This window comes from Bos grunniens, chromosome 13 (genome assembly GCF_055505025.1).
Source record: "Bos grunniens cultivar Pamir isolate PY7600 chromosome 13, Bosgru_T2T1.0, whole genome shotgun sequence".
Lineage (NCBI taxonomy): Eukaryota > Metazoa > Chordata > Mammalia > Artiodactyla > Bovidae > Bos > Bos grunniens.
In genome coordinates this window covers 2085593-2156553 of record NC_141177.1, presented here as the reverse complement: position 1 = coordinate 2156553, position 70961 = coordinate 2085593, and the positions used below count along the sequence as shown (strand labels likewise).

Genomic DNA, 70961 nt, shown 5'->3' with positions numbered 1-70961 from the left:
TGATCGCAGGCTGCATGAACAGGGGCAAGAGAGGGTGGGTCCAGGGAGGGTACAAGGCTCCAAGGCAGGCAGAGGAAGAACACAATTTAAATGAGTGAGGCAGCCCGCATCTGGACCAGGGAGGTGAGCTGTGGAGACACAGGTAACTCTGAGTCTCGCAGACTGAAGGGGCGGTGGGGCAACGGTCAGGCTGATGAGTCAGTCAGCGGCATCTATCAGAGTGAGGGTGACCCACAGATCTAGGGATGTTTCCCAGGGAAGGCGATGACCACAGGAGAAGACAGCGCTCTTTTTTTTTAATAATTTTTATTTGTGTGCAGGCTTAGTTGCTCAGTCGTGTCCAACTCTCCATGGCCCCATGGACTGTAGCCCAAGAGGCTCTTCTGTCCCTGGAATTTTCCAGGCAAGAATACCGGAATAAGGTGTCATTTCCTCCTCCAGGGGACCTTCCTGACCCAGGGATGGAACCTGGGTCTCCTGCACCTCCTGCACTGGCAGGTGACTTCTTTGCCACGGCACCCCCTGGGAAGCCCCAGTGTTTGCTCATTAGCTTACTTGCGGCTGTGCTGGTCTTCGCTGCGTGCAGGCTTTTCTCCGGCTGTGGGTATCGGGGCTGCTCTTCACTATGGGGGTTGGGCTTCTCCTGTGGTGGAGCACGGGCCCCAGGGCACATGGGCTCAGTAGTTGCAGAGTATGGGCTTAGTTGCGCCGAGGCATGTGGGATAGTCCCAGGCCAGGGATCGAACCTGTGTCTCCTGCATTGGCAGATGGATTCTTTACCACTGAGCCACCAGGAAAGCCCAAGAGGGAGCTTTTTGAAAGCTTCCACATGGAGGAAGCAGCCTTACTATCTGTATACTTTTTTGCCAAACTTTGGGGGGATAAGTGTGATACCTTTTGGGGTATCAGTTCAGCTCACAACAGCTTCTCCAACCCTCCTGTGTGTACCCCGAGTCCATGATCTCAAGTGAGGTGAGTCCCTGGCGGACGCATTTGTCCTTCACAACCCTGCCTTCCTGTGACAGCTGATCCACAAGGCGTGGCTGCTTGCCAGAGCCAGATCGATCCATCCTTTCTCTGGGGAATGTGGAATTGCCTTGGGGTTGGACTGCCAGGCTGCTTCTCCATCTGATAGCGTCTGATATGTATAAATACAGGACAGCCATTTGCCCCCATAATAAGAGAGTAGTAGAGAAATCAATGTGCAGAAGAGAAGCGTGAGGCAGGAACGCAGAGTGGCAGAAGATGGAGGGACTTGTCTGGCTAGACCCTCTCACCTTCACACTTTTAGTGTCTGCTTAGGCTGTGCTGGGCCTCGTTTTGGGGCACAGGGTCTTCACTGTGGCACCCGGGCTCTAGATCACCTGGGCTCAGTAGCTGCGACAAGTGGGGTCTTAGTTCCCAGTGTGTGCATGCTCAGTTGCTCAGTCCTGTCCGACTCTTTGCGATCCCACGGGCTGTAGCCCAGACCAGGGACCAGACCAGACCCCCTGCACTGGGAACATAGCGTCTTATCCAGTGACCACCAGGCAAGTCCATGAGCTTCCCATTTCTTGGCATTCTTTCTTCCGAAAGCCTAACTGCCTTCCTGGACACGGAGCTCCTTTGTGCCCTGGTTGCAGATGCCCTCCCTTTTTTATTTCCACTAGTCCAACCGGGTTGCTTCCCTGAGTGTCTCAAGTACTGCAGAGTGCAGCAGAAGGTGGCTCAGTGTGCGGAGGACCTAATAGCAAGTCCAATTCAGCCACCGGAAGAGTAGCCTCAGGCAGTTTATGTATGTCTCTGGGATCGTTTAAGTAGGAGCTGAGTGACCCTAGATAATTGGGAATCGGAAGGAGATGGTTGGATGGCATCACCGACTCAACGGACAGGAGTCTGAGCAAACCCTGGGAGATGGTGATGGACAGGGAAGCCCGGTGCGCTGCAGTCCACGGCGTCATGAAGAGCTGGACACAACTTAGCAACTAAACAACAACAAGGGGAATCCTGCACTTGGATTTCAGAGTTTTGAAACTGACTGTGGGTTTTTCCATCCCTTGCTTTGGGTTCTTGAATAATGTTCTTAAGCTTTAGTGATCCTGGTTTTTTTATCTGCAGAAAGGGGGAGAATAGGCATACCTCATAAAACTATTGTGTGGATAACACAACCTAATAGGCTAGCTTCTTACAACTCCTGTAAGAAACTACAACAAACTTAGTGGCTTGAAAAAGAACAAATCTATTATTTTCCAGTTCTGGAGGTCAGACATCCCCTCTGGAGGTTCTAGGGGAGAACCCACTTCCTTGGCTTTTCCAGCTTCTGGAGGCTATGTGCCTTCCTTGACGCACGGTCCCTTTCTGCATCTTCAAAGACCATCTCTTCAGCCTCCGCCTCCATCGTCACAGCTCCTCTGATGCTAAGCCCCCCGCCTCCATCATTCACTTACAGAGACTCTGTGATTATACTGGACCCTCTGGGTGATCAAAGATACTCTCTTAAGCCCATTTGCAGGGCAGCAATGGAGACACAGATATGGAGAACAGACCTATGGACACAGTGGGGGAGGGAGAGTGGGACGAATGGAGAGAGTGGCAGGGAAATACGCACATTACCGTATGTAAACAGAGTCGGGGAGAACTTGCTGCATCACTCAGGGAGCTCAGACCGAAGCTCTGCGACAACCGAGGCATAGGATGGGGTGGGAGGTGCAGGGACGTTCAAGGGGGAGGGGATGTACGGTCCCTAAGGCTGATTCATGCAGATGTAAGGCAGAAAGCAACACAATATTGTAAAGCAATTCTCCTCCAATTGAAAATATATATTTTTTTTAAAAAAAGACACTCTCTCATGTAAATCCTTAACTTCATCACACAGCAGCCATCTCTTTTGCCACAGGAGGTACTATACTCACAGATTCCAGGACTGGGATGCAGGCATCTTCAGGGAGCCGCTATTCTGCCTCCGTACCTAACTACAGGGAGAGCTAACTTTTACTGAAAGCTGTCTGAGAGGCGCTGTGCTAAATTCTTTCTGCAGATTGCTTTACTGAAGCATCACCACAGTTCCAGGAAAGAGGCTCAGGAAGGCGAAATGATTGGCCTCAGAACACCCAGTTGGGAAGCAGCAAAGCCAAGACTCGAGACTCGTCCTCTTACCCCGGGGTCCTCTCTGAACCACCCGCGAGGCCTGCAAGGCCGCAGGCCTAACTTCAGGCTGTAGCGTCTGTGGGAACCAGAGAGGACTCAGGGCCACCTTTCGAGCTCAGTGGCTGCGGAGCTCCGGCCCGTAGGCACCAGTGCAGAATCCCTATGTCAGCATCATTCATGTGACATGGCCCAATTATGACATGCTGGAAACCAACTCAAATGTTTAAAAAAACTCTGTGCAGCCAAATAATATAGACCGATGGGTGTACCTCACCCCTACACTATCAATTTAAGATGTCTTCAGTAATAAACTATATATATATTTGTATATATTTGTATTTGAAGATCTCTGGCTCATCGTAATGACTAACAGGTGGTTAGCAGTTACTATATGCCTGGCATGATGCTACATGCTTTACTGTCTTATTTCATTCACTAGTCTGGGTTCTTAATTAAGAATTTCATTCCTTAGTTGGAAAGTTCTTTTTATTTTTAATGCGATTCTTACTGGCAAGTGTAAGATGTTGATGAAGGCTCTTCTAGAGCAAAGGTTAAAACTTGGGCTTCCCTGGAGGCTCAGATGGTAAAGAATCTGCCTGTAATGCAGGAGACAGGGTTTGATCCCTGGGTCAGGAAGATCCCCTGGAGAAGGGAATGGCCACCAACTCCAGTATTCTTGCCTGGAGAATCCCATGGACAGAGAAGCCTGGTGGATCCATGGGGTTGCAAAGAGTTGGACGCAACTGAGCGACTAATACTTTTCAGTTGATCTGGGTTCCAAACCTGGCTACCCCGTTTCACTGACTGTGGTGGTGAGCAAGTTAATGTACCTCTCTGAAGGTATTTTCTGGATAAAGTTTGTTCATAGCTTTCTGAAAGGATCTCTATGACAACTTGATCGTAGGTGGAAGTACTTTCTGAAGCACCATACAGATATTACTTATAATTCACACATAATTTACCAGAAGAACTGACTCAGGAGGTAAACAGCACAGAGACTGTGGTTCCTGTTATAAATAGATGACTGAGATTAAATGTGATGTTTCCAGCTAGAACTCGTCACATATCTAGTCTCAGGGCTGGAGGGAGCCTCCACTGCACAACTTCAAGTGTCCTGGAGCAAAGACGGACATTTGCTGGCTGGGAAACAGGAGTTCCAAGTATCACCTTCTTGAGTTTCTAACTCACTGGAAAGATCTGTTTTCTGCAGTGGAGATTCACAGACCCAAAGTGGCAGCAAAGACTGGGTCTCAAGGAATTCGGGTGCTGCTTGCAAACTGGTCACGAATAAGACGGCATTAGGACTTTTCTGTTTTCTTGACTCAGTTTTCCCACCCGGCAAACCGGGCAAATTTGAAAAAAACTATGTAATCTCTAATACGATCCAGCCTGTCACTAAAAAAATAGACTAAAAAGAGATATGTGAACTCCTTGCCAAGCAGTTTTAGAACTTTTTGCATTTTCCGAAGCCGTTTCTGTCTTGGAGAGTAGAATGGTGGTTACTAGGAGCTGGGGTGGGGACAGGTGATGGAACAGGAGAGACGTTTAAGGTACCAGCTTGCAACTGGTAGAAAAAGAAGTCCTGGCTCTAGCACACGGTACCGTGACTGCCACCAACAATACCGTACAAGAAACAACACATTTGCTAACAGACTAGATCCTAATTATTTCCGCCACAAACAAAAAAGTAATTATGAGACTCGATGGACGCATTAGCTAACATGAGAGTGGCAATCACATTGCAATTATAAATTAATTAAACCAACGTGTAGACCTTAAACTTACACAATGTTATATGTCAAACACGTTTTAATTTAAAAAATGCTGTTTTAAAGGCATCTGGATTAAAGAAAATTTGAAAGAGAGCAACAATGAAAGAACCATTCAGTAATATCCCAACAACCTAAAGACAACCAATAATTGATTTGTATTCTTTTTTTTCTATCCCTAAACTCTTGGTTGCTGGGGGAGGGGATGGCAGGGGCAGAGGAAGGGATAGTTAAGGACTCTGGGAAGGTCACATACACACAGCTTTATTTAAAATGGATAACCAACAAAGCCTACTGAATAGCACGTGGAGCTCTGCCCAGCGTTATGTGGCAGCCTGGATGGGAGGGGCCTCGGGAGGATGGGCACACATGTATGTGTGGCTGAGTCCCTTCGCTGTCCACCTCAAACTATCACAGCATTGTTCATCGGCTATACCCCAATACATAATGTTTCTGGTGTTAAATAAAAAATCACTGTACTCACCAATAAAAAAAAAATAAAGGCATCTGGACATGAGAAGAAATGTAAATGAAACTTTTGTAATATTCATGTTGCCAAAGTTAAATGTTCAGATAAGACCTCCCTCTTTTGGTCATGACTTTCCGGCTTTCACCTTCAGAGGACGCCACAGTCACAGGGTTCTGGTATATTCTCCAGGGATGGTCTGCGCCAGTGGCTCTCCGCTGGGGGTGATCTGACCCTCGGGGGCGGTGGGCAATGTCTGGAGACAGCTGCAGCCGTGACCACTGAATGAGCGGCACAACGGGCACCCAGTGGGCAGAGGCCAGGGGTTTAAGCAACGCCCCGGGCCACCCCACAGCAAAGAACCACCTGGCCCCAAATGTCAACAGTGCTGAGGCTGAAAATCCTTGTTGTGTGCACATATTAGCACATACAAGTGTGCATGCACACACAAACACACGTACACACCCGCTTTCTTATATACGAGTGGTAGACACACCACCCACTTCATCTTTTCCTTTTCACTGAACCGTGGAGATTGTTCTATATCTACACAGACTCTTCCAAGCTGCAGAATATCTTGCTGTATAAATGACCATTTATTTGCTCAGCCTCCTGTTGAGAAACATTTAGATTGTTTCCAGCTTCCACAAACAATACTGTCGTGATTATTTTATTGCACTTGCTTATTTTTGGCTGCCCTGGGTTCGGCTGCTCTGCCTGAGGCGAGTGGGGACTCCTCGTGGCTCCTGTTGTGCAGCCCGGGCTCCAGGCTGTAACTGCGCGCTTCAGCAGTTACAGCGCGTGGTCCCAGCAGTTGGGGCTTGTGGGCTCTTGAACATGGGCTCAGCGGTTGTGGTGCATGAGCTTAGTTGCTCCACTACTTGTAGGATCTTCTGGAACCTGGATCGAACCTGTGTCCCCTGCACTGGCAGGTGGATTCTTGTCTGCTGTACCACCAGGGAGTCCAGTACGGCTGTGATTCTCGTTCACAGATGCCCGCGTGCGAGCGCTGTCTGCCTGCTATTCCCTGTGAGTGGGGAAACCAGACCACACAGCACGCGGCTGTAAAACGCTGCTATGTGCTGTTCTGTCTGTGCATGCTCAGTAGCTCAGTCATGTCCAACTCTTTGTGGCCTCATGGGCTGTAGCCTGTCAGGCTCCTCTGTCCATGGAACTTTCTAGGCAGCAATACTGGAGTGGGTTGCCATTTCCTTCTTCAGAGGATCTTCCCGACTCAGTGACTGAACAGACTCGAGTCTCCTGTGTCTCCTGCATCGGCAGGTGGATTGTTTCCCACTGTCACTGGGAAACCTAAAATGTCGACAGGTGTTACCAAAGGGCCTGAAGTGACAACTGATTTTATGTTCTTACTGAGGATGGAGAGAGTGAATCTTGTTGGCACCTCACCAAGAGAATACTGCCTTTCTGTCTTTCAGTTGATTCAGTTTCAATTAATTTCACACTTTAAACCAATTGCAATTTCCAACTGTTCATTTTTCAACAAATATTTAATTCTTTGTGTCAGGTGCTGGGGTGCGTGGGAGGGGAAGAATAGATTTTTTTTTTAATTTTTACTTTATATTGGGGTATGACCAATGATCAATGTTGCAATTGTTCCAGGTGGACAGCAAAGGGACTCAGCCACACATATACATGTATCCATTCTCCCCCAAACTCCCCTCCCATTCAGGTTGCCGAAAAGACATTGAACAGGGTTCCCTGTGCTATGCAGTAGGTTCCTGTGGGTTATCCGTTTAAAGCGTAGCAGTGTGTACATGTCCACCCCAAACTGCCTATCTCCTTCCCCACTGGAAGAACAAACCTTGGTGTCTAGCCTCAGAGGTACTCCCAGTAGACCGAAGGACACACAGTTTGTACTGGAGGGTAATAAATTCTATAAACTAGGCCCAGCATAGCAAGGCACCTGGGGGCTTCCCTCGTGGCTCAGCAGTCAAGAATTGACCTGCAACGCAGAAGATGCCGGTTTGACCCCTGGGTCAGAAAGATCCCCCGGAGGAGGGCATGGCAATCCACCTCAGTACTTTTGCCAAGGAAGTGCCGTGGACGGAGGAGCCTGGCGGACTATGGTTAATGCCATTGCAAAGAGTCGGACATGACTGAAGGAACTGAACCCGTAACTAGGCACGCACGCACAGAAGGGCACCTCATTTTGCTTTTTGCGTTCATGTGGGCCCACTGTGTGTCTACTCTTTTAGCTTTACAAGAAATGCTCAGAAAGTAGAGCTTTATATGACAGCTCCTTATTTTGAAATTCAGGCAAAAAATTCAAATGATTAAAAGACATTGTGAGAGTCAGAGAAATCAGGTTTGAAGGGAGGAGCTAGCTTGGGGACCATAAACTGTAAACCTCTGATGTTCAGCTTTTACTGCTTCTTGAGGAGACTAACGGGTGCAAAACCTCCCTCCACAGGAACCAGGGCTGTGGTGTATATCTTTGCATGCATCCTTATTTCTTCAGGATAAATTCTCACAAGGGGAACTGCTCAATAAAATAAAATAGGGTTCCAAGGCATTTGATATATATTGCCAAGGCTTTCCCAGGTTCCTTGCCAATGCTGGGAATTAATAATAAAAGCACCCTTCTGCTAGTTTTATGGTTAAGATATTGTCATTGTTATATTATTTTATTATTCATGATATTCTTGGCTAAAAAGTCTGGTGATTACATAGGTCTGGAACACTCACACAGCACTGGTAGGAATGCAGAATGGGACAGCTGCTTTGCAAAATAGTTGCCAGTTTCTCAAAATGTTAAACATATACCTAATCTATGACTCAGCCATGCCATAATTAGGTGTTTTTCCAACAGAAGAGGAAATAGATACGAAGACTTGTGGACAAACATTTATAAAGGCTCTAATAGCAATAGCCCCAAATTGAAAATAACCAACGTACATGTCCGTCAACAGACGCATGTGTAAACGAATTACGGTCTGGCCATTCAACGGCATGTTACCTGGAACCAAAAGGAATGAGCTGCTGATACATGTGATAATATGGATGAATCTTAAAATCATTATGCTCAACGATACCAGACAAAAAAGATGTACATGCTGTATGATTCTACTTACTCTAAAATCTCTAGAAAATACACATTAATCTATAACGACAAAAAGCAGTTTTGGTTGCCTGGTGATGGTATTGGGGAGCAGAATTACAGAGGGAATTTGAGAATAAAGTACACTCACTCAATGGCAGTGGTGGTTTGACAGGGATACATGTAGGACTGTGCATATTAATACCAAACTGTACTCATTAAAAATGTGCAGTTTATCAAGTGTTAATTACATGTCAATAAAACTGCTTTTTAAAACTTCCTCAAATATTACATTCTCCTCGTTGTTTTGTTACTGTTATTGTTGTTATTGTTTACTAAGCAAGGACACTGACTATGATCAGGCTGCCAGTTGGAACTGCACAGTTCCGGGAATTCATTCCAAACAGGCCAGGATGTGAGTGCGCCCCCTGGAGGTGTGTAGTAAAGGCAGCAGCCTCGCTAATAAGTTGGGGGTTCACTGACAGCTTTTTCTACTTCTTGTGGGAGCTGCCTTTTGGAAACATTCCACAAGGCCTCTCTGCATACTAAGTCAGGTTCTCAAACGAGTGCCTGTCGGCCGGGTGGCAAAGCTGTCTTCCAGCTTTGCATTTTGGAGCTGATTTTGCTGCTGATGAACCGGTGACATTTACTTCTGATCTGATAACTTATTTCTTGGCAAAGCACTGCCTTGTGAACTCCTTTCCTGGCATCTAGGACCATGGGTTCAGCACTTGCTACTTTAGAAAACAGGTCTGTCCAGCAGCTTGTATTTGTAATCTTCCTTGTGATTTGTTTGATCGAGTCCATTGTCCCTGAGGTTGGTGCCACTGCATTTCGCTTTGATGGGCATTCCGAGGTGCTTACCAAAAATGCCACTCAACAAAGCGACTGTCAAGAGTGCTTCTCTTCTTATTGGTATTTCTAGTGATCACCGTCACTTATCCAGGTACTGCTAGCTCTATTTTTTCATATAAGGATGCTAACTTTAAGAGAAGTGAAAAATCTTATCCAGGGTCACTTCGGGAGTAGGTGAAGAAGCTACTGAGCTCATACTGGTCAGACTCCAAACTTCAAACTGTCTCCCAGCTACAACTCTGGGCTTCAGTCTGTTCTTAGGGGGTCTGTCTGTCTTTATTTTAAAAGAGAAAGACAGAAACATGCTTCATCTTTTAACTCTGATAACAAACCTAAGATCCTGTGCACAGTAGACCTTGAGGTCTGGTGGGTTTTCAGAGGAAAAGTAACAGTTCTGTGTGGGGTGAGATGGAGGAAGGGGTTTCTAAAATGTTTTCATTTCAGTCCCCCACGCAGACATGTAAAGGATCCAAAGGCAGTGAGGCAGCAGGCTCGCTTTGTCACACACTCCTCCAGCGGCCAGATGGTGTGTGATAACAGCAGGACACTCCTCCAGCGGTCAGATGGTGTGTGGCAGCAGCAGGAGTGACGTTTCTCAACCTTGGCAGCACTGCAGTTTGGGGCAGGCAGGGAGTTGACGGTGGTGGCTGCAGTCTGAGCACTGTCGGACGTTCACAGCGTCCCTGGCCTCTCCTCACTAGATGCTCTGTGCGTGCGTGTGTGCTAAGTCACTTCAGGTATCTGACTCTCTGCGACCTCGCAGACTGCAGCCCGCCAGGCTCCTCTGTCCATGGGATTCTCCAGGCATACTGGAGTGGGGTGCCATTTCCTCCTCCAGGGCATCTTCCCGACCCAGGGATCAAACCCGCATCTCTTATGTCTCCTGCGTTGGCAGGCCTGTTCTTTACCACCAGCACCGCCTGGGAAGCTGAGATGCTCTGTGGTGATGGGCAAAGTTGTTTCCAGATGTTGCCAAATGTCCTCCGGGGCAGGAGGTGTGTGGACAGAATTGCCCCTGTGAATTAATTACTAGTCTGTGATTAATAAAGGCTTAACAATGACTTTCAGAGCCCCAAAGAAATACCCTTAGATCACAGGGTACACTGGGCATTTCTCTCTCTCTCTCACCCCGACTCGCAGGAATTCCTAATGGAAGGTGAATGTGTGATGACCACACTCAGAAGCCTGAAAACGTTTGCTTAGACAGATGGTTGATTCAAAGAGAACATTTTCATCATCCTTTTCTCATCACAGATGATACTCACTGAATTCATACTATGTGTCAGCCTCAGCACTAAGTTCCTTCATGTGTGTCGTCTCATGTAATACTCAGAGCTTTTAAAAAGAGGGATAAATATTACCCCCGGGTTCCTCCTGATGAAGAAACAGATATTTAGGGAGATGAAATAACTTCTTCAAACTCACTAAGAACTGATGCATCTGGGATCTTCACCCAAATTTGTTTTATGCTAGGTTCACTCACCATACTGATTTCCAAAATTATATTCACTCACAGGGGGAATTTAAATGCCCCAAAACAAAAAAAGGAAAAAAAATCACTGCTAATCTCACCATCTAGCAATCACCAGTGTTGACATTTTGTTAGAAATCCATCTAGTCTTTTTTCTCTGCATTTAAAAACATACGTACTTCGGGAAAGTTAGGACCTGTTTAATATTCTATTTTTTTCTCTTGACATCTGGGACTGCTTTTCCGTCACAATGTTAAATATTCTTCACTAGCGTCATTTAAAAGGTCTGTGGCATGTGCCAGCAGGGAACATTTAAGCAAATCTCTCATTCCGGTTTGCATTTTCTCTCCCTCCTTTTCCCTTCCTTCTGTCCTTCCTTCCTCTTCCACGTTATCTACTCAGGATGAACTCCTGGCTGTTGAATCCTCAAGCAGTGGCTGTCACAGCTCTGAAGCCCCTGCCGCTGCTGTGTGACTGCGTTCTCCCGAAGGCTGCACTGATTCACAGTCGCTGTGTGACTGCTTCTCCCGAAGGCTGCACTGATTCACAGTTTACCTGCACAGTGCGGATGGATATATTTGTTTCTTCCAAGAAACTCAAGACTTTAAACCTAACACACACACACACACTTGCAGATGTTACAAAGGAAATTGTATTCGGTTTTTATTTGCATTTTTTGACTCCTAGTAAGTTTGAAATTTCTTTATGAAATGTATGAGAAATGTATGTTCTTAAAAAAAGTTCTGGGGCAGCAGTGGTGAAATATAGATTCTCTGAAATACGAGTAATATTCAGATCCCTTTCAAAGAAAAGACAGTCTTGTAAATGCCCTGTTAACACTTACGTTGAACTACACGACACAAACGCAGATGTAAGAGAAGGCTTCCGCTTCTTACCCTTACAGTTCTTCAGGAGCCCTACGATCAAAGCAAACTTACAGATTAACACAAAACAAAGCTATGAAAACTGCTAAACCCAAATCAGCCGCAATAATTTAATATGGTGGTTGAAACAACTGCACAGAAGTGAAATCTGGAAATCTGTGCAGGCAGCGTGGACCCCGGTCACAGGCTCTTTCTGACAACGCGATGACTCAGCCTGCTCACCACTTTTCATCTCTGGGACCAAAGGGAGAGAAACAAAGGCCTCCTGGGGCGCGGGCGCACCCTTTACACGGTCAGCTGCCTCCCGTTCCCTCCCCATCATCCCACAAATAAAGTGAGGTAACTCGGGGCCAGGGACTGTTAACCCGAGCACAGGAGCCAGCGGGATGCTCAGTCAGAATATGGAAAGATTTATTTCCAGATGACCGTAAAAAAGGAACATAAAATGTAAATTATTTTCCTTTTAAACTTTCAATAATTGAAATATAATTGCTTTACAATGTTGCGTTAGTTTCTGCTGTACAATGATATTCTCTTCTTAAGGCAACTCGAAAAGCTTACTTTGCTGGATTCTGAAAGCATAGAGCAAGGATCAGACAAACTGAAAGCAAGTCAGAGCCACAACTCTCTCATCTGTAAAATGGAACAATAATAACTACCTCATGGGATTGGAGTGGGTTGAGTAAGAATAATGCAGATAGGCTGCTCAAAACACGCCAACATGTTCTCAGTTCCTCAACCGGTTTCTGTGGGAATGACTATGTTGTCTTTACAGGAGAAATGCTGCATTCCAAATTGGGACCACGAGTGATTTTCTAAAAAGTCCCCAAAATACATGCTCCAGGGTTCCCACATTTGCTCCCCTTAGCCCAGGGGTAGCTGGAGGGCTCTACAAGAGAATTTGTGTTCATTTCTATTGGTATGATTCAATTTGATTAGTCTCCCTGATCAAACAGTGGGCTGTATTTGAAATGATTCTTCTAAGTGAGAGAATTACTGGCTTCTGTGCTGCATAAACAGCTTCCCTGGTGGCTCAGATGGTAAAGAATCTGTCTGAAAAGCAGGAGATGTGGGTTCAATCGCTGGGCCAAGAAGATCCCCTGGAGAAGGGAATGGCTCACCCACTCCAGTATACTTACCTGGAGAATTTCATGGGCAGAGGAGCCTGGTGGGCTACAGTTCATGGGCTCGCAAAGAGTCAGACACAACTTAGCGACTAAAGAACATGCCAACATGCTGCATAAAGAGCAGGAGCCTGATTCCCAACTTTCTGCTTGGGGTCTGACTCCTGCGGAAGGTTCCCCAGAGATCTCTGCTCTCCTTCTCGTCATGTCCCTCCAGGAAGGCAGGCAGCGTTTCAGCCCTTCCTGCCAGCAAACTCCTGGGAAAATAAAGCTGGCCTCCCTGGAGACAAACCCATGTCATGCCAGCTGGCAGGAATGGAATTACATGCATGTTCTGCTGATGCTTCCTGCGTGTCTCCTGAAGATGTAAATGCATTATCCTCCTTTCTGTAGTAGAAGGAGCAAGTGGGGACACATTTAATGCTTACATTAAGGCCCCGTGGGGCCTCACCCCCTAGCCCATACCTCCCTAATGATGTGACTCAGAGCCACACGCTTACGGTGAAAGCCTGCCAGCTCCTCCAAACCTTTCTGAGAAAGCCTGTGGAAGCCTGATTGATGATGATGAGCTGGGGTCCAAATTTTCATGCAATGAACTGCAAAAACTTCCAGTACAGTTTCACCATTTCAACAAATATCTACAACCTTGTAGCCACGGCCCTGACATAGAACTTCCCATCACTCCCCCTCCCCATAAACTCCCTGGTGTCTCCTCCCAGTAAGAACTGCCCACCCGCACAGTTCTCACGGCTCAGAACAGGCTTGCCAGTTCTACAGCTTCATGTAAACAGAACCAGGCGAAACACACGCGTTCGTGTCTGGCTTCTTTCAGCATTCTAATGTGTTCTGTTTGTTTGTTACTTAAGAAGATTTACTCACTCACTTCCGGCTGCACCGGGTCTCCATCGCCACCCACGGGGCTCCTGTCTGGTGCGGGGGGCTCCTCTCCGTCCCAGAGCCGGCGCTCTAGGTGTGCGGGCTTCACTCACTGTGGCAGGGGGGCTTCACTGCTCTGAGGCAGCTGGGATCTCCCCCTGACCAGGAACTGAACATGGTCCCCCACAGACGTAGGAGATTCCCAACCGCTGACCCACTAGGGAAGCCCCTACAGTGTTTCTGCGAGTCATTTATCTTGCCGTGTGTATCCTTACTTCATTCTTGTTGACTGACTTTTGTTTGTTTTGGTGGCCGTGCCACTTGACTTGCAGAACCTCAATTCCCTGACCAGGGATCCTGACTTCCCCTTTGTTGCTGTGGTTTAGTTGCTAAGCTGTATCTGGCTCTTTGCAACCCCATGGACTGTAGCCCACCAGGCTCCTCTATCCATGGGATTTCCCAGGCAAGAATACTGGAGTGGGTTGCCATTTCCTTCTCCAAGGGACCTTCCCAACCCAGAGATCAAACCAGTAATCTTTGGGTCTCCTGCATTGCCAGGCAGATTCTTTACAGCTGAGCCACTGGGGAAGCTCAATCACTGAGTAATAAACCATGTCAAAATTTTGTAACTTGAGTCATTTTTTCCCCCCACAATTCTGAGGTTGACGGGGCAGCTTTCCTGCTCCACTATGTCAGCTGGAGCTTCAGCCACTGGACACAGAGTTGGGAAAAGATGTGTAATAATGCCATGTATTGTTTCCACCATACAAGTAAGTAATCTCAAGAGCAATAGTAAAATGTAGGAAAACCATTAGAAAGTTATGAGTTTTGAGTATTTGTTTCCAGTTATATAGATGTTGTAAAATATACATCAAATTGACCACTTGAGCCAGTAAGTGTCCAATTCAGGGGCATTAACAATATTTACAATGTTGCATAACCATCACCACTATTTCCAGAATGTTTTCACGATTCCAGTCAGAAGCTCTGCCCCCATCAATCAATAACTCCTATTCCCTTCTCCCTCCCCAAGGCCCTGGGAACCTCTATTCTTTCTGTCTCTATGAATGTCCCTGTTTCAGGTACCTCATAAAAGTAGAATCCCACAGTATTTATCCTTTTATGTGTAGCTTCTTTCACTTAGCTTATCCTTTGTGTTTAACATCCTTTATTTAATTATACATTTGCAGAATTTTAAATTTTTCATAAACTATATTTAACAGGGGACAATATGAAATATATATGTGTGTATATATTAGTGTATACATGTATGTATAACTGAGTCACTTTGTTGTACAGCAAAAATTAACACAACATTGTACATCAACTATACTTCAATAAAGTTAAATTTTTTTTAAAGCTGTGTTTAACATCCAGCTTGTGAGGTTCCTGCAGATTTAACCATCAGCTCCCATATGCCCGTGGAGTGGGCTCTAGCACTGTCCTGAGCCCACCTGTGGTCCAGCCATTCATGGGTCCAGAATCCCAGCTTGGAACTCTCATCCCCACAGTCCTGCTCTTTGGGTCCCATTAGACTTGCAAACCTCATTCCATCTCATCAGCAGCAACCTTATCACAAACCATGGCAGAAGCAAGACATCCTAACCACCCATCTAGAAACGTGGCTGAAGAACACCTGGGAGCATGGATGGTGTTTCTGCAGCAAGGCCAACACTCGCTGACTCACGTTACACCAAGTCTACGCTGGACTTGACCCTCCCCTTAAAAAGCAGAGACGTCACTTTGCCGACAAAGTTTCGTATAGTCAAAGCTATGGTTTTTCCAGTAGTCACGGTACAGATGTGAGACTTGGACCATAAAGAAGGTTGAGCATCGAAGGATTGATGCTTTTGAACTGTGGTGTTGGAGAAGACTCTTGAGAGTCCCTTGGACTGCAAGGAGATCCAAACAGTCAATCTTAAAGGAAATCAACCCTGAATATTCATTGGAGGACTGATGCCAAAGCTGAAGCTCCAATACTTTGGGCACCTGATGCAAAGAGCCAATACACTGGAAAAAAACCCTGATGCTGGAAAAGATTGAAGGCAAAAGGAGGAGGGGGAGGCAGAAGATGAGATGGTTAGATAGCATTGCTGATTCAATGGACATGAATTTGGGCAAACTCTGGAAGATAGTAGAGAACAGGGCAGCCTGGCTTGCTTGCAAAGAGTTGGACACGACTTGGAGACCGAACAACAACGACAAAGTCATTCTGCATTGTTAAGAGAAGAAAACTGAGAAAATAACTTGCTCTTGAAATAGCAGTGTCATGCAAATCTTTTTCATAGCTTAGAAATGAAAGTCTCTCACCAGGAAATTACATGTTTACATCCCTCAATCACTTGAACCTAACTAGTCTGGGCAGAAGTCTTTTAATATACACGGACTGTGCATGCACCCTAATTTTATAAACCTTTGGACAGAAGGTGAGGATATGACTTACACATTACAGTTTAACCTTTTCCCCCATTTTCTTTGCAAGGGTTCAGCTACTTCCCTCCTAGGAACATAAGCTCACAGTGAAATGACTCAGTTAGTGCATCTGACAATGAGATGAGAAGGGCTGAATACCCAGTAAGGCAGCCAAGGACGGAGGTCAGCCCACCTGGTGGCTGGGGCTGGGCGCCCACACATAGATCTTCAGGTCTGCTGGGGGCTCTCACCTCCGGGCCTCCAGGCAGGCTGCACAGCCCTCCGCGCCTCCCCTGGTCATCAACCCGAGGCCGTCTGGAATGGGTGGCTGCCTGCCAGCCTCTTGCCAGTTTTCCATGTGCTCCCTCTGCCCCAGACATACACGCTCCTAACATGGCCACACACCCCTGCCACAGGGCCCTTCCTCCAGGTGCCCTGCTGGATGTTCCCCAGACACTCACTGTGCTCATGGCCTCACTCTGGTCCATCTTGGCCGAGATGCCACCTCTTCATACAGGAATTTCTTGCCCATTTCATCTGAAAGCACACTGCTCTCTCCCAAAATCTCTGTATCCCCTCTTCCTGCTCTATTTTCTGCATAGTAATTTTCTTCGTGATGGTCCAGGATGTACTTGTTTTGTTCTTAACAGCATTATTGAGATATCATTCACAAACCATATAATTCATCCACTTAAAGTGTGCAATTTCATGGTTTTTAGTATATTCATAGCCTGTGTAACCATCACCACAGTCAATTTTAGAACATTTTCATCATCTCAAAAAGGAACTCGGTACCCTCTGGATATCACTATTATCCCCTTTCTCAGCCCTAAGCAAACCACTCATCTACTTTTTGTCCTAGATTTGCCTATTTTGGACATTTCCTATAGATAGAATCATGTAACATGTGGTCTTTTGTGACTGGCTACTTTCATTTAGCATAGTGTTTGCGAGGCCCACCCAGGGTGTAGCATACTTGGGCGCATCATTCCTTTGTATGGCCTAATAATTCTCCACTGTATAGACATGTTACATAATTTTTTAAGACGTTCAGCAGTTGGTGGGCGTCCGGCTGTGTCTTCCTTTTGGCTGTCACACATAACTCTGTCGGTAAACCTTCAAGTTTTTGCGTAGACATGTGTTTTCATTTTCTCTTGGGTACAGATCTAGAAGTAGGATTTCTGGGTCACATGGTAACTCTATATGTAAACGTCTGAGGAACCGCCAGCTGGTCCTCCAGAGTGGCTGGCGGTTCACATTCCCACCCACAGCGTGTCAGGGCCCAGCTTCTCTACACCCTCGCCGGCCAAGGCATATCTGTTCACCAGTCCACCGTCTGTCTCCACTTCTGGAATGTAAGCGGCCCAAGGGAGGGGACTCTGCTGAAGCCGTTCACCTCTGTGCGCCCTTCGCCGCTCCAGAATATAGAAGAGGAAGATATAGGATGAACGGATGGTTCTAGCTTTCCTCTTTTCAGAGAAAGCAGCACTGCCCTTGGCATCTTTAAAACATGAAAATACTGGTGACTGAGGAGTCAGTGTGAAATGCATGTGTACACTTAATTTTTAGGCTGAATTTAATTCACCTGTCTCCCTTCCCTCCTACCACACAAATATACACATTTTCACAATGACCACTCTCCCCGTTAATTCTCACAACTGCAAACAAAGCCATGAAGTCCCATCAAGGCCACAGAGACTGAACTGTGTGCGTGGAGCTGAGCCCTGCGATAAGCAAGGCCGCTCCCCAGCTCTCCACCACCACCTTCCCTGCTGGGACAGTCGTCCTGGGACGGGGAGGGCTGACTGCGCGCAAGCACGTGGGCACAGACAGGCTCCCTGTGCTCGTCTCTTTAGTCCGGCTCAGAGGATCTTCAACCTGAACATGTACAAAAAGGGCCCCAGAGCTGTATATGCCAGGCCATACCCACACCACGGGAGATTTAGGCTCAAGGGATTTTCAGGCATAACTTGGCTAATGTGATTTTAGGTTAATCCTGGCTTTCAAAGTTATCTTCCACCTCACATCCTGCCTCAGAAAGGATGCCTCTTCATCTTTGCCCCGGAAACGGACCCCAGCAAAGGAAGAGAGCCCGTGGGCTTAGCTGGTGGGACTGCCGATGAACATGTGGTGTGGCACTTGCCAGCCACGTGCCATGCACTCAGTCACTGCAGTCATGTCTGACCCTTTGCGACCCCATGGATGTAGCCGATTGATGAACAAACTGGCGAGCATCTCCTGAAGCACATACAGGTACCAGCAGACCTTCCTAGCATTTCCCAAAGGCCCACAGAGGAGCAGCCGCAAGGATGGGGACCATTTCCCGGACTCAGCTCTGAGTCCAGCAGAAGCTGGTTCTGGTTGCTGGGTCTTCCAGCAGCCCTGCTGCTGTGTCCGATGTGTTCATTTCCTTCTAAAAGTACTGCCTGCCCTCGCTAGCCACTGCTCAAGGCATAGGGGAGATAGAGTCAGTGACTAAAACTGAGTATCTGCTTCAGGGAATGTATAGATCAATGGAGAAGCCAAGTATTAGATAACTGAATATGATGGTTTATAAATTAATATTAGGGACTTCCCTGGTGGTTCAGTGGTTAAGAATCTGCGTTTCAGGGGAGAGGGGAGGAGAGGGTGAGATGTATGGAGACAGTAACATGGAACTTAACCATGTGTAAAATAGCCAACGGGAATTTGCTGTATGTCTCAGGAAACTCAAACAGGGGCTCTGTATCAACCTAGAGGGGCGGGACGGGGAAGGAGGTGGGAGGGGGGTTCAAGAGGGAGGGGACACGTGTATAACTATGGCTGATTCGTGCTGTTGTTCGACAGAAAACAACAAAATTCTGTAAAGCAATTAATTATCCTTCAATTTAAAAATAAATAAATTTATTTAAAAAAAAAAAAAGAAAAAGACTGCCTTTCTATGCAGGGAACGTAGGTCCGACCAGGATCCTGGCTGGTGAACTAAGATCTCACATGTTGTGGGGCAACTAAGCCTGCACGCTGCAACCGCTGAGAAGCCCGCGCGCTGCCGCGAAGGGCCACACAGCGCAGACGCGCCCAGTGCAGCCCAGACAGCAGCAGTGAACACAGCGTCAGGCGGTGACAGCGCTGTGAGGGAAGACAGTGCAGCCGGACAGCAACAGGGAGTGACAGCGAAGCCGTTTCAGATGATGACCAGGGAAGCGCTCTCTGTAGAGACGTCGCTGATACAGAGGCTATGGTGAGGAGATCTCAGGACCAGCATCCCGGGCAGAAGGGGAGGCAAGTGCAAAGGCCCAGAGGAGGCGTCAGCGTGGTGTGCAAGGGCCAGCGTGAGGGCCAGCGCTTGCACGGAGGGATCAAAGGGAGGTGGGAGACAGGAAGGGTTATTTTGGAAGCTGCCCAAGGACCAGACTGTGTAGGACATCGTAAGCCACGATAAGGACTTTGGGTTTTATTACTAAGTTTTATTTGGATGGAAGTCATTGGAGGAGTTGTTATATAGTACTTCCCTTAATCCTTATGAAAAATATTATCTTACTTAATCCTTATAATACTACTGTGGGGGTAAACATTGTTATTCCCACTGGGACATCCAAACAATGAGGCTCAGAGAGGAAAAAAAATAACCAGGGTCACGCAAGTGGTAAACAGTGGAATCAGGGTTTGAGTCCAGTTATTAACAGCATGACCAACAAGCCTGACTGCCTCAGTTTTCACCTTGACAACCCCGCATATGGAAAAACCTCTCTAATCCAGGCGAAGCAGGATGGGCGGTTACTTTGTTGCCAGGTTTCTTTGCCTCCAAAGCCCATGGTGAGTACTTGCTCAGTCACTTCAGTTCAGTTCAGTTCAGTTCAGTCGCTCAGTCGTGTCCGACTCTTTGTGACCCCATGAATCGCAGCACACCAGGCCTCCCTGTCCATCACCAACTCCCAGAATTCACCCAGACTCACGTCCATCGAGTCAGTGATGCCATCCAGCCATCTCATCCTCTGTCGTCCCCTTCTCCTCCTGCCCCCAATCCCTCCCAGCATCAGGGTCTTTTCCAATGAGTCAACTCTTCGCATGAGGTGGCCAAAGTACTGGAGTTTCAGCTTTAGCATCATTCCTTCCAAAGAAATCCCAGGGCTGATCTCCTTCAGAATGCACTGGTTGGATCTCCTTGCAGTCCAAGGGACTCTCAAGAGTCTTCTCCAACACCACAATTCAAAAGCATCAGTTCTTCAGCGCTCAGCCTTCTTCACAGTCCAACTCTCACATCCATACATGACCACAGGAAAAACCATAGTCTTGACTAGACGTACTTTTGTTGCCAAAGTAATGTCTCTGCTTTTGAATATGCTACCTAGGTTGGTCATAACTTTCCTTCCAAGGAGTAAGCGTCTTTTAATTTCATGGCTGCAGTCACCATCTGCAGTGATTTTGGAGCCCAAAAAACAAAGTCTGACGCTCTTTCCACTGTTTCCCCATCCATTTCCCATGAAGTGATGGGACCGGATGCCACGATCTTCGTTTTCTGAATGTTGAGCCTTAAGCCAACTTTTTCACTCTCCACTTTCACTTTCATCAAGAGGCTTTTTAGTTCCTCTTCACTTTCTGCCATAAGCATGGTGTCATCTGCATATCAGTCGCTTCAGTCATGTCCAACTCTTTGTGACCCTATGGACGGAGCCCTCCAGCCTCCTCCGTCCATGGGATTCTTCAAGCAAGAATACTGGAGTGGGTTACCGTTTTCCTCCTCCAGGAGATCTTCCCCACCCAGGGATCGAACCCACGTCTCCTGTGTCTCTGCATTGTAGGTGAACTCCTTACCCACTGAGCCACCTTGAGAAACGCCCAAAGCCCATATACAAGAATGACTCCGGAAGCCTGGAAGCAAAGGACCAGGAATCCAGAGCCCGCAAACTTCCTGTCTGAATTCTGCTAAGGAAGGGAAAATGTGTCATATTAACTGTTCCTTCAAAAGAATTTCATCAGGGGCTTGGGTGCTCAGAGGGAAGGGTGGTCCTTACCCACAGTAACTATCTAATATTATAGCATACAGACTGGGATGCTACGAAGAGCAAAAAGGATGCTATTAAGAATCACACGGAGGACCCTGCTTGTGGTCCAGTGGTTAAGAACCCGCCTGCCAATGCAGGGGACGAGGGTTTGATCCCTGGTCCAGAAAGATCCCACATGCTGCAGGGTAACTAAACCCACATGCCACAGCTACTGAAGCCTGCTCTGCAGTAAGAGAAGCCACTGCGATAAGAAGCCTGTGCATCGCAATGAAGAAAGGCACCCCCTTGCTGCAACTTGAGAAAGCCCTCTTGTAGCAACGAAGACCTAGCGCAGTCATATATAAAAGATTAATTAAGAAAAAAAAAAAAAAAAGAACCCCATGGAAACTACAAGCACTAACAGGGTAGTCCTGGGTAAGCTGGGCTGGAGGAACACCCGGTCTGGGTCCGGCTGCTGCACCTGGAGGGCGGATGCCACCAGCAAGGCTTCAGCACCCTTGTGTATATTCCTCTTTGGCCTTGTAGCGCCTCTGATCAAGGTGATTTCTAATAAAAAGCCCGAAGTCCTCTTAGAAGAATCAGCTGATATACATGGGCCCACGGCTTTCTACCCCATGGTAGGTTCCCTCCCTTAAGTTACCAATGGGGCTTCCTGGTGGCTCAGGCAGTAAAGAATCTGCCTGCAATCAGGAGACCAGGGTTCGATCCCTGGGTGGGGAAGATCCCCTGGAGTAGGAAATGGCAACCCACTCCAGTATTCTTACCTGGAGAACCCCGTGGACAGAGGAGCCTGGTGGGTTATACAGCCCATGAGGTTGCAAAGAGCTGGAAACAAGAGACGAACACTTTCACTTGAGTCACCAGTGAATGGCTCGGCTTGATTCTGTTAAAAGCACTGGAGCCTCCCCGTCAAAAAGAACCGGCATAATTAAAGTAGAAATAGTAGCTGCCATTTTCTGGGCATTGATTACATGTCAGGCACGGTTCTCTATCATTTAAGCATCAAAGCAGACCCTGGCGGTGACTGCCATTAGCCCCACTCAGCAAACGATGACTCTGAAGCTGAGTAGTTAAGGAATGTGCAAGGTCCCTAAGCCCACAAGAGGCAGGCACAGGAAGCTGAATTCAGGGACGTCTGACAGAAAATCTTGGCTTTTCATTTGGAGAGTCTCTTTCTTACGTGGAGACCTTTGTATGAATTCTTTTGAATCCGTGGGCTGATGGATCTCTCCACAGGAATCTTTAACCTGGTGCCCAAGGATCACAAGAAAAAATTAGCAGTAATTTAAACTCTGTCACCAGGGGAAATCAGATATTTTCATATCACATCAGTCACAGATTATTTGAAGTATCATTTAAAGTTGTTGCCACTTCAAAATTACAGTTGTTATTAGACTTCCCGCTGGCCTTGTCATTTAGTGTGTTAATAAAAAAACACATATTATCATATTACGTATTTGTTAGTTTTTTTTTAAGTAACTGCATTTTAATATAATTGGTTTTCTTTGCTTGCTAATACATTTTTATAGATTTAAAAACAATTCTGAGGAAGGAAGAATTAAGAGGGAGGAGACTACGTCTACCCGTCACTGACTTCACGTTGATATATGCAAGAAACCAACACGATACTGTAAAGCAATTATCTTCTAATTAAAAATAAATGATTTTAAATTTAAAAAAATTCTGAGAGGACATCACAGGCTTACTCAGACTCCCAACAGGGCCCAGGACATAAAAAAAGACAAAGCTCCTGCAAAGAGCTGGAAAGTGAGCCAGCCATTTATTTAATAAATGATTTACTCCTCGGGCACAAAGTTTTACATAACTTTACACCACCACCAAAACTTGCACATGTAAGATGTGGAGAAAGCCTTACTGGAAATACTCACTCATGGGTGCCTTAAACAAACGTTCTTAGGGCACCCACTATGTACAAAGCTCTGGGAGTGTCCTGCCCTGGAGGCAGGACAGACCAGAACACTGGTTTCAGGGAACTGACCTCTGGAAGGGTCAAGATAACAATAGAGCAGTCATCTCACATACAATCAGGTAACACAGGCAGACAGGCCTGCGGCGGGTGCTCTGAGAATTCCCTGACCAAAGACTCCTGAGGCATGAAGGTCCTGTGCTCAGTGGTGCCTGATTCTGCAGCCCACCGGGTTGGGTACTCTGCCCATGGGGTTTTCCAGGCAAGAGTACTGGAGTGCGTTGCCATTTCCATTTCCAGAGGATCTTCCCGACCCAGGGATCAAACTCGAGTCTCCTGTATCTCCTGCACTGCAGGTGGTCTCTTTACCCACTAAGGCCTGAAGGATGGGTAGGCATTAAATGAGCAAACAGGGTGGGAAGTGAGTGGAATTGATTTATACAGGCTCACAAGAGTTGACTGGTAGATCTGAAGAAATTTTGTGATCAATCGTTAAACACAGCCATTATTAAAAAAAAAAGCTATCAAGCTGACAATTAAATGAATCATACTTAAAACAAAGGAAAGAAATGCCTCTAGCACTGCCCCAGACGTCATAACCCATGGGGCCTAGTGTATCCTTACTTCACTGGACGACGAGGGTGGTCGACACCCCTCATTTCAAATATCCCCTTTCCACTGAGAGTCCCCCAGAACCCCAACAACTCCCTTTTCTCTGCTTGCTTTACTTCCCTCCATACTTTTTATCACCCTTGGCCACACTAAATAACTGGATTATTCATCTCCTGTCTTTACACTCTAAGGCTGAATTCCATGAGAGTAAATAATTTTTTTTCCTATTTCCCTTTCATTCCAGGTCTCTAGTTCTGGAACTGTCCTGGCGTATAGGAAGCCTAAATAAATATTAATATTTGTTGGACGAATGAATGCTGGGCTTTGAACACTTGTTAGGAGCTGATAATTTTAGAGTCTATTTCCTTAGCCCTCACCCCTTCCCAGCTGCAGCCAGGGCAACAGGGTACACCCACTCTACCCTCTGTTCTGACTCACAAGCTACAGCACCATCTGTATCGACTTGATGGTTGGGAGCCTCCTCCATGGAAGGAGGAAAATTTACTTCATTTTTAGAGAAAAGAAGTAAAGGCATGTTTTATTGGTATGAAATTGAAGGGAAAAATAAAAATCTTTCTCATTTGTTATCAACTATTTCCTCAAATGTATTTATAATTAGAGTCAGTATGATTCAGACTTTGAGGATATCTTGGTACCCAAGGTTACCACTGAAAATATGAAATTATTCTGATCCAGTAGCAGGGCTAAGGGGTTGAACTGACTGATTATTGACACAAAACTATACCTGGAAATGTACATCATTTGACTTTATCATTATTTTTCCCTTTCTTATAAAAATAGAGTGCTTAGGCAGGAAGGTGGCTTATAATTATAGGTGCTAATTAATAGTCAAATACTTGAGAAATTGATACACACTTATATAAGGAGTTCATTTTTTAATACCAGAGAAAATCTGTAATCTATGACTTGAACTTGAACCACAACTCTTCTTATGCAAGAAACTACAGATACAGGTCCAAAAGGCTGTACAGAATTTTAAGGGAAAAAAAAAAAATTAAGAGCGTAGCTCCTCAGTTAGAAGCACAGTAGTCAGGGGTGCAGTCCTAGAGCAGCCTGCCAGGGTTCAAATCCTGACTGTGCCGTTGGCTTTGCAGCCTCGGGGAGTGAATTAATCTCCTTCAGCCTCAGTTTGCTCATATGTCAAATGGGCATAATAATATCACAGTTTGACCACTCCAAGAAGCCACCGAAATGCAGCATCACGAACCAGGAAGAAAACAAAGATTGTAACTAATTATAAAACAGCCTACTGACTCGAAGACTTATAGGTACTTTAGAAATGTTTTGAGTTGCCACATAAAACACAGTATGTCCAATTAAATTTAAAATTCAAATAAAAAATGAATAATGCTTAGGATCAGTTTATCTTATTTGGAACATATACTTGGGATATGTCTATACAAAAGAAAAAAAAGATTGTTTATCCAGATTTTAAATTTGACTGGGATCCTGCAATGTATTTGCTAACTCGGGTAACTCTAGTTATAAAGGCCCAAAACACCCGTCCTAGACTGGGAGACGCGGGCTGCGTGGATAAGCAGGAAGAGCCTTCGACGGGCGCCTGGCACACAGTGGGCCCTCGGAAAGTGGTAGGTGGTGCAAAGAGCCCGAACCCACAGCCTGCAGCCCTGCAGAACCCCTCTGTTCCACCCCCAGGCCTTGGCTCAGACCTTCTCGCCCTGAAAGAATCCAATATATTTATTCAGTGAAGAGAGGCTCCTTTTTCTTTCTCAATGAATGGAAAAATACCCCTTTAAAAAATGCAATGAATGGAGAGCTTCCACTTTGTTTTCACCCCCTTTCTGTACCGATTCCCCTGTTCTCAACGCTTTGAAATGCCCCCAGGGTTGGGGGTGGGGGGGGTGGGGGGGAGTCTGTTCCCAACGTCTCTGGAGCCTGGAAGGAGAATCCTTTCAGATAAGCCCTGCACTGAGCTCCTTGCCTCCACAGGGCCTGCACCCCTCCAGGAGCGCCTTGGAGTCTCTACCTTTGAGATCTCAGGTGTCTGCCGCCAATTACATTTCCGCCCAGCTCCTGAAGCTGCTTAATTAGCCTAATTGCAGGGTTGCGGCAGTAGGCTGCCTGGGGAGGGGTGTTAACCCTGTATTTCCAGTGCACATCGCAGGTTCCCAGGGCTCCCGGTGATTGCAGTGGCCAAAACCCACTACAGTTTGTTCAGAGTCCTGTCTGTTTCAAAACAATACTAATGTAAAAATAATAGTAACAAGTATGCATGGTCAAAAATTTTAAATAATAAGTAGTATCAGTTGAATGCTATGTACCGTTCATTATGTGTTACATAGATATATTCACCCATAAATGTCTGTTCCGTTTATTTTGCACAAGCGGGATTATACAATATACATGCAGAGGTGACCTGCCTTGGTGGGTGAAAGACACATCTTGTCTTTAATGTCTACACTTTAGAGTCAACTGTTCTTTCTTATAAAGCTGCATGATATTCAATAGGAGGGACATGCCATAATTTATTTAATGAGCCTCCTATTATGAAACACTTAGGTTGCTTCCAGATTTGTGCCACGCCCCTCCTCCCACCCACACAAATAACATGCAAAGCAGCAAATGAAACAGGGAAACATCCTTGATCTGCTGGGGGGGGGTGGTGGTGGTGGTGCAGCTGCAAAGTGTTGTCTGGACCAATCAGAAGGCAGCACACAGTGAGAGGGAGCAGGGTCCTGGGGGTCCCCAGGGGAACCAGTGTTAACCCTTTAGTTGCTGGATCCTGGGACTCCCCAGATGGCTCCAGGGAGAGGCCAAGGCAACCTGTGGGGGTGGACTGCTGGGCTAGCGGAAGCAGCTTTTGACCATCAGTATAGAAACCCTCCCGTATCTTAACATCAATATGTTTCTCCTGGTCATCCCTGCTGACTATCGTCCCTGTTTGAGTATATCCACAGATCTCTAACTCTAGAATTCCTGGGTCAAACAGTGTGAACACTTCATCTCAATTATCAAACTTGATCCCTATTATCAGTTTTTTCTTAGGAGTCTTTTCTTGTGGGGAATTTAAAACATAATATTAACAGATGATATTTATGAGAGCCAGGCACCTGGCTGGTGACGATAGCCTGCAATCTTCCCAAGAACGCTATGCAGCTGGTACTTTTACCACACACACTTTACAGGTGGGGCAACTGAGACTGACTCAAATCACATAGCAAGTCAGAGGCAATGCTGGGTTTCAAACCTGTTTCCATAGGACCCTGCAGTGGCTATTCCGTTGACTTCCTCCATCCTAAGGAGACATGAAGAGAAGGAGAGTGATGCCCATAGGTCCGGCCTCCAGGGGTCGAAAGCTCACGGACAGACACAGTACACACCCAGGTGCAAATGGAGCTAAGACGCTGTGATGAGATCTAGGGTGACAGAGACGAAAGAATGCAACAGATGTCAGGGTGCTGTCAACAGGAATCCATGGTGTCACAGGGGAGCTCCCAATGATCGGCTACATGGACTTGCCTTCTTTGAGTCTTGGGTTATCAGGAAACGTGAACAATAACCCACTCTAGCGGGGCTGCAACAGAGAAGGCAATGGCACCCCACTCTAGTACTCTTGCCTGGAAAATCCCATGGACGGAGGAGCCTGGTGGGCTGCAGTCCATGGGGTTGCTAGGAGTCGGACATGACTGAGCGACTTCACTTTCACTTTTCACTTTCATGCATTGGAGAAGGAAATGGCACCCCGATCCAGTGTTCTTGCGTGGAGAATCCCAGGGACGGGGGAGCCTGGTGGGCTGCTGTCTATGGGGTCGCACAGAGTCGGACATGACTGAAGGGACTTAGCAGCAGCAGCAGCAGCAGCAGCAGCAGCAGCAGCAGGGCTGCAAAGGGAACTGAGTTAACCCACATGAATGACTGTGGCCTGGCAGTTATTCTTTGGTCTGTGTGCAAGTCCAAAGGCTCCTTCAAATTTTCAAGAACGTAATTCTGTGATATCAGAAGGAAGGGGGAAGACTGTCCTTTAAAGACTGACCATTCCTCCCAACAATGCCCTAGTACTGCTCCCAATCACACTAAAAATAAAAAATCTCCCCAATGCTATAAAGAATTTTTATTCACCATAAAAAAATCAAGATATATAATTTTTTATTGTTTTTTTTGTGCCACACTGCAAGGCTCTCAATATCTTAGTTCCCCGAGCAGGGACTGAACCCAGGTTGCCTGCATTGGAAGCTCATAGTCCTAACTACTGGACCGCCAAGCATAATTCCCCATGCTGATATACTTTTTATATACTTTATTTAGTTTACTTTTTATATACTTGATCAGTTCAGTTCAGCCGCTCAGTCGTGTCTGACTCTTTGCGACCCCATGAACTGCAGCACACCAGGGCTCCCTGTCCATCACCAACTCCTGGAGTTTACCCAAACTCATGTCCATTGAGTCAGTGATGCCATCTGACCATCTCATTCTCTGTCATCCCCTTCTCATCCTGCCTTCAATCTTTCCCAGCATCAGGGTCTTTTCAAATGAGTCAGCTCTTCGCATGAGGTGGCCAAAGTATTGGAGTTTCAACTTCAACATCAGTCCTTCCATGAACACCCAGGACTGATCTCCTTTAGGATGAACTAGTTGTATCTCCTTGCAGTCCAAGGGACTCTCAAGAGTCTTCTCCAACACCACAGTTCAAAAGCATCAATTGTTCGGTGCTCAGCTTTCTTTATAGTCCAACTCTCACATCCGTACATGACCACTGGAAAAAACGTAGCTGTGACTAGATGGATGCTGACCCCAAATATTCCATCACAGGTATTATGTTTGATCTGGTTCTGCCTCCCTCCAGTCTGGTCTTCCCACTACAGCCTGTGTGGCTTGGACACAACGGGGACCGTTTCACACCTCGGATGGAAGGCCTGAAGAGCTTCTCTCTCCCCTCACTGTTTGAAAAGTGCCTGAAGTTGGTGTCTAAGATAGCCTAGAGAAGGCACACATCCCCAGTCCATCCTTTGCTATGCTACGCTATGCTATGCTAAGTCCCTTCAGTCGTGTCCGACTCTGTGTGACCCCACAGACGGCAGCCCACCAGGCTCCCCGGTCCCTGGGATTCTCCAGGCAAGAACACTGGAGTGGGTTGCCATTTCCTTCTCCAATGCATGAAAGTGAAAAGTGAAAGCGAAGTCGCTCAGTCGTGTCCGACTCTTCGAGACCCCATGGACTGCAGCCTACCAGGCTCCTCCGTCCCTGGGATTCTCCAGGCAAGAGGACTGGAGTGGGGTGCCATCGCCTTCTCTGGTCCATCCTTTACCCGCGCCCAATTCCCTCTTGCATGGAAGCACAGAGTCTGCACATTCTGGATGGTCTCTGTTTTCACTCTCTTCTGTCTCTATTCTCTTTCTGCCAGACTCAGGGTCTTTGCTTGTCTCTGAAGAATTGAGACCGCTTTCCTTGTTGAGCACGGTGATACCAAGGAAATCCAGTGTCACCTGCTCTGGGAGGCCTCCCCAGTCTCCCTCCTGCTAGTCTGTCCCTGCTCCCCCAACCCGTGTAGTAACCATGATCCCTGGACACACTGCCTTGTTTTGCCTGGTTATCTGTCCCCACCATGGTCTATGAACCTCTGAAGGCAGCCAGCCATGTTCTGTGAACCAACTACATCCCCAACATCTACCACTCGCGTGGCACTGAAATCCTTCGCACTTAGCGAAGTGATGAACAAGTCTGGGAGGCTTTCACTTAAAGGAGCACCCAGGGCAGCACGCGTGTGTCTTCACCCTCCATGACAAGAGGTGGGGTGGGCGGTGAAGGAGAGACTGGGACTGTGTTCCTTCCCTAGCTGATCTCAGGCACCGGCTTCACACAGTCTTTGAGAGTCAGTGTGCAGCATCACTGCAACTCACTCCTGGAGTTATGGGCGCTGGCTCCACCCCTGGAGTGCATGCTAAACAGACCCCGGGAAACAGGGATAGCGTTAGTGGTGAGTACCGCTCTGGCCTCCCCACAACGTTCCCAGACCGTCCAGGCCTTTCACCCGGTTGCTAGTGCCCAGAAACCAGTTTCAGCCACATTGCTCCGCACACAGGTTTCTTCTGATGTTCTCACCCTCTACTTTAACAGGGGTGCACACAGGTGCCTTATTTTTCAAGTATCGGATGCACTATGAGACACTGACGGGCTTGGTAGGCAGAGACTATGGAGAAAGTTTGTAGAAGTAGAGTGGGTTCGGGTGTGTGTTTGAGAGACAGAGTGGGTGAGAGCGAGCAAACGCACCTGAGGAGGTAGAGCGGATGCTGGCTCATCTACAGAATAGAGGACAAAGCTCCAAGATGATTCTGGTTTGGCAGGCTCCTCAGCATCTCTCGCGAGTGACCATGGGTGTCAGGGTGGTGTCTTCTTTGAAGCTGGGAATGAGCAAGTGTGTTTGGAGGGACTGGAAAGAGTGGAAAAAAGAGGCTGTATTAGAGCTGAGTTCTGGAAAAGAACCATCATCCCATTCTCACCACTGAGAGATAACCTGTGATATCTCTGTGGTGTATTTTCTTTAGAATTGTGTGTGCGTGTGTGTGAGATACCATGTTGTACACACCCCTTCCCCTCAGTTTAGTCAAGAACATTATAAGCATCCTTTCATGTCATTAAGCATACCTTTATGCCTTAGTTCTTAGGGCTAGCCAACATGATATTTTCTATTTTATGTATGCTGTGTGTGCTCAGCTGCTCAGTCATGTCCATGTCTGTGTGACCCCATGGACTGTAGCCCACCAGGCTTCTCTGTCCATGGGATTCTCCAGGCAAGAATACTGGAGTGGGTTTCCATGCCCTCCTCCAGCGGATCTTTCCAACCCGGGGGCTGAACCTGCGTCTCTTTCCCTCTTCTGCATGGGCAGGAAGGTTCTTTATCACTGAGCCACCTGTTAGGACAGGACTATAATGTATTTTTCCTTCATTGTGTGATATTTAGGTTTGAACGAGTAAACCACATTAACAATTCCTGAGAAATAAAGATAGAATCCAGGTAAGAAAATAAAAGCTAATCTTTTTTTTCCCTTTTCCTCCGTGCTCAGTCTAGTTTCATTGGCTCGCAAGGGCCGATGGAGAGGCCTCGCACCTGGAACTTCAGGCCCTTCAGCAGCCTGGCTGTGTGGGGAGCACTGTACCGGGTTCCCCAACGCAATCAAGATGGCGGCGGGGGCAGTGTGCAGACGCTGCACGCGAGACTCGGGTCCAGAGCCTCGCGAGAACTCCGCCCCTTCCCGGCTGCCAGTCAAAGGGCCGCGCACAGCCTGTTGGGAGAGCGTGCGCTCTGGAGCTGGAGCTCGCATGTCGTATGTTTGCCGAAGACAGACTCTCGTTTGCTTTTTAAAGCAGCTGAGTCTCGTTCCATTGGCTCTGAGGACACCGGGCGGGAGGCCCCTGCTGGCGCCCCTCTTGGAAGGTAACCGGCCATTTTCTGTGTGTCACTGTGTACTACAGTGCAGTTTGGCATTTAAAAATAGTTAATTACCAAACGGAATGGTGTTGGGAAAAGGCTTAGTGAATAGTCATGCTTTTTATTTCTTGCCCTTTTCATTGTCATCATTGGTTCATTTGGGAGTGTTGTTCTCTTGGCCCCGATCCCATGGGAAGTGTTTGGAGAGCAAAGACTGCTCCTCGTTCTGCCCTTGAGGTGCCCCGACATCAGGACGACACAGACCACGTGATGGGCACCCAGTCGGGGAGGTGAGGTGTGACGTGTCACTGATGGGTACGGCACCTTGAGCATTCATCACGGTTTGTTGTTGTTGTTTCTAATTAAGATGTAGGTTATTGAGATGCTTGTTTTTTTGTTAGTTTGTTTGTTTGGGGTTTCTTTGGGGGCCACATTTCGAGGCCTGTGGAATCTTAGTTCTCCCACCAGGGATTGAACCCGGACCGTTGGCAGTGAAGGTGCGGAGTCTTAACCACTGGATCTCCAAGGAATAGCTGATAACTTTTTATTGTACATAGGTCTGCTTTAAAGTGTGTTTATATCATAAATGGCTCTATGGATTTTCACCCACTTGAACAAGCCTGAGTGACCATCCACCAGATAGTGACCTAGACTATTTTAGAACCCCAGAAACTCCTCTGGTACCCTCTTACACTCCACGCATTAGCTTCTGTTTGGTTCTGTGTTGTTTTGCTTTGTGGTCATTGTAGGTGCTTTTGTTTTTATTTCTTTTTTCAGATTCAACCTTAGGAAATGGAATCTCGCCTATAGCACTAGAAGAGCAAGCCCTCCTCATCGTGTGTGGAGGGGTGGGGGGAAGCTGTTGATGCAAATGCAAAAAGGCATAACCTTAATAATAACCAAACAAAGTAAGGCATTTAGGAGAGCTGATGAGATGCAGTTGGAGGGTAAGAGCGTTTACAAGAATGTCATCCTCTGAACTTCTTAGTTCAGACCTCTGCAGGAGAAAATTTATTCTTGGCATTATCTGGCCCCTGTGTTTAGTAGTCTATCATACATTCATTTCTTTTTCATTCTTCATTCTTTCCACCCAGCAAATATGTTGATTGATTGCCTTCTTCAGGTCTTAGACCAATTGTGCTGCTGGAGAGAGAGTAGGATTCAGAATCAATAAAGCCCCTGCCCTCAGGGACTGACAAATAAATAAGAAAAGCATTGTTCTTGTGTTAGTCACTCAGTCCCATCCAACTCTGTGCAACTCCGTGGAGTGTAGGCCACCAGGCTCCTCTGTCCATGGGATATTCCAGGCAAGAATACTGGAGTGAGTTGCCATGCCCTCCTCCAAGGGATCTTCCCGACCCAGGGATTGAACCCAGGTCTCCTGCATTGCAGGTGGGTTTTTTTTTTACTGTCTGAGCCATGGAGGAAGCCCAAGAAAAGCATATTACATGTCAGATGGGTGCAGTGCTACCTGGAGAGGACCGGGAACACCAGCAAGTGGCCCTGTTTCCTGCAGGCAGGCAGAGGAGGACCTCCTGCAAGGGAGGCCTTTAGAAGAGGCAGATCCAGGAATAGTGTTCCAGAAAGAGGCCCCAGCAAGGGCAGAGACTCTGAGGCTTGAGCTACCAGGCGTACCTGAGGAGTGGGAAAGTGAAAGTCACTCAGGCGTGTCCGATTCTTTGCGACCCCATGGACTGTAGCCTGCCAGGCTCCTCTGTCCATGGATTTCTCCAGGTAAGAATACTGGAGTGGGTAGCCATTCCTTTCTCCAGGAGATCTTCCCCACTCAGGGATCGAACCCAGATCTCCCGCACTGCAGGCGGATTCTTCACCACTGAGGACTGGGAAGGAGACACAAATGATTGGAGCCAGAGGATCAAGAGGAGGAGCCTGGATGTGAGGTTAGGTTGTGTTTTATTTTTATTTTTTGTATTGAGTCTACTGTATGGCTAAGATTTCTCCTACGGGGCAGGAAATATGATATCAGGATGTTCTAGTTGTGCCTTAAGTGTGACAGCACAAAGAGGAGTAACTGTGATTCATTTTGGGGGCCTAAGTGTGTTTCACAGGCGGGTGGAGGGCCTTGTGGGTGGTTGTGACGCCTCTGTGTTTACTCTGGCGGCCATGGGAGCCATGGGGGTTGGGAGCATAAGGTATACATGTCCTGGACTAGATGACAAAGACCATGCTGACTGCGATTGAGGTGTTATGAGGGTGAGAAGGCAACCAGGAAAACCAGTTTGGAGGCTAGTGGGGCTTCCCTTGTAGCTCAGCTGCTAAAGAATCCGCCTGCAATGCGGGAGACCTGGGTTTGATCCCTGGGTCGGGAAGATCCCCTGGCGAAGGGAAAGGCTACCCGCTCCAGTATTCTGGCCTGGAGAATTCCATGGACTATACAGTCCATGGGGTCACAAGGAGTCGGACATGAGTGAGCGACTTTCATTTCACTTCACTTCACTTCAGCACTCCAGAGAGGACCTTCGTGGTCCAGTGGCTAAGAGTCCAATGCAGGGGGCCCAGGTTTGATCCCTGGTCAAGGAACTAGATTCCACGTGCCGCAATTAAGAGATCCGTGTGCCACAGCTAAAACGCACTGCCACATCAGTAAATATTAAAACAGACAAACAAAACTCCAGAGGAGAGGAGATCCCCCTCCCTGTTATTTATTATTGTTTAACAGACCACCCCTACATTTATGCCTTAAAACAGCAGTAGTTTATTATTTCTCATGGTTCTGCGGGCTGCTCAGGCAGTTCTTTTGCATCACAAGTGTCAGCTGGGTCCTATTTTCCTCCAGCTTTGCAGGCCTAGTAATTTTTTTTTTTTAAACCGTTCACCCATATACATTTGACCTTGTTGGGTATGAGGTGTTTTTATGCTTCCATGAATATTCTCAAGCTTTGTTCTGCGATGCAGTTAAATGACCTGGAAATAGTTTGATCCTTTCAGGTCTTGCTTTTAAGATTTGTTCTCCAAGATCAGAGCAGTGTTTAGCCTCCAAGGCTAATTATTCCTTGCTACTGAGGCAAGACCCTTCTGAGTATCCTGCCCATTGTCTGGGAATTGTGCGGTTGTCCAGTCTGGTTGTATGAGCCCTGCTGTTTATGTGTGCTGTGCAAAGTTGCTTCAGTTGTGTCTAACTCTGTGCACCCCTATTGACTGTAGCCCTCTAGGCTCCTCTGTCCACAGGATTCTCAGACAAGAATACGAGAGTGGGTTGCCATACCCTCCTCCAGGGGATCATCCCGACCCAGGGATCGAATCTGTGTTTCTGTGTCTCCTGCATTGGCGGGCCAGTTCTTTACCATTAGCGTCACCACTGCAATCCAGGATGGTTCTCTCTGAAGTCTCGTGAAGTTTCTTCTGGTGTGTGTGCTGATCAGTAGTCAACTGATGACTCCACATGGGTCCCTTCTCTCTGGAGTTCTGTCTCCCCACCCCACTCCTCTCTCTGGTACCCTGCCCTTTGAACTTGGCTGCTTCAGTCTTCCGGGCCTATCAGCTCCATCTGTTCAGCTCAGAGAGTCCGTCCTGCTCCTCCTGGATCCTCCCCCTCCAAACATGTTGACTTTGAGATGCTTCTTAATCATCCCAGAGATTCCTTGAAATGTTTTCTGGAAGAATCCATCACAACACCCAGACTTCTCGGTTCAAGGTGAGTCAAAGACTCAGGTGCATCTCCTGTTACATTGTCTATCAAGGGATTGCTTTGACATTTGAGATCTGACTTTGGGCTCAGTCTGGTCACTGTAACTCCTTAAATTATTTCACGTACTAGGTCTTTGATCTGGTTGATGAGCCTCAAAAATTTAGCTTTGTTTCTTCCCTGTTCAGCTGAAGGAAAACATACATTAGTGATTTTGGTTATTCCTTACTTTCAGTATAGATCAGACTTCCCTGGTGATCCAGTGGTTAAGACTGTGCTCCCATTGCAGGGGCCCGGGTCTGATCCCTGGTCAGGAAACTAGGAGCTTCCCGGTGGCTCAGTGGTAGAGAATCTGCCTGCCAGTGCAGGCAACTTGTGTTCAATCTCTGGGTTGGGAAGATCCCCTGGATAAGGAAATGGCACTCCACTCCGGTGTTCTTGCTTGGAGAATCCCACGGACCGAGGAGCCTGGTGGGCTGTGGTCCATGGGGTCACAGAGTTGGACACGGCTGAGCACGGAGCACAGGGAAGTCCATCCCACACGCCGCAACTAAAGAGTTTGCGTGCTGCAGTGGCGATCGGCAGTCCTGTGTGCAGCAGCTAAGGCCTGGTGCGGCCACATAAATAAATAAAAATAAATGTTGTAGTAATAAATCTACTTGAAAGAGGCTTTGTTTTTAACCAGTGGACCGCAGTGCTATTTGTTAGTAGTAGGGATTTCCATGGTGGCTCAGTGGTAAAGAATCTGTCTGCAATGCAGGAGACCCGGGTTTGATGCCTGGGTCAGGAAGATCCCTTGGAGGAGGGTATGGCTACCCACTCCAGTGTTCTTGCCTGGAGAATCCCATGGACAGAGGGGCCTGGTGGGCCACAGTCTATAGGGTCACAAAGAGTTGGACATGGCTGAAGCGACTGAACACAAATAGTTAAAGTACTGGCATTGGTAGATGACATAGTCTTAAAAATATTGGTTAGAAAGTATTTAAGGTATTCTTATATCAGTCTCACTCACTTCTGCAGAAGCCAAGACTCTTGTTTGCAAATTATGGAAACGTCAAACTAGCATAAGCAAAAGTCCGAAAAGAAATCCCCTTACAAAACTGAAACTTAGAGGCTCATACAGCTCCAGAGCTTAAGAGCTGAAGAGGCAGGGCCTGATTCCAGCCAGGTCTTCAGGTGTCTCTCCCTCTTAGTTCTGCTTGCCTCTCCCCGTCTTCATTCTCAGTCTGCCGGGACCAAGTTTCTGTTGGCCTTCAGGTTTTGATCTCAGAGGGAAACAGAGGACATGTCCCCCAACACGACCCTGCTTGGTGTGGGGTCAGGAGGAGGTCAGGGCCCCAGGGCGATGGGACCAGAGCGGGATTTCTCGTCCCTGGCAGCACTGGTACCCTGGGCCCTACAGCTCTTTGCTGGGGGCTGTCCTGTGCATCGTTGGGCCTCTTAACAGTGCCCCTGGCCTCTATCTACTAGATGCCAGTGCTCAGGATCACCAAAAATAACTCCAGATATTGCCAGACATCCCTCAGTGGGCAAAGTCACCCCTGTGGAGAACCAGTTCTATGGAGCGAGAGTAGTTTTCTACGGGAGGAGATGCCGGGCTGGGAGAATAGGCCTGTGACCCATCCCTGTGTGCTTTCTGAGCAGAATAGAAGGAGGTGGACCAGTTGTTGGGATCTACTAATGTACTGTGAGGCTTCTCTGGTGGCTCAGACAGTAAAGTGGCTGTCTACAATGCGGGTGACCTGGGTTCGATCCCTGGGTCAGGAAGATCCGCTGGAGAAGGAACTGGCAATCCACTCCAGTACTATTGCCTGGAAAATCCCATGGACAGAGGAGCCTGGTTGGCTACAGTCCATGGGGTCGCAAAGAGTTGGACACGACTGAGCGACTTCACAATTCAATTCAATCAGTACTGTGAACCACTGATAGGTGTGATTTAGTGCAGTGCTTTAACTTGGAAAATCATCTTGTGACAGGGTTTATAAAAACTCGGGACTATCTGTGAACATGTTTGAGATATATGAAAGCTACGGCAGGATCAGAAAAAAAACAGAAACTAAGGCTGAGACATGGAGCAAGGTCTAGTTTCTTTTATTGTATTTGTTTTTTGGCCCGTAGCTTATGGGATTTTAATTCCTCCACCAGTGATCAAACCCAGGCCCCAGGAAGTAGAAGTGCAGAGTCCTAACCACTGGACCACCAGAGGATTCCCATACCCAGGTCTGTTTTGACTCAGTCTTGTACTAGAGGCATGATCTTTCTTATTTATGTAAGCTCCCTTAATCCTGGACTTTCTCCAGTATAAAAGATAATTAATGATACCAGATGACAAAACAATTAATGATATTATATGAAGGGCCTGGATAAACTCTAAGCCGCATGCAAATTGGAGATATTATTTAAATGTACTCTTCAACTAATTGAACACGGAAGCTACTTGGGTGACGAGTTTGCAGAACAGCGCGTCAGGTGTGTTTCCGTGGTTTGTCCTGTGACTGTGGAGCACTGTACTCTCTTTCTTATTCACTCTCACTTTTCCCTCCCGCTTGCCTTCTCTCCCTCCTCTCTCTCCTTTTTGGCTTCTTGGTTAATCTAGAGATGTCAATGTTATAAGGAAGGGGACAGTTATTTTTTTACTTTGTAGTATGTTCCAAGAGGCAAAGAATTGCTCACCTCAGAATTATGTCTATTCTGTACTTGCTGCTTAAAAAAAAGAAGAAGGAATAACATTTCCAGTTCACTGAGCTAACATTGAGCCCTTGGAATGATCCTAACCTTGTGAAGGCTGACTTTTCTGTCCCCACCGTACACGGTGTGTGTGTTTTCAGCTTTCTGGCTCTGTTCCACCTTGGTAATAACCCAGCTGGTTAATTCAGTGGGATTTAAGCTTCTGGTCCTTGTCTGAAAAAATCAGAAATTGCCAGAAAACATTTGAACAAGTCACGGAACCCAGTTGTAGTCAAGGGTTAGACTGTATCCCAGAGACAAACAAACGCCCTAACCCCACGTCAGAGGCAGGGGCTCAATTATCCCAGAGACAGACAAACGCCCTAACCCCACGTCAGAGGCAGGGGGTCAATGATTCCTCTCTGAAAGGGCTCTCACAGTCACTATGTACTCCCCAAGTGAAAGAGAGAAAATTCACCTCGTGATCTAAATCAGTTGTAGGAAAATTTCAGAGTGTCATCTCTTGGAGCAAATATTGTCTGACTTTTGGATTAGATTCGTGATTTATTACACAAGACCGTCTTTTGAGTTTGGGTGAAGAATGTCGTGTTCGTTCCTCTTCTGTTTGTAGAGACAGGCTTTCGTGGATGGCGTCTCTTGTGATCACTATCAGTGGGTCATTTTTCATATTCTTGTTTCAAATCTAACAATTGCTGAAATGAACGCATACCTTTCTCAACCAGTAAAATATCTCCTGAAAGATGGCTTTCTTCTCAGAAGAAAGCTTTGGAATCTTGCAGAGAAAGTCACCATTCTTTAAGTCAGAGGCTACACTAATAATCACGATTTACATGTGAATAGTATAAACTACAGGAAATCAGAGAGAGAGGGAGGGAGGGAGGCAGAAGAAAATTTTATTATGTACTTGGCTAGGAGTCTTCGAGTGTTCATAGTCTGGGAACGGATACTGTGAAAGCCTTTCTGTCGTTAGGGAGAGCCCACGCTCCCACCGCACCCCCCATCCTCAGTCCTTGCTTTGGAGTCAATGCCCTTCCTATACTCAGTAGGGTTAGGGCAGATGCTGGTGGTGTTTTTCCCCTCCTCGGCATATTTCTACAGCTGGAAACTACGGAAGCAAAGAGGCTGATTAATTGCCTTCTACCTAAGTACATTAATACTATTCTCTTTGCATCTTCCAACAGTTTCTGTTTTAAGGACCTATTTCCTTTCTAATGAAATTTCAGTATGACCCTCTTGTGTGAATGCATCTTTCCGGGCCTTTTGGGGTTTCCTTTACCAGCGTTGTTACTTCGACCAGAGAGCTTATATCTGTGGACTGTTGCAGGCACGTGAACCGCGGGTAAGATAGAGATGAGATGTATGTGAAAAATACAAACACATGTCATCAAACACACTTAGTTTTCCACTCATGGGGTATAGACTTGGTCTTTCCAACTGCTTTTAAGTTTTGAAGGGCCAGTCAACAGAATAATAACCCAAATCATTCTTCTTATTTTAGGGATTCTGAGAATTCTGGCCACAACCTAATTTTTAAAAGCATAACGTATTAGTGATTAGAACAGATTTTTTCCCAGGACTTTTCGAGGTAACTCCTCCCTAAATGATGGCTCAGAAGTGTCAGTCAGTCTCAGGAGCTGACCATTAAGCCACTGGCCACGCTTCTGTTTTTAAGAATCACTAGGAAAAACTGGAAGCAATTTTACAAAATAAAGGAAATACTCTGTTCTTTTTTTTTCTTGTGGGGAATGAGAAGAGACAGAAACTTTGATTCATGTATAGCCAAGATCTGGGCATAAAACAAATACAGTAGAACTCTTTCCTAAGTGGTGGTCACAGTCTTAATTCCCAGAGTCTGGTCTCCATCAGGGTTTCAGTGTGTGGGGCTTGCTGTCAACCGCACGGCGTGGTCTGTGACGTATCCAGGGCTCCCTGAGTGTGAAAGCAGAAACCCTGAAACTGTTTCATTGATTGGAATCCACTAAACAGCTCCTGAGTCATGTATACAATTCCATTGTTCCAATAGCAAACATTGAGTCCTTTGTCAAGTTTAATCAAAATGCAGTGACCTGTGGCCACTGTGGATGATGGGACCCACCAACAAACCGCTCTGTGACTGTGAGCACCTGACATTCTAAGGGCTTCCTGATGATCAAAGTTCAGCTACTCTTTATAGCTTCAAGACTTGCACTGCTTCACGTGGTGTTTATTTTCATTTCCCCTGGGCAGAACTCTCTAGTCTGGGCTTAAGTTTTTATACCATACTTTTGAGAGGGCCTCAGATTACCGTATCACAGTGATAGCAGTACTCTTAACACGGAAGACTTTATAAGTCTCTCTGCCCCGTTGAACCACTACTGTGCATTTATTTTGTAGATGCAGAAAACACAATTATTGTTTGGAATAGAACTAGGCCTTGGGGACCCGAGGCTCTAATTGTCCTCACCCCCATCATCACCATCCATGGGTTTTATCAGAATTAAATAAAAATGAATGATGTGGTTGTCAGTAGGCACAGGGAAAGGAAACTCTATCTGTAAGCTCTTTGCTACTTGTGCCTACACAAGAGTGTTCTCTGATTTGTGACTGTTTATAAGAGAAAATCATTATTCTTGGCTGCTAAGTCTCTGGAAGTCATTCGTTTGAGGAGGCACAAAATATTTCACCTGTTTTTATTCCCTCAGTTTTCCTATGAATATTCATTCAGTATTTTGGCTGATAATACAGTGAAAGAGCAGGTTCTATGCAGTTCTTTTTGGAATCAAGCTTTATCTACTTCTTTGGATAATTAAATATTCCTTCCTCAGAAAGGCCTACCACAAGCAGCCTAAAATACTGCCAGCGCCTCCCATCTCTCTCCATTTTCTTGCCCCGATTCACTTTTTCTTCAAAGCACTCATCAGTACAGGGTATTGTGCTAACACCTGTATTTATCTGTTAGCTTATAAATCCCTAGAACAGGGCCACCCAACAGAAGCCAATGCAAAGCACATAGGACATTGAAAATGTACCAGGAAACACACTCTGAAGCTAAAAAGAAACAGGTGAAATTAATTATAACAATGTTACAGACACAGGCCCCTGGAGTCTTTAATTAAGAGAAACCGGGGGACTTCCCTGTGGCCTGGTGGCTGAGACGTGGCACTCCCAGTGCAGGGAGCCTGGGCTCGATTCCTGGTCAGGAACTAGATTGCACACGCCACGGAGAAGATCGAAGATCTGGTGGGTGCGACTGAGACCAGGTGCAGCCAGATACAATAAATAAATATTAAAAAGATAGAAAAGAAATCGAGAATTCCAGCCAAGGCTGTATCAGGGCTTGCGCCGCAGCACGAGGGAGTAAGAACAAAAAATAGGTGCCTCTGGAGAGGAGCTGCCTGGCCCCTTCCATGGGGGTAAGTGGGATAATGATGCGGTGGGCCCATCTGGAGAGGAGCTGCCTGGCCCCTTCCGTGGAGGTAAGTGGGGTAACGATGCGGTGGGCCCATCTGGAGAGGAGCTGCCTGGCCCCTTCCGTGGGGGTAAGTGGGGTGATGATGGGGCGGGCCCATGGGTGGTGCCGGAGGCGGAGTGCAGGTGATCTGCACACGCACGGTGGTGCCAGTGTGCCAGGGCCATGGGCAGCCCCTGCCTCTGCTGCTGGCGCCTCCGGAAGGCAGTGGGCTGTGGTCTTCCTATATCCGGTTCTTCAGATTTGCTCCAGCAGCCCATGCACGCAGTTGTTTTCCATCCCTTTGTATTCTGTTGCCCAAGGAGATGTGAGCCCAAGACCCTACACTAGATGGTCCCAGTCTAGCTCAACAATATGTTTTATTAAACGCAATACATCTATAATATATGACATAATACATGATATAACATACGACAGAGGTCCCTATAGTTAAAGCTGTGGTTTTTCCAGTAGTCGTATACAGATGTGAGACTTGGATCATAAAGGATGGGCACTGAAGAATCGATGCTTTTGAACTGTGGTGTTGGAGAAGACTCTTGAGAGTCCCTTGGACTGCAGAGAGGTCCATCCTAAAGGAAATCAACCCCGAATATTCATTGGAAGGACTGATTCTAAAGCTGAAGCTCCAAAACTTTGGCCACATGATGCAAAGAGCCAACTCACTGGAAAAGACCCTGATGCTGGGAAAGATTGAAGGCAGGAGGAGAAGGGGATGACAGAGGATGAGATGGTTAGATGGCATCACTGACCCAAAGGATATGAATTTGAGCAATCTCTGGGAGATAGTAAAGGACAGGGGAGCCCGGAGTGCTGCAGTCCATGGTGTCACAAAGAGTCAGACACAACTTAACAATAAACAAAGTCCATAGTATTACCGCCTCAATATTATATTGAACATCCAGTCACTTCAAATCAATATAAAGTGATTGCTAATGCTTCTGCTGCTAAGTCGCTTCAGTCGTGTCCAACTCTGTGTGACCCCACAGATGGCAGCCCACCAGGCTCCTATGTCCACGGGATTCTCTAGGCAAGAACACTGGAGTGGACTGCCATTTCCTTCTCCAGATTGCTAATGAGATACTTTAAATTCATTTTTTGGACCAAGTCTTCAGAATCTGGTGTTTGTCTTTTTTTTTTTAACTGTTCATTTATTTTTAATGGATTGATGATTGCAGCATCTGTTTTATACTCTCAGGCCCTCTCAGTCCCAACTGCCACCTTTCATGTGCTCAAGGGCCGCGTGTGACTTGTGGCTGCCCTGCTGAACTGCCTGGGTCTGGGGTATGATCTCCAGATGGTTAGTGACTTTGCTTTGTTCACTAGAGAAAATAATTACTAAGCACACCCTAAGTGCATGGTAGATAGTCAGTGAGATGGCAAGTGAACACTAAATGCGTAAGGACCACGACTGCTCGGCCAAAGGTCTGAGGGTTAGAATGTCATCGGCATGCTGCAACATCCCTGGTTTTCTCTTTTTCCTCTCGTTTCCCTCTTGCCTGCCTCTCCAAGAATATCAGAATGCAAGAAGAGTCACTGCGATCATTTATTCCACCCCGACCTGCTTTTGCTGGGAAAAGCCAAAGGCTCTATCCCATGGCTCTTCCACCCGCCCGCTCCTCAGAGTGGGTCCGTTCAAGTCCCTTTTCTGCCTGTTTCCTCTCCTCTTGGTTCTGTGCCCCCTCCCTTTAATTAGTTCTCAAGCTGCCTCATAAGCAGTGGTTCATAGCATTTTTAAAAAGAGCTGACTCATTGGAAAAGACCCTGATGCTGGGGAGGATTGAAGGCGAAAGTAGAAAGGGGCAGGAGAAGGTGAGATGGTTGGATGGCATCACTGACTCAGTGGACATGAATCTGAGCAAACTCCGGGAGAATGTGGAGGGCAGAGGAGCCCGGCGTGCTACAGTCCATGGGGTCGCAAAGAGACACAACTTAGAGTCGGAACAAAACAACCAATCCCTTGATATTTGGGCAACACCTCCTTCTTTCTGTTCCTCCTGTCAAGTCCAGTAAATAAAGCACCCCTTGGGCGCCTTCTTTGGGCCAGATGCCCCAGAAGTAGGCCGCGCACGTTCACCTCAGGGCCGAGTGGACACTGGTCCTGCCGGAGTTCCTTTTGGTCCGGGGTGGGGGACGTCACAGTCCCTACAGTGATGACACAGAGTGTCATTCGGGAGGCTCTGGAAAAAGACAGGGTTCAAATCCCGGTGCTGACACTACCAGGCATCTGGGCTTGAGCCGGTCACAGTACAGCTCTGTGCCTTAGTTTTCTCATCTGTAAAATGGCGCTGATAGAAGTATGTACCACAGAGTGTTGTTGGGGGGATTCAGTTATGTACAGGCAGGTGGGATTGAGAGAAAAAAATTATCCACAGGCCTGCCTGAACATGCGCTCAGTCATGTCCAGCTCTTTGCGACCCTGTGGACTGTAGCTCACCAGGCTCCTCTGTCCGTGGGGTTTCCCAGGTAAGAATACTAGAGTGGGTTGCCATTCCCTACTCCAGGGGATCTTCCCGGCCCAGGGATCGAACCTGGGTCGCCCAAGACTCCGTGCATGGGAAGGTGGATTCTTTACCAGAGCCGCCTGGGAAGCCCTGTGTACAGGCGTGCCGCGTTTTACTGTGCTTTGCTGTCTGTACTTTACAGATTTGCATGCTGTACAGATTGAGGCTTGAGGAAGGCCTGCGTCAGAGTGTGTTGCTGTTGCTTTTCCAGCAGCATCTGCTCACTTCACGTCTGTGTGTCATGTTTGGTAATCCTCACGCTATGTCAAACTTTCTCATCACCATATCTGACACAGTAACCAGTCATCTTTGACATTCCTACTATGATTCGCCGATGGCTCAGATGATGGTTAGATTTCATAGCAATCAAATATTTTTTAAGTATTTCAAAATTAGGGTATATACATTGTTTTTTAGACATATGGTATTGCACACTTGTGTAAACATAACTTCTACATGCGCTCGGAAACCAAAGGATTCACGTGACTCACTTATTGCCATGTTTGCCTTGTTCCAGTGATCTGGAGCTGAATTCGCAGCATTTCTGAGGCCCTGTGTATGTCTTCGTTGCATGATTATACTCTTGTAAAGAGAGGACCTAGGATCATTGCCAACTGCGGTTAAGAGACAGGCAGAGCTGATTTACTAGACTTACTAGAAGGGTATCTGGCATTAGCACATTTCTAAGTGTTGGATAGTATTGTCGTTGCCAGCGCTGGAAGATGTCCCTTCGGGGCGGTGCAGGGAGCACAGCAGCACAGACGGCAGAGGGTCAGGGGTCGTTCCCGGGAGGATACGGCATCGAAGTGCGGCCTGGTGACGGATTAAGGGGGCGGGAGGGACCGCACTCGTGAAGACCTGGAAGTAAGCATTCTTACGGCAGTTTGAGGAACTGAAAAAGTTTGAAATGCCTACGCCGAAAGCCCAAAGGCCTCTGAGGGCCAGGTGGAACACGTTAGGGTGAGCCGTGAAACTGCTGGTGTCGGCTCTTGCCAAACTGAAAATGGCAGTTACTTACGGTTTAGCAGAACAGTACGGCTGCGATGAAAAACGAGTCGCTCAGTCGTGTCCAGCTCTTTGTGACCCCATGGACTCGACAGTCCGTGGAATTATCCAGGCCGGGGCAAGGTAGTCCGTCCCTTCTCCAGGGGACCTCCCCAACCCAGGGGTCGAACCCAGGTCTCCCACACTGCAGGGGGATTCTTTACCAGCTGAGCCACCAGGGAAGCCCAAGAATACTGGTGTGGGTAGCCTATCCCTTCTCCAGAGGATCTTCCCAACCCCGAAATTGAACCAGGGTCTCCTGTGTTGCAGGCAGATTCTTTACCAACTGAGCTGTGAGGGAAGCTGTGTATAAACAGCAGAAACAAACCAGGACTTGAGCGAGCTCCTGACACACGGCATGTCTTGGGACCCTGGGTCTCACCGGCACATGGTGCCCCTGGGCTGGGGGGCTCGTGGCGGGGCACCGGGGCCCGGGGCTGGGGCGTGGCTGCTGCAGCTGCCCTGCAGGGTGACCTGTGCTCCTCGGCCGCGCTAAGAGTCCAAAGACGCAATTTTGACAGGTTGCCTTTCGACTTTGAAAATGGTAGCTCAGATTTTTTCTAAAGATTTTTTTGATGTGGACCAATTAAAAGTCTTTGTTGAATTTGTTACAGTCTTGCGTCTGTTTTATGGTTTGGTTTTTTTGGCTGAAAGGCATATGCGATCTTGGCTCCCAGACCAGGAATTGAACCTGCGCCCCCTGCATTTAAAGGAGGTCATAACCATTGGCCCACCAGGGAAGCCCCATTAGCTCCAACTCTGGGGAGGGACACAAGGTAGGGACCAAAGCATTTGCTGACTGAATGTGGCTCTGTAACTACTGCTGCTGATCTGTTGCCTGAGTTTAGACAGGGTGGGGGTGGGGCAGGAACGAGGCAGGACTTTTGAGCCCAAGATTTTCTTTTCAGTTTAGTCGCTCAGTCATGTCCCACTCTTTGTAGCCCCATGGACTGCAGCACGCCAGGCTTCCCTGTCCATCACCAGCTCCCAGAGTCTGCTCAAACCCATGTCCATCGAGTCGGTGACACCATCCAACCATCTCATCCTCTGTCGTCCCTTCTCCTCCCACCTTCAGTCTTTCCCAGCATCAGGGTCTTTTCAAATGCGTCAGTTCTTCGCATCAGGTGGCCAAAGTATTGGAGCTTCAGCTTCGACATCAGTCCTTCCAACAAATATTCAGGACTGATCTTTAGGACAGACTGGTTGGATCTCCTTGCAGTCCAAGGGACTCTCAAGAGTCTTCTCCAACACCACAGTTCAAAAGCACCAGTTCTTTGGCGCTCTGCCTTCTTTATGGTCCAACTCTGACATCTATACATGACTACTGGAAAAACCATAGCTTTGACTAGAAGGACTTTGTTGGCAAAGTGATGTCTCTGCTTTTCTTTTAAGAAGTGAATTATTGAATGTTTCCCCTACTTTCTCTGGCCCTGCCTGCTGCCATCTCTATTCAAAATCGTTTCCTCTGAAGCCGTCCAGTGGCTTCCCCACTCTGTACTGAAAGTAAGGCCAGGGGTGCCAGGGCCAGCCACCTGAGGAACTAAAAGTAACACCTTTTTCCAGCTAAGAAACTTTGGCGAGCACAGCCGCGTCCCGCCGCGCTCAGCCAGCCTGAGTCCAGAGCTCAGTTTCTCTGCTGAGGGTGGTGCTCCCCAGGCTGTGTGCTGACCAGCTGTGCGGCTCTGTCCTGTCTCCTGCTTCCTTCAGGGGCTGCTCTAGAATTTGCGGTGCACACCTGTACACACATATTTTTACACACACGTTTATATTGATCCAAGTCTACTTGCCTTTCCTTTTTTTGTGGACCATTTTAACAGTCTATATTGAACTTATTACAGTATTGCTTCTATTGTTTCTGTTCTGGATTTTTTTGGCCATGAGGCCCATGGGATCTTAGCCCCCTGACCAGGGGTCGAGCCAGCACCCCCTGCACTGGAAATCAAAGTCTTTCCTGGGAAGTCCCCAAGTCCACTTTCAAATAACAGTACGCCACTTCACAGGGAGTGCGGTACCTTTGCAGACGTAATCCAGATTCCTCCCTCATCTCTTGCGTCATCACTGGCATCCTGTTCGCTTATCCATAAGTATGCACACACACACACACACACACACACGCAGGCGTATACAACTGAATACACGGCTGCTGTATATGACTGAATACGTGGCTGCTGTTATTAGTTTAAATAAGCAGTTATCAGATCAGTAAAGAGTAAGAACAATAACATTCTTCTACCTTCACTTACCCCTCCTCTTTTGCGCTTCCTTCTTTATGTAGATCTGAGTTTCTGACCTGTTCTCCTTCTCCCCAGAGAAGCCGATTTTAACAGGTCTCGCAAGTCTGGTCTGCTGGCGACAAATCTCAATTTTTGTTTGTCTGAGAAAGTCTTCATTTTTCCTTCACTTTTGAAGGATCATTTTGCCCAGAACAGAATTCTCAGTTGGTCTTTTTTTCCTCTCTCAAGCTTTTAAGTATTTCCCTCCACTCTTTTTGAGTGTTGGTTTCTGAGAAGTCAGAGATCATTACAGTCTCTGCCCATCAGTAAAGTGATTTTCCTTCTAACCTCTTTCAGTATTTTTTCCTTTATTTTTGATATTCTACCATTTAAGTATGACATGCCTAGGGCTTCCCAGGTGGCTTAGTGGTGAAAGAATCTGCCTGCCAGTGCAAGAAGATTTAGGAGACCGGGGTTCGATCCCTGGGTCGGGAAGATCCTCAGGAGAAGGAAGTGGCCACCCACCCCAGTATTCTTGCCTGGAAAATCCCATGGACAGAGGAGCCTGGTGGGCTCCATGGGGTCGCAAAGAGTCGGGCATGATTGAGCACGTACATAAAGATGTAGTTATACTAAGTGAAGAAATACGGTGTAGCCTGGACATAGGCATTTATCCTGCCCAATGTCTCTGAGCCTCCTGGATCTCTGCTTTAGTGTCTGACATTAATTTGGGGGAAATTCCCAGTTGTTTGTGCCTCAGGTATTTCTTCTGTCGCTTTCACTCTTTCTTCTCCTTCTGGGATTCCCCTTACACCTTGTCACACTTTTTCTAGTTCTCCCACAGCCGTTGGGCATTCCACTCTGGTTTTTAAATTATTTTTTGTTTTCAGTAACTGCTTTTTGGTTTATGAGTGTTCTGTTGATATATCCTCAAGGTTGGAGATGACTTTTCTCAGCCATGTCCAGTCTACTAGGATACCAATTAAAGACAGTCTTCCTTTCTGTTGCAGCATTTTCTATCTCTAGCGTTTCCTTTAATTCTTAGATTTTCTCTCTCTCTGCTCATATTTCCCATCTGTTCCTACATGCTGTCTCCCCAGGAGACTTCTCAGCGTCTTAATCCTTGTTGTTTTAAATTCCCGGTCTAAGAATTCCAACATCCCTGCCACATCTGAGTCTAGTTCTCATGCTTGCTCTCTCTCTCCAAACTGTGGGTTGTTTTTTTTTAATTTAGTATGCCTTGCGATTTTTTCTGATGGCCTGACGTGATGTACGCGGGAGAAGGAACTGCTGCAGGTCTGGCAGTGTGAAGGGAGGGGAGAGGAGCGCTGTATTCAGCTCCGAGCCTCTGGTGCCCCTGTGCGGTGAACCCCACAGTGCTTCTCACCTCATCATCCTTAGCTGCAGCAGGTGGCTCGAGTGGGCAGGAGCTGGGTATTTCCCTTCCTCCACGTGGAGAGCCACGGGGCCTGGAGTTAGGTATTCTCCTTCTCCTAAGTCAGTGCAGTTCTCATAAAACCGCAGCGATGAAGTCCTGGTTGAGCAATCTCTCCTGAGGGTGGAGCGTGCTCTGAGGGACGGACGCTGTAGCCTGTTGCAGACTGCCTCTTCTTCCCCTCCCCTGCTTGGAGCACGAGGGGACTTTTCCCTGATACTCACTGTGAGAACCTGGTCAGGAAATCTCACAAGGTGGGGGCCCCCTCCCTGCGACTGGGTGTCCCTGGAGCTTTTCAATCTCAGATCTGCCCACAGGAGCCTCCAGCCATCATTCAGTTTCAGTCCTGGTTTCTCTAGCCCATCTCTGACTCCCACCAAGGCTGATGGTCCCCTAAGCACAGATTGTCTGTAAATGCTTGTCTCCCCAGTTTGGGGGCAGTGGTTTGCCCTGTGACCTCACTTTTCCTGTTGTTGCTCTTACTCAGTCACTCAATTGTGTCTGATTCTTTGTGACCCCATGGACTGCAGCAGGTCAGGCTTCCCTGTCTTCACTGTCTTCCGGCGCTTGCTCAAACTCATGTCCATTGAGTCAGTGATGTGATCCAACCATCTCGTCCTCTGTCATCCCCTTCTCCTGTCTTCAGTCTTTCCCAACATCAGGGTCTTTTCCAATAAGTTGGCTCTCTGAATCAGGTGGCTGAAGTATTGGAGCTTCAGCTTCAGTGTCAGTCCTTCCAAATGAATATTCGGGGTTAATTCCCTTTAGGATAGACTGGTTTGATCTCTCTTCACTTCTCTTACTGATCTTAGAAGAGCTGTTCATTTTTTCAGTTTGTTCAGCTTTTCGCCTGTTGCTGAGATGGAGTGGTGGCTTCTAAGCTTCTTACATGATGGACCAGAAACCGGGAGTCTGTCCATGTTTTAAGAACCAAAAAGTGACTGAAAATATCAAGAACTGGGTGAAGGGGATTTGTCGGGTTAGAAGTGGAAATTTTAGGCTTCGACCACCTGCAAGGGAGAGTTTTGCCGCATGTGACGGCCACACGGGAAGCGGTAGCGCTGCGCCAGTGCTGGGACGAGCGAAAGCGGAGCTTGGAATCTGCTGCTGTCAGAGCTCCACTGTGTGTCCCAGGCCAGCCGCTTCCCTTTTCTGAGACTCCTTAGCTCCACTGTGTGTCCCAGGCCAGCCGCTTCCCTTTTCTGAGACTCCTTTTTTAAAACTGGGTGTTGGAACATTTACTGGAAGTTGTGGAAGGGATTAGAGCTAATTTGTATAAAGTGCATATCAGATGGTATATTCCAGTTCTTTTATACCTGATAGAATACACATTACAGATCATTATAGACATGATGTTTTTTCTTCCTTTTACTCTGGGGGAAAAAAAAAGGAATGAATATTGACTTAGTTCTCCAAGAACACAGGAAACGGTTCAAAGTTAACACAGTTCAAACCATGCTAAAGAATGATAGTTGGAAAAGCAAATTTGAGCAACGTAAAAAACACAGTTCATTATTCAGATCTGTCTGAAGATTCTGGAACATCTGGCAAAGTGTACGAGGGTGAGCTTTCCCCTCAGAGCCCTGTCTTCATTGTGAAGTCTCTCCCTTGAGGAAGTTTATAATACAGTAATTGAGTAGGAAGAGAGAAATCTCTTGCTGAAAGCAGTAAATGGCTGGGTAGCAAGTCTTAATCAGTTACCAGAAGTAAGTAAGTAAGTTATTTGCACAGTCGTGTCCGACTCTTTGCAACCCTATGGACTGTGGCCCACCAGGCTCCTCTGTGCATGGAATTCTCCAGGCAAGAACACTGGAGTGAGTTGCCACTCCCTTCTCCAGGGGATTTTCCCAACCCAGGGATTAAACCCTGGTCTCCTGCATTGCAGGCAGATTCTTTACCATCTGAGCCACCAGGGAAGCTTCCCCAATTATCAGAAGCATGACTTTAAAAAAAAAAAGAAAAAGTCTATATACTACTCAGCACCAGCATGTTCTTTTGTGGCTGGGCAAGTAAACTTATATAAAGCACAAAGGTAGCCCCTCCCCCTTTGAAAAATCTCCAACTTCTGTTTCCTCCCCACTTTGAGGGAAGTGATACACTAAAATTAAGTGGTGGCTTCTCATCGTGGTTAGCAGCATGCACTTGGAGCCAGTCTGTCCTAGATTTGTAGCTGGGTTGGCCACTGCGTGTCCTCATGTGACCTGGGGTGAGTTCACCGATTTCTCTGAGCCTCCATTCCCCACCTGTAAGATGGTGGTGGTTGCAAAAATGAAATTTTGATAATCCCTGAAAAGAACCTAGCTCCATGCTTGTGAAGATGAGGCATCATGATTTCCAGAAAAGGGCCAGTTTAGGACGTTTTCAGTCTAAATCCTTGTCTGCAAACAGTGACTCAGACCTTTGAAATGAAAGGAACAATTCACAACAAGTTTGAGAAGCTGGGAAAACATGGAATTGGGGGTGATCAAGAGCAATCTAACCGGAAGAGACACCAGTATCCCCCGTGGTTTTCTTTCCTAGAATCACTTCTGCTTCCCTCCTGGAAAGGACAGCGACTGAGAGAGACTGAGGAGGGGCAAAATGAAAGTAAAGAGTGCTGTTTTCAGGAGATTGGGCTTTCCTGGCAGCTCAGTCTCTTGCAGGATTCGTTGCAGGTGTAAAGAATCCACTTGCAATGCAGGAGACCCAGGTTCGATCCCTGGGTTGGGAAGATCCCCTGGAGAAGGAAATGGCAACCCACTCCAGTATTCTTGCCCAGAGAATCGCAGTGACAGAGGAGCCTGGCTGGTTACAGTCCATAGGGCTGCAATAGTCAGACACGACTGAGCAACTCAACCACACCACACCACTGTTTTCAAGAAGAGGCCGCTGGAGTTAACGCAGCTTCCCAGCTCTGGGTGGAGCCCGGAACCTAGCATCTGAGCAGAGGGCTGGATGAGGCGATGTCCGGGAAGCCCTTAACAGTGGTCTCGGGCACCAGCCCTGCCCGCTCTGCATGTACTGTGCTGCTGGCTCGCCGCTGCCCCTGACCCCCGTGTTCTGAGGGGCACAGAGCTGCCTGCCAGGGGCCCACACTGTTTATATTTCTCAAAGCTCATCTGTCTCTAGATGAAGCCCACAGAGACGAGCAGCACACGAATAGACGTGCCGTCCATCTGCGGTATTAACGTGGGGCAATTAGGAAAAAAGAGTCTAAAAATATTCCTTATGCACATGCGCTCCACTGCTCAGCCGTGTCTGACTCTTTGAACTCATGGACTGTAGCTTGCTTGGATCCTCTGTCTGTGGGATTTCCCAGGCAAGGATTCTGGTTACCATTTCCTTCTCCAAAAAATATTTCTTATGGAAAGAAAGTGAAAGTCGTTCAGTCGTGTCCGACTCTTAGTGACCTCATGGACCATACAGTCCATGGAATTCTCCAGGCCAGAATATTGGAGTGGGGAGGCGTTCCCTTCTCCAGGGGATCCTCCCAAATTAGGGATCGAATGCAGGTCTCCTGCACTGCCGGTGGATTCTTTACCAGCTGAGCTACCAGGGAAGCCCATTCCTTATGGGGGGATGCAAATGAAAGCCATGTTGAATAACACTGGCTAACACTGATGAGATGTGGTGGGGGTCGTGGACGGGGCAGGTACCAACATAAACCTAAAAACGGAGGGCCCTCCGAAGGCAGGAAGGTGGTGGTGGAGGGTAGGGGAGGGACTCTGTGTGTGCAGGAGGCACGTTAAAGTGAGAAGTTCCCCCCTGAGGGAACGTCACCCACTTGGCTGCCATGTTCCTTCCCCAGTAGGGAAGGCTGTGTTGTGGAAGGATGAGAAAAGGAACATCTTGGGAATTCTGGCTCCGCTGTTTATTTGCTGTGTGGCCTAGGGGCAAACTGCTGGCCTCTCTGGGCTGTGCCTATAATCTGGGGCCAGCACCCTGAGAGCCCTGAGTGGGGTGCCTGAGGAACAGCAGAGGTTTAGTGGGTGTGGCGGCGTTTTTGCATCTTTCCCCATCTTGTAAAATGGCAGATGGCCCAGTAGTGAAGTTTTCAGGAAGAGACATCAGTCTTTGAGGTAAAGTCCTGTCCATCGACATTTCATTCAAATTTTAGTCCCTCTCTCTTCTTCTTACCCTCTCTTCCAAAGCTCTGGTTCTTAATTTTCTTTGGAAATTTCCCATACGGTGTGTATTCAGTTCAGTTCAGTCACTCAGTCGTGTCCGACTCTTTGCGACCCCATGAATCGCAGCACACCAGGCCTCCCTGTCCATCACCAACTCCTGGAGTTCACTCAGACTCACGTCCATCGAGTCAGGGATGCCATCCAGCCATCTCATCCTCTGTCGTCCCCTTCTCCTCCTGCTTCCAGTCCCTCCCAGCATCAGGGTCTTTTCCAATGAGTCGGCTCTTCGAATGCGGTGACCAAAGTACTGGAGTTTCAGCTTCCCCATCAGTCCTTCCAAAGAAATCTCAGGGCTGATGTCCTTCAGAATGGACTGGTTGGATCTCCTTGCAGTCCAAGGGACTCTCAAGAGTCTTCTCCAACACCACAGTTTAAAAGCATCAATTCTTCGGCGCTCAGCCTTCTTCACAGTCCAACTCTCACATTCATACATGACCACAGGAAAAACCATAGCCTTGACTAGACGGACCTTTGTTGGCAAAGTAAGGTCTCTGCTTTTCAATATGCTATCTAGGTTGGTCATAACTTTTCCTTCCAAGGAGTAAGCATCTTTTAATTTCATGGCTGCAGTCACCATCTGCGGTGATTTTGGAGCCCCCAAAAATGAAATCTGACACTGTTTCCCCATCTATTTCCCATGAAGTGATGGGACTGGATGCCATGATCTTCGTTTTCTGAATGTTGAGCTTTAAGCCAGCTTTTTCACTCTCCTCTTTCACTTTCATCAAGAGGCTTTTTAGTTCCTCTTCACTTTCTTCCATAAGGGTGGTATCATCTGCATATCTGAGGTTATTGGTATTTCTCCTGGCAATCTTGACTCCAGCTTGTGTTTCTTCCAGTCCAGTGTTTCTCATGATGTACTCTGCATTTAAGTTAAGTAAGCAGGGTGACAATATACAGCCTTGATGTACTTTCCCAGTTTGGAACCAGTCCGTTGTTCCATGTCCAGTTCTATCTGTTGCTTCCTGACCTGCATACAGATTATTTGCCCAGGATCAAATACACAAAGTCCTATGAAGCTAGCACTTGATAGATCAGGGTTTTTAAAATTTAGCTCTTCTAATAGGTTCATCTTTTTTGGGGGTGGGGTGTTAGTTCTAGAAGGTCTTGTAGGTCTTCAGAGAACCGTTCAGCTTCTTCAGCATTACTGGTCAGGGCATAGACTTGGATTACTGTGATATTGAATGGTTTGCCTTGGAAATGAACAGAGATCATTCTGTCGTTTTTGAGCTTGCATCCAAGTACTGCATTTCAGATTCTCTTGTTGACTATGATGGCTACTCAATTTCTTCTAAGGGATTCTTGCCCACAGTAGTAGATATACTGGTCATCTGAGTTAAATTCACCCATTCCAGTCCATCTTAGTTCGCTGATTCCTAGAATGTCGACGTTCACTCTTGTCATCTCCTGTTTGACCACTTCCAATTTGCCTTGATTCATGGACCTGACGTTCCAGGTTCCTAGTGGTCTCTCATCACTGTGACTAAAGACACTGAGCATTTTCTCATTTGCTTATTTGTCATCAATATATCTTCAAATCTTTTGCCACTTTAAAATATTGAGTGGTTTGTTTTCTTCTTCTTTGAAAACTTTCAAACACATATTCTGGATACAAATCCTTTGTCAGATATATGATTGCCCAACATTTTGCAAGGACGAAAAGACCTTCTTTTCTACGCTGCCCTGCTCCCCCGCCCCTGGCACCCTCACCAGATTGTTTTCGTTTTGTTCCCTGCCAGGCGGCACTAGTGGTAAAGAACCTGCCTGCCAGTGCAGGAGATGTAAGAGGCACGGTTCAGTCCCTGGGTCAGGAAGAGTGCCTGGAGGAGGGCATGGCTCCCTACTCCAGTGTTCTTACCTGGAGAATCCTATGGACAGAAGAAGCTCGTGGGCTACAGTCCACGGGGTCGCACAGAGTCCAACACGACTGAAGCGACTTAGCATACATGGATGGGCATGGAAAACATTGTTTTTAGCAAAGTCAGGTCTTCCTTTTGCAGAGACCATTTGCTCTCAGATTATTGCATATTCCTTCTAGTTTTGAGAGTGCTCTGCTGCTGCTGCTGCTGCTAAGTTGCTTCAGTTGTGTCCGACTCTGTGCGACCCCAGAGATGGCAGCCCACCAAGCTCCCCCGTCCCTGGGATTCTCCAGGCAAGAACACTGGAGTGGGTTGCCATTTCCTTCTCAGAGTTTGTCAAAGAGAAATATCCAGATCAGAACAGAACTGCCTCGTTTGCATCTGTAGGGAGGACACGTGGGACAGTAGTTAAATAACCGTGAACACTTGTCAAGGGCTGTTGGACAGTCTGGCTGGAACCTGGCAGCTTTGCCCACCTTGAGCCCTCAGGACTCTTCTGTGAGGCTGTCCTCTCCTTTTCACAGAGGAAGAAGTGGAAGCTGAGAGATTTGCGAGATTCACTGAATGTTACAGCTAGATGGGGCTGAGCAGGAATTGACTGGTTTATTTCACTTCAGTATCCGCCACTAGACTCTTGCCCAAGCTTTATTCATTTATGGATGAACTGTCAGAGCTGCTGCCATACGGAAGATCAGCCATTCATTTGGATTGGCCAGAAAGTTCATTTAGGTTTTTCTGTAATATCTTATGGAAAAACCAAAAGGAAGTTTTTGGCCAGTCCAGTCCTAACACGCACGGGACACACTTTACTACTGTCCGTCTAAGTTGCAATGAAGCCAGCTCTGGGCTGTAGCAGAGCTGAGTTTAATCCTGCTCTTACCACCCTGCACAGGCCACCTGAACTCTCTGAGCTACGGTCTTCTCATCTGTAAAATGGGGAGCTCGGGCTCAGCTTGACTGACAGAGAAATAGATAATGGGAATAAATTAGAGGTACAAGGACTTCCTGGTGGTCTAGTGGTTAAGACTTCACTTTCAAATGCAGGGCATGTGGGTTCGATCCCTGCTGAGGGAGCTGAGATTGCACATGCCTTGTGGCCTAAAACCAAAACATAGAACAGAAATAATATTGTAACAAATTCAATAGGACTTTAAAAGCGGCCCACATCCCCAAAAAAATCTTAAAAAAAAAAATTAGGCACATTTGTAGCATATTTTCAACATTATCAATATTAAGGGATTCCTTGGCACTTTCCATATCCTCCTAGAAATTTACAGTTAAAATTGGAATGTAGACTTAGTGTCCTAGAGTTTGAGGCAATATGACATGGTCTTATTACTCTGTTTGGAGCAAACACATTTGCTATGTATTTTTGCTTACTTGCAGAAATCATAATGACAGTGTAACGTCATACTTAAGGGTACAGATTTTAAGGTCAGAAAGATCTGGTTTTCTTTCTGATCACTCCATTCACTGCTGTTGTGAGCTTGGTCATCTGATCATGCTCCACCTTGACTGCATTAAACCAGTTCGGGATGCTTTCAGCTGTAAGTAGCAACCACCATAGCAAAAAGCCAGCGGAGACTTAGGTTTTTTTCCTCTCACGTAAAAGGAAGTCCAGAGCCAGGAAGTTATTGTTTCAGAGGCCCTAGAATGTCGAAGCTCTGTGATTCTTCTTTGTGCTTGCAGGATGCCTGACTGCTTTCCTCTCAAGTCAGGGAAAAGGAAGACAAGTAGAACCAGGACCTCTTTTCCTTTTCAACACAACAGACCTGTCCAGGACTCTCCCAGAAACCTCCTGTTGCTGCTTTACTGGCCTGAACTATGTCACGTGGCCAGGGTGGAGGTGGGTAATTAAGTCAGATAATGCATATAACTGGATTTTTTTTAATTAACTACCTGACTTTTCCTACGATATATGCTTCCTATATATTTTGTCTGCATATTCTTTTGTGTTCATTCAACCATGTCCAACTATTTGTGACCCCATGGACTGCAGCCTGCCCGGCTCCTATGTTTGTGGAATTTCTCCAGTAAGAATACTGGAGTAGGTTGCCATTTCCTCCTCCAGGGGATCTTCCTACTTTTCTTAGGTCTCCTGCATTGGCAGGCAGATTCTTTACTGCTAGCATCACCTAGGAAGCCCTGCATACTCTTGGACTACCTGTTAATATGATGATAATCTTGGATGATCATTTTCTAGAGAGAGACTTCTGAGAAGAAGACTTAATCCTTCTGCCATCAGGATTAATTAAAATTTATTTTTAAATAAATTATTGTCAATTTAGAAGAGTTTCTTTTGGCTTCACAACACATTATTGTGATACAAATCTTTAGGATTTTTGTGTCAAATTTGGGAAAATATCTGTCAAGTTTTTTATATATGATCTCTAATGTGTGTTTCCTAGGGCAGGGATGAATCTTCCCAAGTGGCTCAGTGCTAAAGAATCTGCCTTTCAATTCAGGGAGATGCAGAAGACTGCGGGTTCGCTCCCCGGGTTGGGAAGATCCCCTGGAGGAGGAAATGGCAACCCACCCCAGTGTCTTGCCTGGAGAGTCCCGTGGACAGAGGAGCAGGTGGCGAAGAGTCATTCACGACTGAGCGTGCAGAAACGCGTCCTGGTCACCATCCCTTTGCGGAGATGGAGCATTTCTTTTATGTTATCTCTGTCAGTGTCAGTATTTCTTTTTCCTGGGTGGTCACATCATCTATTCCTCTTCAGCAGGTTGTGATGATGAATTTTGTGTGTCAGCAAGATCGCGGGTTGCCCAGATACTGGTTCCATGCTGTTTCTGGGAATGGCTGTGAAGGTGTTTCCAGATGAGATTAGCGTTGCACTGGTAGACTCAGGGAAGCAGCGTGCCCTCCTCAGTCTGGGTGCACCTCATCCAGTCCCTCGAGTGACTGAACAGAACAGAACAGCAGAGGAGGAAGAGTTTGGCTCTTCCTGACTCCTGGCTTAAGCTGGGACATTGATCTTCCTGCCCTGAGTCCTCCTGTTTCTCAGGCCTTTGGACTCAGCCTGGAACCATACCCCTGGCTCTCCTGGGCTGCCAGTTTCTAGACAGAATCACGCAACCTTTCAGTCTCCATAACTGCATGAGTCAATTTCCTCATAATAAATCTCTTCCTATACACCCATATCCTATTGATTCTATTTTTCTGGAGAACTGTGATTAATAGAATGATTAAAAAACCAATAGCCTAATGAATACTTTTATTCAGAATTCTCTCTTGCTTTCTCTGGTACCCCACTTATACTTGGACAGAGCGTGCACCAGAATTCCAAGGTCAGGTTGCATCAAGTATAATAAGAGGTGAACTGATGAGTGGGATACGCACCAACCGTTGCCCTCCTGTGTGTCTTCACACACAACGGTTGCTATTTGTCGAGTGTGGGGGTTTACTTCCTTCTCACATGGTGCTGGTGGTACAGAATTCACTTGGCAATGCAGGAGACTTGAGACACGGGTTCGATCCCTGGGTCCGGAAGATGCCCTGGAGGAGGAAATGGCAACCAACTCCAGTATTCTTGCCTGGAGAATCCCCATGGACAGAGGAGCCTGGCGGGCTTCAGTCCTCGGGGTCGCAAAGCGTTGGACACGACTGACGTGACTACATGCGTAGGACTGGTACCAGGGGGCCTGCTCTTCTGGTCCTGCAAGTGTGTGTGTGTGTCTAGCCTTTACGAGGGACCAGCCAGCACTGACGAGCACTCTTTGTATCCCAGCGCCCAGTACATGAGTCGTTGGATTTGGTAAATGTACGGCAGTTGCATCAGGGCATAGTAGCTCTATTTGCTTTATAGAAATTCTGGAGCTCTGTAGGTATTGCATATTTCTACATCAAAGCTCTCAAAGTAGTTAGGGGTGTGGAGGCGCACACAGCCTCTCGGAGGCCTCCGAGCAGGGCACTGCCTCTGGGCGTGCTGTGTGCTTGCCCCCCTGCGGTGGGAATGGAAGAGCTTTCTCATCTGATGTTGCTCAAGGGGGACGCACGCCTGGAAAGTGATCAGCAGAGAAGAGAGTGTAGACAAGTAAATGAACAGTTTAATGAATATAAGATAAAACGTGAACTCAAGCCAGCTTTCAGAACCTTACATTTTCCGTTCATCCTCTCTTTATTCAATAATTGCACAATTACAACTTGCATAACTGATTTTATGTACCTATTGGTCTATAAGTAGCTACAGTATATAATGTAGATAAGGAGGGCAGGGACAATCATGGTTAAACAAACATGTTCTGACATATTAATAGAAGTAACTTTGTAAATACAACCCAAATTCAGATTCTGCCGATGCTGGTTTTTCCTGACCCAGGCGAACTCAGGGCTGTGAATTTTAACAGCAACTACCTTTCACTGAGAGCCCAACACACCACACGTTGGGGTGAGGTGTCGCTGTGCTCCTTGTAACCCCCGTGACAGCACTGTACCGAAGGGAACACGGAGACGCAGGCAGGAGCGCGAGCCTGTGTGTGAACTTAACATGCTTCACTAGAAGATCAAGCTGTTCTGAAAGTTGACTACCTACCTGTGTACACGGAGCGCCAGCCAAGGATGAGCAGGAGTGGCATACAGATATCCACGTGATGTCAAATCTTACTTCTTGCACCAGGATTAACATGCCAGAACACCAGTGTGGGAAGCCCCCCTGCAGATACTTGTGCGCTCCCTACCGTCCTGCCTCCCTTCGCTCACACGGCGCGGAGCTTCTTTCATCAGTTGACTAGGACGGGTGGTGAGCGTTCGCCCGGGGCTGTCAGGTACCTCTGGTTTGGAAATGGCCTCTCTCAGAACCAGGAGTGAGACCCAGAGATGCCATCTTCCAAGCTGGTGATAAGGCCTTCAAGTAGCTTCCACGGCGAGAAGGCCTTCTTACGTGTGATTTTTTCAAGCAGTATCTGCAGATTCTGCAGATAAGTCGTCTCGTTTCTCTCTGCGGTGTGCCTTGTACGGGCACCTGATTGAATCATGACTGTTTGCTCCCCTTGGCTGTAAATCAGGGCACCAAGGGCCTCTAATCAAGTCCAGCCATTGTCCACACAGAGCTCATTAATGCTCTTTTGGTTGAAACTTGAAGGAAAGAACAACCATTAGGTAACTGCAATGTCAAGGGAGACATTTGTTTTGAAAAGTCTCGAAAACAGCCTTATTAAAAAAAAAGAAAAACCAAACCTTCTAGGGCAATTCTTTTTTGAAAAAAGTAAGTTGAGTGTCTTGGTTTAAAACAAAAAAAGAGTTTCTGCCTTTCCAGTTAAGAGCAATCTTTAAAAGTCATCCAAAAAAAAAAAAAAGTTGGCTCTGTTTTCTGAATCGCTGGTTGGGAGAACAAAAGCAGCAAGGGAAAGTTTGACTTGACTTCCTCTACAATTTGTTTATATCATCGGAGCAGAAAGACTCTCAGAGCTCAGCTCGCCACTTCCTGAATCAAGAGAAAAAATGCCCTGAGAGTTGGATTCATTGAGAAGTACAAAGAGATCAACAGAAATCCTGCCCGACTGGAGGGGCCCGGGGGGCACAGGAAGAACCTCTCTTGGTTCAGCGCTGGCCTGACAGGATAACTGCAGAGTCCCAAGTCACCACGCACCCCCCAGTCCCTCCCAGTGGCCGCACGGAGGCAGCTTGGTGGAAGGTGCAGGCTTCCTTGGCTGGTTGCTCTGGAGCCGGCTTCCTCCCAGACAGAACTGTCAGTCGATCCAGTTCAGAGACAGCAGTTGGCAGCAGTGGGAGAGCATTGAAATTAGAAATATTTAGTTGGGAAAAAAAAGTCCAAGTCAGATTACCTGAGAATGATAAGGTTCTGTTTACTTCTCCAGGTAGTAGCCGGGAAACAGTCAAACCAGTTAGGTAGGAGATTTTCTTTTTTTGGTCAGGTATGTACTGAATCCCTGGCAGCAAACTTCACACAGTGTCAGGAGAGAGGATTTCTTTCTCTCTAGGTTCTCCTGGGCAGAGTGCCTGTGTTACACACACACACACACACACTCTTAAAAGAACCAGTCGATTATGGCTGCGAGTTTCCTGCCGCCTTGTAGGCTGGAGTGAGGACTAAGGATTTAGATGAAAAACGTCAGGCTGCTCTCCTCTGGAAGAACTCTCCCCAGTGTGGTTTTCCAGCTGGCCTCTTCGTAACTGATTCGGTTGAGGTCTGCCATCGTTGGCCTCTTGAAAGAGAAATGTGAAATCAGTGGGTGAAAGGGCTGAGAAAGAGAAAAACACAGTTGAGCAGTGGATGTGCTTGGCTGAGTACCCCAACGGGAGACGATTGCACTGGCCTTTGGAACACTGGAGGGGGTTGCAACACACGCAGACTGAGAGAGAGACACAGATAGAAGGGAGAGGCAGAATGGGAGGATAAAGAAGGCTTCCTGTCCCCTGAAAGGCTGGCTCAGCCGTCCTGAAGTGCATTTCTACAGGCAGCTCAGAAGCAGGAGAATATGCCAGGTAATGAGGCTGGAAGCCGTCTGAATAATGAATAGTAAAACGCGCAGTGATTTCAAACCTCACAGTTCGTTATTGGTAGTTTTTCTTCCCATTTGGAGGGCGGGTTTCAGTCAGTTCTCTTGTCTAATTCCTGCTTCCCGCCAAGCTGCTGCTGTTTAAAAAAAAAAACAAAACAAAAACTTGGGTCATCGTTTGAGAGCTTCAAAGACCTTAGGGTGCAGTTAGCTTCTTGAATTCCTCTGACGGTTGGTGAGCTGTTCGTCCAAGGCCCTTTCTGTAAGTAGGGCTGAGGGAACTAAATCTTCTGAGTGTTAAGAAACAGAAACCATGTTTTAACAGCACTGTTACTAGAAAATTTGGGAGTTGCATTCTTCTAGTCTGTTCTGTTCAATTCTGTCTTATTGGCCTCTGAACATTTCAAAGTATAAAGGGCTATTATATAAAGAGGACACTTGGATAGTCTTCTTAAAGGTTCCCTTGTACTTTCATAGAATGTTTACAAGGTTACTAAGTATGCTTTCTCATCACTGAATTTTAAATGGCTTGACTATTACTCCCACATTCATTTGAGAATCATTGAAACTGCTTGAATGGAATGAGGATATCCTTTGTTCCCCATTGATTTGGAAACAAAGAGGCAGAAAGAAGTTTACTTTGCTGCTGAATGCCATATGCAGATGAATGTATCATCCATTAAATTAAACCAAGGATCTGAAGACTTTTTCAAGTCTTAGAAAGAATGCTCATACAGCTCTAGTACATGTTAGAATTTGCCCTCCAGTTTTCATTTATTCCATTGTGTTTGGGTCTAACATGGCGTTATTGAAGTCACACACCCAAGTCTTCAGGAATAAGAAAGCGTAATCAGAAGAAGAATAAGTTAGTAAGTAAGTGTGTTCAGTTGTGTCCAACTTTTTGTGACCCCATGGACTGTAACCTGCCAGGCTCCTGTGTCCATGGGATTTCCCAGGTAAGAATACTGGAGTGGGTGGCCATTTCCTGCTCCAGGGATCAGACTGGCATCTCTGGGTCTCCTGCATTGGCTGGCAGATTCTGGACCACTAACACCAGCTGGGAAGCCCAATCAAGAGCGGAGAGTCAACATCAAAAAAAACAGAAGTTGCTCTGCTGTTTCTTAGGTGGGAAACACCAGACAGGCATAAGTAGGCAGTGACCTCCGCTCATTTTCTCCCGTCTCCCTCTTTCCCAGTCTCTCTAGACCCAAGGTTCCCGTCTTTGGCGCTGCTGATGTTTGGACTGGATCATTCTGTTTTGGGGGCCTGTCCTGTGCATTGTTGGGTATTTACCAGCTCCCCAGGTCTGGACCCACTAGATGCTGGCAGCACCCCCTCCACAGTCATGACAGGGAGCCCCGTCTCCTGTAACGGCCACATGCCCCCAAGAAGGACGGGGTAGGGGGTGGATTTGGATGCCTCTGGTTGAGAACCGCTGTTCTAGAGCAACCCGCCCACAGATCCTGTTTGGAAGAGGAAGAGAAGATTAACCTAGTGCTCAGCCAGGGAGAGTGAAAAATCACGGATGCCAAAGCGGTGATTTTCATCAGAATTCGTCGAATTAGAACTGAGAATGCGAGAGAAGGGGCAGGAGAAGGAATCAAAGGGCTTAGAGACAGCTTCACAGCAGCCCCTCACTTTAAGGGAAGGACCGCAGCAGGAAGTGCGTGCCAGCACACGCAGTCAGAGGCTGTGCTGAGACTCGTGACTGCCAGTTGTTCTCCTTGTTATTTTAAGTAGCTCAAGGACCCGCTGTCATTGTGCCCCTCCGACCGCTGAGCATCTCGCAGTAGACAGAAGACAGTGTGTCTCAGGGTCCTTTCACTTATGATCTTGAAGTAATTAATATTCACTGATTTAATTTTCGGTGGCCAAAAATGGGCTTGTACTATTCCAGTCTGCTTTAGGTGCACACGAGTACTCTCTAACTGCACTGTACGAGATGCCTAGAACAGACAAATCCATAGAGTCAGAAAGCACACCGGTGGCGGCCAGGGGGCGGGCGTGGGGAGTTCGTGCTTAACGGGGACAGAGTTTCGTTTGGAAAGGTGGAGAATTCAAGAGATGGCTGACGGTAAGAGTTGTGCAGCGGCGAGAATATACTTGGTGCCCCAGAACTGTACAGTTAAATACGACCAAGATGCTGCTGTTTCCACTCAGCCGTGTCTGACTCTTCTGCAGCCCCGTGGACTGTAGCCCTCCAGGCCCCTCTGTCCATGGGATTTCTCAGGTGAGAACACTGGAGAGGGGCGCCATTCCCTCCTCCAGGGGCTCTTCCTCACTCGGGGATCCAGCCTGCATCTCCGGCACTGGCGGCGGGTTCTTCACCACTGAGCCTCCAGGGAAGCCCCACGGGTAAAAACTGTTGGTGTACATTACGCGCTTTTTACCACAATACAAGTTTTTTAAATTGCGTGTACTATAGTAATAAAGTACACATTTTATGAGGTACTGTAAGAATAATACAAATGTATCATAATGACATGACTGGCTGAAGAATCTTAAACCTTGTCTTAATAAAGATATATCTGTTTTTTCTAGGATGTGTAGTCCACACTGACTTTTTTTGGTTAACTATTGAAAAAAGAGAAGCAGTGTCCGGAACCGCACAGTCTGAGTCCTGTGTACACAGTAATAAAGCTGTCAGTGTTCACCTTTAGCTTTTTTTAAATTGTGAAGTGTTTGGAACACTGTGACAAGTGTACGGAATAAACAGTACAATGGTCCTGTACTTACTGGTTTCTAGCTCTCCCATTTCAGACCCTTTACTGGTCCGTCCTTCTGGCAGAGAACACTCTTGCGTCATTTATCTGCACAGCTCATTCCTCCCTTCTCTCCATCCGGGCTGGAATGGCGTCTCCTCAGACAGGCTTCCCGACCTTTCTCTGCAGCGATGCAGCTACAGAATGGACTCTGAATGATGAGCGAAAAGCACCCTCGGTTTCCCCGGGACACTTGCCAGCCAGCCCTGCTGCCGTTTTTTTTCTAGCACTTATTGTATGTAAATATGTATTTGGTTTACTTGTCTGTTTCCTCCATCTAGAATCTCGGGTAACTCCCTGAGGGCTTTGTTTTATCTACTGGTCAGTGCTCAGAACTGTGGCTCGTGCCCAGTAAGCACTCAGTAAACAGCTGCTGAACCAAAGTGCCATCTGGGCAGACTGTGGGCACAAGCAGGCTGGTGATGATTTGGTGTGGGTTGATGAATTCTTGTACTCTGGTAAATGACCTTTGTCTTTTCAAGTGTAATATTTAATATTTAATTAGTTTGGCATGACAAGTATTTCAAGGCAGTTAATCATTTATTATTTAAAATAAAAGGTTGTTTTTAGATAGAAGTCTAAGGAAGAAAATAAAAATGGACTCTCAGCCTATTGACCAAAGAAGCCTACTGATAGGCTTAATAAAGATATATCTATTTTTTTTCTAGGATAATAACAAATGATAAAAGTACATGCTTATAGTTAGAAACTTGAAGTTGTATAGAAAAGTAGAAGACATTCCCCTCTGTACTTTGCTGGTTTTTGTCACAAAAAGAGACCCTTATAACCAATTTCTCATGAATTGTTTCAGAAAAATTTTCTGTGCCTATGAGTATACATTTACTAGCAAAATATTCATTATCTTAAGTTGCTTTGGAGACACAGAAGGACACACCACAACAGCTTCTTCCCCAGCCCTTGCATGGTTTGTACTTAGGTATTTATTTGCTCAACTATACATTGGCTGTGTTTCTTCCACCCAGCTCTACCTGCCTAACCACCATTGACTCCCCAGGGCCTGGCACACAGCAAGCCTCATTATCAGTTTGCTGAGCCATTGGTTGAACAGGTGCACACTCTGCAACAGCAGGCAGTGTGCATTTTTTAATACACATTCGCCAAAATAGAGCTCTTATACCATTAGTGAAACCTTTTAAGATTTGTGTTCAGTGAACAGTAATAGATTTTTAAAAACTGGTAGCATTCTACATGTTTTCAAGTGAGTTATCTCACATGATCCTCAGGCAGATCTCCTAAAGTGATTATTGTCATTTCTGTTTCTCAAATAATAAAGACCCAGAGATGTCAAAACCCAAGGACAGATGAAGACTGTAATATTAGGGGAAAGTTCTAGGCCTCCAGGCCCTACTTATACTTCTAGGCATCTTCCTTCTTCACCAGTCTCAACAGTCAGAATGCTGTGAACATTTGAGCAGAGCGCTAAATACTGACTGTGTCTGAATAGTCTGTCTTGTCACAAAGGTACATTTCACGTCTCTCTAATCAGCCCAGCGGATGAAGCAAAGATCTGAAGACTCACTAAACACTAACAGAACAAAAAAGCAAGCAGAAAATTCCTCTACCACAAGAGAAACTTCTTGACAGTGTAAAAAAAAAACCAAATCCACCTGGCTTCTAAGAAGCAGGGCTGCAGCTCGGAGTCAAAACACAGGAAGTGAGTTGTAACTGGCACAATGAATAAAACAACTATTTTGGGGGGTGAAACAGAATCTGGCCTCTGATCTTTAGACGTCACCTCTCAAAGTGAGGAGGGACTGTGGAGTCGAAACGCTCACCCAGTGTCTGCTTTTTCAAAAAGCAGCCAGCGTACACCTCAGTAAATAAACGAAAAAAAAAAAAAAAAGATTGAATTACACACTTAAACGGGTAAATTTTATGGCATGTAAATTATATCTCAATTAAGGTGTTAAAAAAAAAATAGAGCCAAAGTAACAGTGGAAAGTTGTTTTCTTTTGCCAGCAGTCAGCTAGTACAGATTCAGGGGGTGTGTGTGTGTTTGTGTCTGTCTGTCTGAAAACTGGTCTGTGAGTCCAGAGCACACCAGGATGTGGAAGACTTAAAGGTTACTGTTTCATATTATGCAGAAAACATGTGCAGAGCCGAGGAGGCGAAAACAGTCCTTTAATAAAAAGACATGGGACTGGGGGTCTCCCGAAAAGTAAAAGCAGTTGGAAAGATGAACCTTTTGTCCCGGAGGCGTTAACCTAGCCCTCCTACTGGGGCGAAACTGCAGAGTGTATAAGCTTGCTTCCCAGTTGCCTGTTGATTCTGTTCCCTTGTAATACAGGCTTGTTCCATGGGCCAGGATTCAGAGATTTATGGAGGCAGAGTGCACAGGGAATTATTTCCAAAAGAAATAATCCCAGGAATAGTGAGAGGGAAGGAGGAGGGGGGAGAGGGAGGGAAAGAGAAGCAGAAGAGAGATTAATCTCCAGGACAGAGGAAAATTGGCGGTAACGCCGTTCAAGTATGAAACGCCGCAAGAACTAGGAACTGGCAAGGGCGCCTTAAGCAGAGCCTCTGTGGGGACTGGACGAGTGAAGTGAAACCCAGAGGGGAGGCTGGGCGGAGCAGGCCCACGACCCGCCAGCAGCAGCGCTCTGCGGTGGGACCTCGCGCTGGGAAAGGCCGCCGGCCACCAGCCCTCGCCGGCTCCGCGGCGCCCCCTAGGGGCAGGAGGGGAGACAGGCCCGCCTCCAAGTGAGAGAAGTGTGCTCGGCCTAAAAGACCGAGTGAGCCTGTTTTCGGAGAATTACATAAGCAAGTGCCCCACGCTTCCCTCGGATATTATCTGTGAATCATAGGTTTAAAGGCTGTCAATAAGACCTGTGTCAGGCGAGGACAGTGGTTGCCTTAGGGGAAGGATAGTGAGGAGTGAATGGAGCGGGCACAGAGGGGCTTTTGGGGCCTGATTGCCCGGATATGCTACTTTGGGGAAAGTCATCAGGCTAGATTATTTCTCATGTGTCTGCTACCCTGTATGTGGACTTGACTCACTTTAAAGACAGGTGCCAGTCTGCTCCCCGGCCCTCGGTCATGTCCCACGTCAGGTGAGCAGAGAGAACCCGCACCCTTGTCCTGCCGAGTTTCCCCCTGAGCTCCGGGGGCCCTCCAACAACCTATGCACCCCAAGGCCTCAGCACCCCGGCCCTCTTCCTCTCATCCTGTCGTCTCCCCTCCAAGGCAGGTCCCACATCTGTCCGGTTCCCTCCGCCTCCACTGACCTGAGTCAGCATCCTGTTTGGCTGGGTGATGCCTCAGTTCAGTTCAGTCGCTCAGTCGTGTCCGACTCTTTTCGACCCCATGAATCGCAGCACACCAGGCCTCCCTGTCCACTACCAACGCCCGGAGTTCACTCAGACTCACGTCCAGCGAGTCAGTGACGCCATCCAGCCATCTCATCCTCTGTCCTCCCCTTCTCCTCCTGCCCCCAATCCCTCCCAGCATCAGGGTCTTTTCCAGTTAGTCAGCTCTTCACATGAGGTGGCCAAAGTACTGGAGTTTCAGCTTTAGCATCATTCCTTCCAATGAACACCCAGGACTGATCTCCTTCAGAATGGACTGGTTGGATCTCCCTGCAGTCCAAGGGAGTCTCCAGAGTCTTCTCCAACACCACAGTTCAAAAGCATCAGTTCTTCGGGGCTCAGCCTTCTTCACAGTCCAACTCTCACATCCATACATGACCACTGGAAAAACTATAGCCTTGAGTAGACGGACCTTTGTTGGCCAAGTAATGTCTCTGCTTTTGAATATGCTATCTAGGTTGGTCATAACTTTTCTTCCAAGGAGTAAGCATCTTTTAATTTCATGGCTGCAGTCGCCATCTGCAGTGATTTTGGAGCTCCAAAAAACAAAGTCTGACACTGTTTCCACTGTTTCCCCATCTATTTCCCATGAAGTGATGGGACCAGATGCCATGATCTTCGTTTTCTGAACGTTCAGCTTTAAGCCAACTTTCTCACTCTCCACTTTCATTTTCATCAAGAGGCTTTTGAGTTCCTCTTCACTTTCTGCCATAAGGGTGGTGTCATCTGCATATCTGAGGTTATCGATATTTGTCCTGGCAATCTTGATTCCAGCTTGTGTGAGTGATGCCTAATGGCCTGCTAATGGGGCTTCCTGCTCCCTCTTATGCGAATCCAGTCTCCAGCATTACCCTTGCTTTCATCTGGGGCTGTGCTGTGCAGGCTTTTTCCTCTAGTCGCAGTTTCCTGGCTTCTCACTACCGTAGCTTCTCTTGTTTTGGAGCACAGGCTCTAGGCACATGGACGCCAATAGCTGCAGCACGCGGACTCAGTAGTTACAGCCCCGGGCTCCAGAGCACAGGCTCGGTAGTTACGGCGCACGGAGCTTTGTGGCCTCGTGGCATGTGGGATCTTCCCGGACTAGGGATCAAACCGTGTCTCCTGCAGTGGCAGGTGGATTCTTTACCACTGAGCTACCAGGGAAGCCCTCCAAAGTTATTTTAAAAAATGGGAATCAGGTGTGACCGCATCCTTCCTGGAAGTCTCCCACCAACTTCCCATTGTGTTTATTTATAATAATCTTTATGATTTTAGGGTCTTCTTTTTAAAAAACCAACCAAACAAAAAACAACTCACTTGTTTGCACAGGATCTTAGTTGCAGCATATGAACTCTTAAGTTGTCGCCTGTGGGATGTAGTTCTGCAACTCGGAATCGAGCCCAGGCCCCCTGCATTGGGAGTGTACAGTCTTAGCCGCCGGACCACCAGGGACGCCCTTTCCATCACGTTTTAAAGACAGACCCAGCTGTGGATAAGCCTCCTGGAGTTGCCTTTTTTCTGCTTCTCAAACGCACCAAGCTCATTCCTTCCCCCGGGACTTGGCTGGCGGCCCCTGCCCGGGTCTCAGCTCTCCTGGCACCTTCTCACCAACGCCGCCCCCAGCACCTACGATGCCACCGCCCCCATCCGTCACATCACGTGATTGCCGCCACCACGTCGCCGTCATGGCGCCCGGCGCTAGTTCATGCGGTGGATCACCTGTTGGTTGCGCTGTTGACCAGGTTTCTCCCTCACTGAGAGAAAGGTTCCCAGAGAGGCAAGGACGGGGTCTGTCCTGTAACTGCCTCCCCTGGGATGCTATAAACAGTCGGAAACAGCACATGCTGGAAACCCAGCTCCCCCAATCCGCGTTCCCCACCATCACCATCTCCCCACGACCTGCTTTCCTCACAGTCCGATAGAAGGAGCTCTGTCATTCAGTGGCTTAGGCTAGAGATATTGGAGTCACCCTGGCACCCCTTTATTCCTTCACACCCACAGTCAATCCTTCAGCACTCCCGGTGCCCTTACCTTCACAGAGCCCGACTACTCACCACCACATCCTGCCCAGCCCCCGGCCAGGGAGAAAAGGCCCTCCCAACTCCACGGGCCCCCTTCCACCTAGTCTCCAGAGTCAGACTATTTTATGCATATATATGTATGTATTCAAATTTCGGTCAATTGTCAAATATATATCAAATATGTATATTCAGATATTCAAATATATATGCAGTCAATAATATGTATTCATATATATATGAATTCATATATATATACATATATATGTATGTATGTATATATACACACATATATATTCATATATATATATTTTTTTATATATTTACTTAGGCACTCCATATAGCCTGTAGGATTTTTAGTTCCCTGACCAGGGGTTGAACCCAGGCCCTCAGCAGTGAGAGCATAGAGTCCTAACCACTGGATTGTCAAGGAACTCCATCCAAAATAATCTGAAATCCCACTTCTCTTTCCAGATGTATCTTCCCAGCAACTCCCCCTGTCAGAGCAAAATCTAAAGTCTTTCAGGGCCCTGCCTGCGTCTGCTCCCGGGTGCCCCGTCCTCCGCCCGGCCCCCTCCCCGTCTCCCTCCGGCCACGCTGACCCAGGACACGCCCCTCACTGCGACTCCCTCTCGACCTCTCCCAGCGACTCCCTCTCGACCTCTCCCAGCGAAGCCCCACACTGTATTCCTCACGTGTTGGGGTTTCAGCATCTCTCTTCAAAATTGCCCCCATCCTGACCCTCTCTATTTCTCTTCTCTACTTATTTTTCTCCAAAGCACTTAAGACTCCAGGGAGGTATGTCATCTTCGTGTGTTCACTGATGCTCTCCTCGCCCTAAATTCCACGAGGGTGCAGATCTTTGTCTCTTTGTCATGGCTGTGTCCTCACCGCTCACGTTTGTGTCTGGCAGATAGCAAACACTTTGGAGAAGACAGTGGCAGCCCACACCAATACTCTTGCCTGGAGTATCCCATGGACGGAGGAGCCTCCTGGGCTGCAGTCCATGGAGTCGCAAAGAGTCAGACAGGACTGAGCGACTTCCCTTTCACTTTTCACTTTCATACATTGGAGAAGGAAATGGCAGTCCACTCCAGTGTTCTTGCCTGGAGAATCTCAGGGACGGCAGGGCCTGGTTGGCTGCCGTCTATGGGGTCGCACAGAGTCAGACATGACAAGCGACTTAGCAGCAGCAGCATAGGTTATTAATAATTAATTGAATGAAAAGTACACGCTAAAGATGTAACTGCTCATCAGCTGAGTGAATGAATGATAATAGAGCATTGCCAAGGTCATTAAATCAACAAAGACATACAGAGTTACTATTGTGGGTCTGAAACCAATCTAACCTGATCTACAGTAGTATATATACCAGATACCATCTCTGGTCACGTGGAACTTGCAGTCTACTTGGGAAAAGCAGCTGATCCAACAATCACAAAAAGTATCTCATTACAAACTCTGGACTGCTAGGAAGAAAAGGAACACTCTGAGAGTGTAGCTCCCTTAGAGAGAAGTAGGAAGCCTTCTCGGAGGAGGTGGCATTTGCGCTGAGATGAGAAGCTTTGGGTGGACAGGGAAGAGGGAGCTTGGAGAAGCTTCCAAGGCAAAGCCCCACCCCCAAACTTCTAGTCCAGTGGGTGTGGATTAATCATTTATATCTGACTGCTCCAAGATCCTAGTGAACCTTGAACTTGATTTCTGATACTTACTGTTGAGCTCAGTTTTTGGCTGCCAGTTGCCGTGATGATTGACTCTTTTCCTGATGGAGATGGGAACCACCTCCAAACTCAGGAATCTGACTAAATATTGGAGACTTCGGAGTTTATGCAGTGTGTGGTTGGCTTTTTACATCCTCATCCTTTTTTTTTTTCTTCTTTCTGCAGTCTTTCAACGCTAGCCAGTCATTAAAATTTAGAGCTCACCCTGGGTTAAGTGGATGATTTCCTGGAAAACAGCTGGTTGAGCTTCCCCCTGCTTGCCTCTGAAATAAACATCCCTTTGGAGAAAGGCTTTCTTCAATGCCTTCCTGCTCAGCATCTTTTTTTTTTTTTTTTCTATTTACATTCCTGTTTTGCTTGACTTCTTAGAAGAAATCTAGAGGAATAATCACTAAAATAACAGCCAAAGGTTATTATGCACTTCATAGCATTCCCAGCCCTGGGAGCTAGGTGCTATTCTTATCTTATATTAAGAGATGAGGACCTGAAGCTTGGAAAGCCATATGTCCCATATCAATTAATAACTACAAAATGGCAGAGGCGGGCTTTATGTCCAGACCAGTTGTCTCAAGAGCTTGTGCTTTTAATCATCAAGTCACAAGGCCTCCTTGACCCCAGATTTGAAAGTCTCCTCTTAACTTTAATTTCTCCAGCTGTTAGATGAGGGCGTGGAAACCAAGGTTCTAAATCTTTCAGTCCACGTTTAAACTGGAGGGGTTG

General features: G+C 47.1%; 1 protein-coding gene and 2 long non-coding RNA genes across 11 annotated transcripts; 1 reads left to right on the top strand and 2 right to left on the bottom strand.

The window, feature by feature from the left end:
• Positions 1-23880: 23880 nt before the first annotated feature.
• LOC147359957 (uncharacterized) lies at positions 23881-29974 on the bottom strand. The gene is made up of 2 exons (XR_015138816.1): positions 29815-29974; positions 23881-26963 (listed from the first exon to the last, which is right to left on the bottom strand). It is a non-coding gene; the product is annotated as an uncharacterized LOC147359957 (long non-coding RNA).
• A 221-nt stretch (positions 29975-30195) lies between these two features.
• Positions 30196-64013, top strand: LOC147359955 (uncharacterized). 8 transcript variants are annotated; one of them, XM_086331287.1, is made up of 4 exons: positions 30411-30979; positions 36738-36839; positions 55663-55819; positions 63182-64013. In XM_086331287.1, the coding sequence occupies exons 1-4, from the start codon at positions 30724-30726 to the stop codon at positions 63354-63356; spliced, it is 690 nt and encodes a 229-aa protein (XP_086187413.1). In that variant the 5' UTR covers positions 30411-30723; the 3' UTR covers positions 63357-64013. The 8 variants fall into 8 exon arrangements, 6 of the variants coding, with proteins under 6 accessions (XP_086187414.1, XP_086187418.1, XP_086187415.1 ...); XM_086331293.1 differs by lacking the exon at positions 63182-64013 and adding an exon at positions 62977-63166 and having other exon boundaries at positions 36765-36839; XM_086331290.1 differs by lacking the exon at positions 63182-64013 and adding an exon at positions 62977-63166.
• On the bottom strand, positions 59833-63308 carry LOC147359956 (uncharacterized). Of its 2 annotated transcripts, XR_015138818.1 has the most exons (3): positions 63172-63308; positions 60480-60572; positions 60008-60141 (listed from the first exon to the last, which is right to left on the bottom strand). It is a non-coding gene; the product is annotated as an uncharacterized LOC147359956 (long non-coding RNA). The 2 variants fall into 2 exon arrangements; XR_015138817.1 differs by lacking the exon at positions 63172-63308 and having other exon boundaries at positions 59833-60141; positions 60480-60795.
• Positions 64014-70961: the final 6948 nt, after the last annotated feature.

Bases quoted from the DNA above. Each gene is read 5' to 3' on its own strand.
- LOC147359955 (XM_086331287.1), top strand. From the start codon at position 30,724: ATGGCGGCGGGGGCAGTGTGCAGACGCTGCACGCGAGACTCGGGTCCA. The intron at 30,980-36,737 runs GTAACCGGCCAT...TTTGGCCCGTAG, and splicing joins GCTGGCGCCCCTCTTGGAAG to CTTATGGGATTTTAATTCCT. The intron at 55,820-63,181 runs GTGGGTAATTAA...ACTGGTTTCTAG, and splicing joins GTCACGTGGCCAGGGTGGAG to CTCTCCCATTTCAGACCCTT.